Raw genomic sequence first — 67,839 nt, 5'->3', positions numbered from 1 at the left:
ATAATTTTCTTTTTATAATCATTAAAAATTTGTACAAATTCTCATTTTAGAACTCAAGAGAAGATTATTTAAGTTTTGACTTTGTTGGCAAAGAAAAAAGGTCAATAATAGTAATTAATTATTAATTGGAACCAAATGCTAAAAATAAATAACACATTAATTAATTTACTGTGTCTTCTGCTAAATAACAACTAAGGGAGAAAATAAGATTCTAAATAAATCAAAGAAAGTGCAATTATAGCACCGGAAGGCATAAAAGTAAACAATAAAAAATTGATCTTATAAACAAAATATAAGGGCTTATGGCTAGTTCTTCATTGAAATAGAGGGTGTATTGGACCACGTCACTGAAAACAAAATATTAACATTCTAACCAAAAAATTGGCAAAATTTTTTATAATTTTATTAGATTCTTCTTAATATGTATTTTTGTATTCCTAGCGTGATCATCCAATCAAAACTGGCATTACCTTTTCATAATAGTAATATAAATTTTTGCCCCTCGACATATAATTTTCTGGGTCCGCCACTGAGTATAACTGTGACACATGTATATATATAATACTGATACTGTAAATGTAACATGTCTATCATTATCTAAAATAATAGTTGTATCCATCATAGCAATATCAAATAAGCAATCTGGTATATATTATGCTCACTACTGAACTATATATATATATATATATATATATATATATATATATATATATATATATATTTCAAGGCTGTAGCATCTAACTTCTTCTATTCTCAAAAGAATATTATTATATAATAAAACATGACCGATAAATAAATAAAACAGGTAAGCAGTACATGAATTCATAATTAATTCCTACATACTGATTTCATGACACGAGCTGATGAGCTGCTCGCTAAAGTGAACCATGCATCAGCGAAGAAAGCTCAAGAAGGATCGAGCAATCAACAAGGGATGCTCTACAGAGTATCGCTCGATGGCGCGAGGAATGCCAGAGCATTCCTTTAAGGCTACTGCTCGCTGGATCGAGAAGTTCAGCAAGCGACATCAGATTGCAGAATTCCAGTTTTGCAATATATCATGTCAAGTCTCCCAATGGCCCAACCTTTACTGGTCTGGTATTCGACTCTACCCAAAAGATTATACTTATACGTACCATGTCTAAAGCAATAAAAGTAAACATGCAATGCAAGCATTACCAATTATATATTAACTCACTTAGAATGCATACACATGCAAGGCTTCAAATCAGCTTGGGTCGATGGGTTGTTGATAGCAGACGAAAGTGATCAAGAAGAAGAGACAAATCTTAAAGAAAGGGTTTTTCAATTGGTGAAGATACAATACTACTTTCTCACATGCGAGCAGGGTGCTCTGGACGAAATGCTGAAAATCTCCAACTCTCCCACGATGGTTTCCAGTATTGGCAGAGAGTTATAATCTTGGGAAAGAAATCCTATAAAACCAAAAGCATTTTAGTTGGTTGAAACCTCTGCCTGCAACCATGAGATTTCATCACTCGAATTTAAGTTAAAGGGTGTGATTTCCCTCACTCATACTAGTACAACCTTAAATAGGATTTTAATATTTTCCGTAACATCACTTAAAGCTACTCAAATGTTAGAACAATTTGTGTGTATTGGATTAGGATTTTAAAAGATTTTTTTTGAGATAATTTTTTTTATAGATTTTAAAACACTATTTAAAATTGGATGGACTTTAAAGACTTTTTTAAAAGACTTTTTTTACAATTAAGATTTCATAAGATTGAATTTTAATAGAATTTATAAGATTTGAAAGGACAATATGAATTTATAAAATTTTAAAAAATCATATGAATTTTTAACAAACATTCAAAATTACAAGAGATAATAAAAAATAACAAAAAATGCAATGAAATTAATAAAAAAAGTAAAACTTAATATAATTTTCTCAATCAATAAAACATAATATAATTTTTAACAAACACTTAAAATTACTAAGCAACAACTCTTCACATATCTAAAGTTATACTAGTCCCCCACGCATTGGCATTTTCTCATTCATGAGGGTTTGACCAATGGGTTAAAAATTATCTTCTTCATTTGATATCAAAGCTATGCATATATGATTATAAGACCCAATTTTTGTAATTATTAAAATAATTTTAAATTTGCATATAGAACCTAAAGTTCATGATAAAATTTCATTTGGAATTTTTTGCAATTGATCTTGAAAAACTTGGAGGTTTTTGTCCTACGTGATGAGATTTTTCTAACCATATATCATATGCATATTTTCATTGAGCATTCTAAGAAAATTTTGAATTTGAATTTTTGGGTTTTATTACATGAAAGTTTAGGAAATTTCTCAAAAAAATTTCAATCGTTACATTGAAACCTTAAATTGCTTTGCCACTTTTGAAAAACAAATTTTTACTTATCTATTAACACAAAAATCGTTTGAAATCGTTTCCTATAGTGAAGAAATTTCGTTCATGAATGTATTGTTACGAACTATAGGATTCATATTTTGAAAGTTTCATCTTTCTTTAAATTAATATTGTTTCATTGATATAAAACGAAAATTAGTTTGAGGGTTTCAGTTCCCCTATTATTTCCCCACTGTTTTATGTTATTTTTAATACAAAAATCGCACATTGTTGTGCCAAGAAAAACCGAGACTCATAGCTTGAAAAATTATATTTTAAACTTCCAAAATTTCTAAAAAATGGCTCAAAAAATATACTGTTTTTGAGATAGAATATATTAAAATCTCATTGGTTTGTTATTTTTGGATTGTTTTGTGATGACTCAAAAATATGCTATTTTTTGACTTTTGACGAAGTTCCCATGGTGGAACCCGATTTTGAGTGTGTTAGTCTGCCAAAGGAAGAAGAAAACACTGCAATATAGAAATCTCAAGAAATCCTAGGGGTTAGGATGATATTGTGAGAGAGGCATCCTATTTATATTTCTTACTAAAAAGTTTCACGAAATTCATATCAATAAAAAATTCATTAAAATCGTTAGATTTTTGAATACCACAAGATTATTTTTCCATTGTTTAAAATCTTAATTGAATACCAACAGATTTGGACGGACTCTGAAATAATCTTTTACAATTCTAATCGAATACCACATTACTTGTATTCAATCCATTAAAATCCTAATTGAATACCAATGGATTTTTTTGTCAAAAAATAATCCATTAAAATACTTTGAAATCTCAATCTAATACACCCTCCTAAGATTTTTTATCTCCAAAAGTATTTTAAAATTCTAATCCAATACACCCCCTTAATAGTGTATCACTTAACTCCTTATGGTTTCAAACTTATCATTCATACCCACTGTGCTTAAATAAATTTATCATTTAACCCATTGTAATTCCAAACATTCACTTACACTCATCGTGATAACAAAAATATATCACTTAGACCCTGATTGTCTTATAAATGTAAAATTTTAATTTTTCTAACTTTTATTTTATATAATTATGATATTATCAAATACACTTTTAATAAAATTAATTATTTATGATTAAATTTAAAAAATATTAAATTTATTTATTTGAATTCATTTAATTTTTTTAGTTATTTAAAAATATATACTTAAAATTAAATATATTATTCAAGATAATTAAAGACATATTTGTTAAATAAATTATTTATTTTAATTTTTAAAAAAATATTATAAAAATATCAAATAAAATAAAATAAATAATATTTGACTTAAATTTATTTTTGCAATAAAAATATAAGACCATAAAATTTAAATGTGTATCATCTAATGAACTTAAGTGATACATTTTAATATCCACAAGTATACGTGATACTTTCAAACCACAAGAGTCAAGGGGTTAAATGATACATTTTTGTAATCACAACGGATCTAAGTGAAAAATTTGAAAGCACAAAGGGACAAGTGATAAATCATGTAACCACCTAGGCTGAAAAAGAAGTTATCCCTAGTTTTTAAGAAAATGTAAAAATATCTCATTAACTATTATTTCTCCCTTGTTATATTTTTAACTTTCAAATAAAGAAAAAGTAATACTTTACATTTTTCTTTTCTTCCTTTTCCTCTCCCTTGAATCCCCTTCTTTCCCTCCAGTTCCCCTTCAAACTCCTAAATACACCCAAGTATCTTAACTCCCAGGGCAACTAAGGACTCATCCAAACAGAAAAATTGAAAGGAATTAATTTCCTGACGCCAATAGAATTAATCAAACCTAGTTAATTTCTTGTAAGCCGCGTCACCTGTGTAGGGAAATATGTAATATGGTCCAGGATCACTGAATCTTTTGGTGTTCCTTCTCATATCATTAATTTTTCTTTTCTTTTTTATTCCTGTTATTTTCTCTCTTTTTCAATTTTACCCTCCTATTTACACTAAGGCACCACCTAAAAAATGATGGTCCCGGCTCACAATAAATAATCTCCGTGTATAGATATAGAATAAGACATTTGTTAACATATAAAGAATAAAAATAATATTTATTATTTTTATTATTAGTTATTTAAAAAATAAATATTGTTTAAAGGGAATTATTTTTCTTATGTGGTATGAGAGAAGTTCTCTCATGTTAAGAGACAAATAAAGCGGGCCCCACCAATTTTTAGAGAGAAAAAAGGCACATTTTTCGAAGTGAGAGTCACGTGAGAGATCAATCTTATACAACATAAGAATATGATTTCCCTTGTTTAAATGCATAAAATGTTATATATATATATATATATATGGAAAAAAATATTTCTGCAACCACTTTAGATAAGTTTATCTACAGCTACCCATTTATAATTATGTTCTCCCTGGAGAACATAGTTATAACATTAAAGTTTCTTTTTTCTCTCTCTCCACGTCAGCAGACAGGTTCTGAAAAGTAAATAAGGAGAGAAAAAAAAAAGCAATTTTTAACGTTATAACTATGTCCTCTCGGGAGAACATAGATATAAAGGGTATATATATGAGGTAGGATCATTTGACACCAGTGTCAAATTTAAAGTTTGACACCTCATCTGAGAGCCATTAGATCAAAAAATATCAATGGTGTCACAGGCTTACAAATCAGAGTCGTTGATATTTTTTTATCTAACAGCTCTCAGATGAGGTGTCAAACTTTAAATTTGACAATGGTGTCAAAGGATCCTACCTATATATATATATATATATATATATATATATATATATATATATATATAGACACACACATGATATATGGTGATCAATTGCTTCTGAAATCAACAATGTAGTGCCTAATCTGTAAGAGTTAATTTGACGCTGAATGTAATAAATAATAAACTGTCAGCATATGCGCAGCCTTTGATTAATACTAGCCATTTTCTATATCCTAACAAAGAATATTGCTCCCACTGAAAATTCTGGGTAATTTGTCAAGACAAACAGTGAATTCTGAAAGTCATTGAGGGGGCGTTTGTTACTGATTTTTTTTTTCGTTCCCCATTGGTCAGACAAATAATGAACTCATGTTTGGTAAAGCAAAAAAGAAAAAAATCCAGACTACAAATGTTTTCCAGACAACCATATCATGTGCAATTTTTTGTACAGTGTGCATAAGTGAAATTCCATAAATTGGATGGATCATTTTGTTGCCCAGGGAAGTAGAAATTGGAGAGTGAATTTATTGACAAAATTAACATTCATGAAAACAATGTGTCAACCAAACAGATTGGTACAAGTTTAAAGTGGGGTTATTTTCGTAAAATAATCTCACATTCTCACTAATATTTCACAACCAATCAAACACACACTGAGTAAAATTAATCATAAATTCCCGAGAAAATTTTAGTATACCAAACATCTTTTACTAACATTCCAGACCAAATATATTTCACACTTTATTCCAGTAATAATTATTTTCCGAATTTAAAAAAAATTCTCCTCTACCAAATGTCCCCTAATAGATACACATTAACATTCGTGGTCTTCGTCTTTCTTTATTATTTTCTAGGAATTGATACTGGATTTATCTCGAAGGATTAAAGCAATTGCGCATGCCCAATAAAGCAAGTACGTAGAATTTGTTACGGGGCATGTGGTCCGAGAGAAAATAAAAATTTATCTAAAAATTACATTACTAAAAATATGGTGGAAAAAAAGATTTTTTTTGAGAATGTTACTAAAAAATTATTTCGTAGACCAAAATATTATCTGAAATATTAACTAAGTTTACTGGATGTATGTTTGATTAATTAAAATATTACTGGAAATACGAAATGAATTTACAAAAATAACCTCATGATAATATCTGATTTTTGAAAAAAAAAACAAAACTCCCTGCCAAAATAACAACAGTAACAAATAGAAACAATAAATCAGTTTAGCTCAGTCTCTACATATACACATAACAAATATTAATACTCATATATATAACTTTATTAATATATATATATATATATATATATAGTTATATACACACTTCATTGAATAATCACACAGTCGCAAAATAAAAAAGATAGAATAGAGAAACAGTTTATTCTGATTTACCTAATATGAGTTATATCTATTAATATTTTATTATATTCTCTTCATCACACTCGATACCAAATACTTTGTTTTTGAAGGGAGTATAAATAAACTTAAAAATCTTATATAACAATAATACCAAATCCCGACAATCTGACTGACAAAAATCATCATCTTAATACGGAAATTTTTTAATATACTTCAAGATCACCGTGATTTTTTCACTAAAAAATTAATATCTGGATTAACTTTTTTTTTCTCTTTTCTCTCTCCTCAACCTTTTCTCTCTTTTTTCATGTCCCAACCATTTTTTTTTTTCTCCCAAACCCGAGTAACTTCGCTCCTTAATAAGAAGTATGAAAGATGCCACCTAGCTAGAGTCCTACCTACTAGACATTAATGTTTATTTCTTGTTCGATCGGTTGAGTAACTTTCTGATGTGAATATTTGACTTTTATTTTGCTTATTGACTCGTGGGTAACACGGCTAGCACAATTATTACAAAATAATGCAATATTCCATGGACGTAGTCCCCCGACTTTTATTTGTATCGCATCAATTAAGGAGATTGTTGGGAGAAGTTTTAATTACATATTTCATGATAGTTAATTTTCGCTGAGTATTACTTGAAAGGGATAAATTATTTTATCTATCTTTTTTCATGCTTATATTGCTCATTGTTTTTCAACACTATTAGATCAGTATTTTAACTACTCTTTATTATTTTTCTCTTTTCTTGAAATTTTGATCTAACGATGTTGGAAAATAACAAACAAAATAGATAAAATAATTTATCCTTATTTCGAGTAGTAAACTACACTTTTGGGAGTCACCAGAATAAATTGAAACAAACATGATCATAACATTTAGTAAGATAAATATAATCATAAAGACCCAAATCTTTTGGCACAGTTGGTCCGGAGGCTGTGTTTCCTTAACCAGTGGTCTCGAGTTTGAATCCTGGATATGGAAAAAAAGAATTGAGTAGAGTCGCTCCCGCAAGGTTCCTACGGTGCTCGGTTTGGGATTAGTCTCATCCATAAAAGGGGTGAGGATATCCTTCAGTTACTGAAAAAAAATAAAAACATAAAAAACAGACTATTGTAAAATTGCAATTTTTATTTTATTTTTTCTGGTAATCGTAAAATTACATTTTTTTTATATCAATAGAAAAAGTATATATACGAAAGATTTGTTTAGATTAAATTATTTTTGAGAGCCCTATACACGACCAATTTTAACCAACCTCGTGTCCATGATTCTTAAGATTTTTTTTCCAACGCAAAAGTGCTTTTAACACACTTTTCAAGCTACTTTTATTTGAATATTTATTTCCCATTTAGGCGGTGACATATTTTAAATGGATAGACCATAAATAGAAATCTGCCATCCGAAAGCAACAATTTAATGATACATGCATGGGTCATGTTGCAAAACTAATTCACAAATTACTTTTGATATAATTTTTATATTCTATTTTTAATATTAAAATAATAAAATATTTAATTAACATACACTTTTTATATTTATTTTTATAATAAAAAATTTAAAAATGATTAAAAATACTGATACGCAAATAACAAAGTTCTTGCAAAAGTTAAGGAATAATTGCAGGTTGCAGAACGTGCCAAAAGCTAGCAGCTTTCAATTTCTCCCTTCCTTAGTTCTTGTATTGTCAAAATTAAAATCCACCGTTTTTTTCCCTCCTGGTGTTCTGTTTTCCACTGCGTGTTATGATGTCCCGTATAGTTGGCAATATTTTGTGTGTTTATTTACTTATTTTTGGTAGGTATTCCCTATGTTCCGCCGACACTAACACGGGACATAAGACACGACACGACGATACGATACGTCGACACATTAATTCTAAAAATTATCCTATCTTACATGTTGGGACACGTTTTGATATTAAATAATATTTTTAATTTATATAATATAATTTATATTTAAGGACTTTGCATTTCTCATTTAACATGAGGTTAGAAAAATTCTTACACATATATAATTCAAATGGGTCCCACCATAAACAAAAAATAAAAAATGAAAAAAATATTGCACGCAAAACAATCTCTCACTAACATGAGAAAACAATTCTTCTATTAAAGGAGAAAGTGTTTTTCCTATATTTAATACATATAACAGTCCATAATAAGTTATGTAATCAATCAAATATTTAAATTTCATAACATAAATATAAACAAAAATAATTTTTGATACCTTATTAATTTTTCATGTCAATTTTCATAACATAAAAAAATTAATTTATAATTTTTTTTTATGTTTAGCTAATAAAATAAAATTAAGACCTAAAAAATCATATGGTATGCGTGTCGGAACGTTAATCGTGTATCTGAAAAAAATTAACTGTGTATCACAAAAATATGTCGAAACAGAGCAAATATTTAGAGGTCCAGGCCCAATGCACCCTTTGTGAGAGAGGAGAGAGGAGAGAGGAGAGAGGGGAAGAAGGGGGAGAGAGAGAGGGACCAGGGAAATAATTTCAGTCGAAACATATCGAATAGTTGACTGCGTGTCCCAAGATATCTACCGTATGTCAAAATTGTGTATTGGAGCTATCGGTGCATTTTTAAAAAAAGGAAATATTACTCTCATTTCACATGAGACATCTTATCTCATTTTCTCTCACTTCGATTTCCACACCCCACCTTTTTCTTTTTTCTTACAATGATGGGACCCACCTATTTTCTCTCTATAACATAAGATAATTATCTTATGTAAAAGAAGATTAATAAAACCCATTAAGAAAATGTGTGTGTCCGTACTTCGCTGGGTTTTCCTATGCCTGTTAACAGGAAAGTTCGAACTGGATCTGACACATATCAATATCATCCCTTATTCCAAAGGCCATTCTGTAGCTTCTTTGTTTGGTTTTCTTTATCTTTTTGTATAATAAGGATTTGTTCTCTCTCTTTTTTTCTTTTTTTTTTGGTGAAGGGCAATTTGTTCTCTTTTTAACTTCATAGCTTTATGAATCATGACCATTGATCAAGTGTATTAGCTATGTGGAACTGACTTAAATTCGTATATTTTTTTGAGTGAAAGAAATTTTTATATTGTATTATTAAATTTGTATCACGTTAGTTAGGTAGCTTCTCACTGTTTAATTATATTTTTAATATTATAGGCAATGAATTGCACATTTAATGGTATAAAATAAAAACAAAAATCCATAAATTCAAGGGCCAAATAAGAGGGTTGTATTTCCAGCTCACAATCCAAATAACAACAGCATTAGTGTGATTGATTTTCAACATAATTAATCCTTCGTAAATACTTCCTTTACTTTAAAATACTAGTTATTTAATACATAAAAAGAAAAATTTAAAAATATTTTGTCTTCTTATTTTTTCTTTAAAAAAAAGATTTTTTTTGTCAAAACAACTAACATAAAAAAAAAAAGGAGTACGAATCAAATAATCCACAATGAAAGCTTTGCGAAATATAAAGCTATAAGTTGAACACAGTAAGTGTGCAAACTCATTGACTTGTATAAATGTTTAAGTCCTCCTGCGATAAAAGTTCCGTTTAGTCAGATTTGTTGGCAACTTATTTATTCTATGAAGCACAGATACATAGAATCGGTGAGTCCGTGAATGCAAACATTTTAAAAATTCTTATATGTCATTATCATCACAGGGAGATCGAGACTGGTCGGTGTTGCATCACGTGATCATCGATAGTTTGGTACACATAATTAACAAACTAAAAAAAGAGTGTAAATATCAATCGATGATAGTTCAGTTGGCGTGAATTAAGCAGTCGAGACGAGAGCATGTATTCTACCTTTTCGAGTATTGTCTTTGGCAGCGGTTTAAAGCTTTAATCTCGGAATCCGCCTCGAATCGAATTAGTCGTGAAGCGATGAACTAATTGAAATATATCGAAATACAAAAAATAAAAATAAAAAAAGGAGTGTCCATGGCCAATTGACCGTTGGTCACGGCGAGAATTAGCTCCATTTTTATTTGTTTAGATGGTTGGTCTTCATGGATTTGTTCAAAATGTCTAAAACATGTCTTCTAAGTCAAGTGCAAGACCGAGACTGATGTAGACCACCCATATCCATTTTATTGGAATTGAAAATAAACTCCGCTTAATTGATCTCAAAATTTAACTTAAGAACAGGAAAATACTGAAGTTATTATAAAAAAATTTTGTACATACACTTAATTAATGTGGGCTCAAGAAGGCGATTACTTAAGTTATTAGAAGGGTACTTTGTCTGTATTAAACATTTGCTGGTGGTCCAATGTTTAGATTCAGACAAGCTAGGATACTAAATTATAATTAAAAATAGTTTAGGTGTAACTCAATTTCAAAAGCCAATTTAAAAGAAAGAATTTGCTCTAAGTCATCGTAAGAAATATTGTGCCCATATACCCAGCCAAGATATCAAACATATTGGAGGCGATACGGATAAAAGGGTGTCTGTTAATCAATTGTGTTAATGGAACATGATTTCACTACAAGGAATGTGGCATATATAATGGAAATAAAATTATAAGTAAAGGACAATAAGGTATATTGTTAGAGATATATAAAACTATAAATATAGTTTCATCTAATAATTTAAGCTTTTGAATTGGATTGATTCTTTATATAGTATCATAACTTTAATGTCACAAGTTCGATCTCACTGTCACTCATTTAATTAATAATTAATTAAATTTTGTGAAGTTTCTTAACACAAGTAGACTGGACCTGATGTTTTTAGATTGAATTGATTTTTTATATGGTATTAGAGCTTTAATATTACGGATTTGATCCTCACTGTCCCATTTAATTAATAATTAATTAAGTCTTGTGAGGTTTTTTAGTAACAAGTAGGCTGGGCCTGATGCATCATCAGGCCTTCAAGTCCAATGGACTCTTGTGTGAAGGAGCGTGTTAGAAATGTTTGATGTATCATCAACCCTTCAAGTCCAATGGACTCTCGTGTGAGGGAGCATGTTAGAAATACGTAAAACCATTAATATAATCTTACTCAACAACTTAAACTTTTGAATTGAATTAATTCTTTACATACATAATTTCGAAAAACTAGAACCGTATTGTATGTACCTGACATTTTTCCTTGTAGCGTGTCTTATAACAGCATTTTGAAACAGGTGAAAGTCTGGTAAGAAAAGTAGCTTGGCCAAACTCCCTTGGGCAATCGGTATGCATGTATACAGTCGTACACTAAGATTTGGCTTGTAAGACGTGTACCTTGCATGTTTTTTACTTCTTTCACACATTTCATGGACTAGTCCTTGAACTCCGTTTATGCTATTGACTTTTAGGGGTAATATCCCCTTGATCATAAAGTTAACATTATAGCATATTTCAGCAATTTGATGCGCTTTACCTTTGACCGTAAGGAAATCAAGGCAACAATAATAGCCAATCCCCAACAATATAAAACACCACCACCTGCACAGTTCAAACTTCAAACCAAAAAATCTACAAACAAATAAATTGAAAATGCTATGAAAATGGATGTTGAGAGGTAGAGTCTATAGAGTGGGTGGAGACACTCGTCGGATATTGTACAAAGATAACCTATACATTCTAGTTGGTGTTGAGATATATAGTCTCATATTGATTGTGTGGGCAACTAATATGGCCTTTATAAGGCCTTGGACACTCTCACCCTTTGAGCTAGCTTTTGGGGTGGTGACTTCAAGGTTCTTAACATGGTATCAGAGCCTCACCGTCCCCCACTTTAAAGTGGAATTAAAAATAAAAAACACAAAAAGATAAACCAAAAATTGGACCTGTGCAATTTCACGCTTCTAGCCCAAAGAGCTCTTGCGTAAGGGGGTGTGTTGAGATATATAGTCCCATATTGATTGTGTGGGCAACTAATATGGCCTTTATAAAGCCTTGGGCACTCCCACCCTTTGAGCTAGCTTTTGGGGTGGTGACCTCAAGGTTCTTAATAGTTGGTGGTAGCATCATAACAAATGCTCCCATGCATCCGGCAGCTGCTAAGCTCCTCCACTACAACAGACCAGACAGTCTGCAATAACAGATGCAGAAGCACTTAACATTGCAAATTACCCCACCTCAGAATCCAGGTACTTTGTTTTACTAGATGCAACATTAAAAGCATTAAGCAGCACAAGGTGATCAGTAAAATCATTGAAATATCGAGGTTGTCCAAATGAATAATATTATTTCAGTACAACATAATTAAGAAAATTATCATGGCAACACCGGCTTTAGCAAAGTGCTCCAGTAGCAAACATTGAAAGGAATTTTCCTTGATCCAAAAAACAAAAAAATCTCGATGCTTCCCAGTCAGTCATCATCAGAATAATTAAACTTTATTGAGTGGGATTGTAAATCAATCTGTCCACCTCGATAGGTCCCACGTTTCTTCTTGGTCTTCTCATGACGAAAATCCCTGTATGAGAGAGAGAGAGAGATTCAATGTCACCAAAAAAAAAAAAAGGCAGTGATAAATGGAGTAAATACCTTTTTTGGTCTTCAGCAAATTTCATGACGCCCGTTTTAGTCCCTAGCAAATAAAAAGGCCCATCGTGGTCCCTAAGAAATTTAAAATGGACCCATTTTAGTCCTTTTAGGGACTAATATGGCTCTGTTTTGAATTTGTGAGGGACTACGATTTCAACTAAATGGGTCCATTTTGAATTTCTTAGGGACCACAATGAGCCTTTTTATTTGTCAGGGACTAAAGCGGACATCGTGAAATTTGCTGAGGACCAAAAAGGGTATTTACTCTAAAAGGTGTATATCAAATAAATTGTGCGCATTACCATGATTGAGCATATTTTAAACAATTATACAGAGTGAGGCATAAAAAGAGTTTAAAAAATGAATGAAAGCTCCAACTATACATAACGCATAACATGAAAATTTAAGAAAAGTTAAACTAACTCCAATTCACCATTAAACAACAGATTTACCATTGCAAGATTCACCAGACAAAACATAAAAATAAAAAAATTAATGCAACCAACTGCATGACTAATTTATAGCCTGTTCATAAAAACACTAATCTTGCAATGCTAAATTCACCAAACAAAAAATTACAGAAGCACAAAACACAAAGTTCATACAAGTGCAAATATTGGAAAGTAAAATTACGTCCACTACCCATATGAAATAACAGACCTTCCTCTAACTTGGCTAAGAATTTCTTCTGCTTTTGCACCATAACCACTCTCAGCACCATCCTGCATACAGATACAGCAATACATATTTGTTAAAGAATGCAACATGGACACATAACACCACTAAATGCATGGAAATACAATCAATTTATCACACCTTTGCCCAATAAGAGTTATCTAGAAGCTTCTCATGAGCAAATTCGTCCACTTTTACTCGCTGGAATGCCTTCACTGATTTTTGCTGCAATCACAGACAAGAATTTCACCATAAATCTTAGCTTCAGTAGTAAAATTGAAATCTTAAATTCATATGACTACAAATCCAAAATTATTGAAGAAATAACCTAATCATAGACAAAGAATGAGAGAAGACAGATAAAAATAAGCAGTACAAACAGCCCAAAAAGAAGAACAGACAGATGTAGATATGGGAGAAGGAAAGAACTATGAAATCAAGACAAACATATAGGAAATTATGAGAGTCAACTATTTCATTTCAAGGGACACCAGCAAACACCATAACCTGGAACATTACCTAAGTTTTAGACTCTACTCAAGTATTCATAGCATTGGTTGATGCTCTAATTCACTATAAAGAACATACTTTCCTTGAAAGCAATGTTAGAGGCTAACTCAACTCAAACCAATCACATTGGCCGAGACGAGTGGGCAAAAAATAAAAAAGTTTGATTCTATCTAAAATAGAAGAAACAAGCATGAAAGATTAAGTGCCTGTTTAGGAAGTCTTATTTTTAGCTTCTCTTCACCTTAGAAGAAGAAGCTTAGCCAAACACGCTCTTACAAAAACTCTTATTATAAAAAGAGCATTTTGTTATAATGAATAAAAAAAGCAAAAGCTAGAAGCTCCCAAGAGGAGCTTCTTTAAGTAACATAATAGCTTTTTAGAGTTCTCATATTTATTTTTCAATTTCACTCTTACTCTAAATTTGTATTAACTAATTTTACTCTTTATCCTAATAATCAATCATAATAACAAATTATTTCATCTTCCCTCTTTCAAAACCATTAGAACAACGTTATATAATAACTAAACAGCTTTGAGCTTTATTTTTTAAACTCTTTTTAACTTTAGCTTAAAAAAAAAAGATGTGCCAAATAGGCTCTACGTGATCTGATTTCAGAGCGCTTTATCTATTAACCAAGAACACGTTCAAAGAAAAACTATTTGTTAAGGCACACCTCAACTGATCCCTTTTGTTGTTTCTTCTGAGACCTCTGCACAGAATATTTCTCTCCAGCATTCTCAAGGTCCCCATTTGTTTTCACATTAGTTTTCTCGTTAGATGCCTTCTGTAACTGGTCACCACCAACTTGACTACATACTGCAATATTTTCTTTATTAGAATTCAAATCACTTCCCAGGTTTGCATTTGTTTTTCCAGACTGCTCTCCTCCCTTAGATTCATTCAAATTTTCTGTTTTTCTGCGTTTGGGTTCCTCATCTACCTTTGTGTCTGAAACCTGCTTACCATTTTCTTCAGGAATTGATCTTTTTCTTTTCTTAGAATCTTTCTTCTCCTCGTATGTCACTTCTTTGTTTGAAGATTTGAGATTCTCTTTTTTAGAATCAGTTTCTTTGGGATCTCCACTCTGCTCTGTAGTGTCCCCTAGACTACTTGCCTTGTCTTTCTTTTTCTTTTTCTTGGATCTCTTCTCTGTCTCAACACCATTAATAACTTTGGCATCTATAGATCCACCATCCTTTACATTATTTTCTGTAACCATAGTTGGTGACTCCAACTGGTTATCTTCCACATTATTAGCGAGAGATTCAGAAACTAACTTGCTTTTCTTTTTCTTCTTTTCCTTGGATTTACCCTCTTTGTTTTCAGAGTGCACACCTGCAACTAGCAGGTAGTAGAAAAGACAATCAACATCAACATCAACTACACCTTTATACCAAATTAATACAATCAACATCAACTACACTTTTATACCAAATTAATTGAGGTCGGTGGTAGATGAACCCAAATAAAAGATACGAAAAGGTTGAAAAAAGATAAAAAATAAAAATAAATAAATAAAATAGTAATAATATATATATATATATATTTAAATATAAAAGTAGGGAAAAAGAAGAAGAGGGGGAAATAAAGAGGAAAAGGACTAAAAAGGGATTATCTGGAACATAGGAATAACAACGGGTCTAACCCTCCACCATGCTTATAAAGACAATATAAGCATGGTGGAGTATGCTTATAAAAAGGTAGTAGAAAAGACAATATAAAGAGTTAATGGCCACGGCTCAGGAAGTAATAGAATGAGATATGCAAGCAGGTTGAGTAACCATGATACAAGACAAAGAGAAGTTTTCAAGGATTTTAAAGCATACCCTGCTCCTTTTGACCATTGATATTTGACTTAGCATCCTTGCCACTGAAAAGAGATGAAAAACAAGAAGGAAAAGCTTAAGTAACAAATAAACAAGAATGACACTTAAAGATCCATAACATCACTCATGTACAGAGAGTAACTGGTGCAGCAGAAAATAGAGAAATGGCATTGCCTCTTTCAATTATTGGTTCGGCCTTTCTAACTAGTAATTACTGTTGTTGAGACATGGATCCCGGGCAACATCTGACAAGGGCTAGTTAAACAATGTCTTTTCACATTAGAAATTAGGAACAGTTTTGCAAGGTATGTTGTGAGGGTTTTTACAAGAATGATGACAAAAACGAGGAAGTGTGCAGTTTATAGGATTCAGCAGTGTATTTGAATGGAGCAGAATGCCAGCACCTTCAGGAAAATCTCTTTACCCCGACACAAGGGATATGATTAGTTTTATGGTTTCTCTCTGGTGCTTTAGACATAGTTGTTTTCAGGGGGTTTCATTCTGATAAGTAATCAGCACAGATATTGTACAGAGTTTTCATTGGCAGTTTAGCTCTATGTTTTCTTTTACTTTTTCTGTTTTGGAGGATATTTGACCTCACCACAGTTATACTTTTTCTCTTAATTTATTCATTAAAAAAGGCAATATTCCAGAAGATAATCCCATTAAAATCAATAGAAAAATCACTGCTCACTACTTCCCCAAAAGACTTTTTAAGAATGTTGCAAGCCACACTTAAAATTTGCTTCATAAGAGTGCCTATTATAAGAGAATATCAAAATGGCATCTCCTTTTTTTTATTTATATTTCTGGTCCAAGAAAAACAATTATCATAATCAAATTATTTCTCCATAATCTTGACAGCTTGGAGCAAATAGCTACTTAACAACACAAGGCTAATGTTTGTAGTCTTACCATATTTCTAAATACTTGAGGCACATCTCTTCAAGATCAACAGAGGAACCCTCCAAACCATCTTTCTGCATCACAAGCAGGAGCAACAATGTAAAACAACAGAAGGAAAAGCCAGTCTCATCTGTTACTCAACAACAGTGTGAAGGAAAACATAAATATGGGGCAATGAGGAATTCTAGCCTACACGTCACAGCATAGCATACAGCGCTCCTTTCGCTATGTATGTACATAATTTCTAAACGCAATGTCGTTGTCCAAGCAAGAAGCTTTCTTTCTCAATTTGGTTCAAAAATTTGAAACAAAGGATTTGACAAGACACGACAACAACCTTAATACATAATTTCACAAACTGCAGAAGAAGAAAAAATTTGAGAGCTGAAAAAACAGTGAAAAACTATTCCCTAATGCTGCATTATTATTGTGCAATAACCTATATATAACTTAAAGTTGTGAACATAATCAAGTTTCAAGTGAGCTATGCCCAAATTAAACGCATGACTATGAAGTAGTAGCCAACCTCAATTTGCGCTTCAGAACGGAATTTTTTTAGGGTCTTGGAGAACCCACTGCGTTCCAAGTAATGAGCAATGGATTGGTGAAGAAGAAGCATCTGTTCACGTTTCAAGTTACGGGTTCCATTGTCAGCGTTGTGCTTCATGGCTTGGTTGTTTAACAAAACTTGGCGAGGGGTGAAAGCGAAGAGGGTAAAGTTTGCTTTGTTACTCGGTAGAGTTGCAGGCATGCGAAAGAGATTCTTCAACACAGTTCTTTGCCGCAACCTAAGTAATCAATCCACTGCAAATTGCTTCAGAACTAGTAAGGAGTAAGGGTTCATTTAGGGTTTCATCTATAAACGGGCCTAAAAACCCATATAACATTTTAACAGAGGCCACACAAAAAAAAAAAAAAAAAAAATTGTACAATCACTTTGTATATGTATCGACGTAATCTTAGTTAAAAAGTGTTCAATATGCATCTATTTGAGTTTAACTTGTCAATTAAATCATAATTATCATTCAGCTACAACATAATTTACTTTAAATGATTTTTTTTATACTGACATTAATTATTTCTTCAAAACGAATAGTGTTGGATATTTTCATAAATTTTAACTTTTTGAAACGGTCATAGTACTAATTCTGAATCAGGGATTTGAATTTGAACATAAGCATTATATTACTGAAGAAAATTCTCCACGTAAAACTTACATTGAATATTTATTTTTTTGCCTAATGAGGATTGTTTCGATTAACGTGATAAAAGAAAGGAAAGAGTGTTTGTTATTTTAAATGACATAAAGTTATATCATTTTAAGAGAGAGATAGACATAAAATAAATTTTTTTATTTAAATTTTAAATTAAAAAAACCACCCACTTTTTCTCTCTCATAATTTTCACTTTTTGTGTCTTTTCTCTCTCCTAAAATGACATAACTTATGTCATTTAAAATAACAAACACAAAACCCTACAAGAAAAGTTAGGAGTTTGTGCATACTGCAAACAATATAGAAAAAATAATGAAAAAAGTGTTTATCATTTTAAACGATATAAAGTTATGTCATATCAAAAGTGTTTAAATTAAAAAAAATCACTCACTTTCTCTCCCATGATTTTCATTCTTTGTGTCTATTTCTCTCTTAAAATGACATAATTTATGTCATTTAAAATAACAAACACCAAAACCCAAAAACAATGGTCAAAATGCTATAAAATTATGATTTTGAACAGTGGAAAATATAGGATAAGAAATACAATTTGCAGTCCGTGCTCTATTTAATTAATTTTAAAAAATTACCATATACGTAATATGTGATTTGTATTAACTAGCGGCGGAAAATTAAATTTAGCACATTAAATTGTAAAAAAAAAAAAAATAAATAATTACAAGTGAAGACAAAAAAATGTCGAATACTACCAAACAGGATGCCATTGGCATACTCGGAATGGCAGTAGAGAGGTTGAAGTAAAAAATGTCGAAAACGTAACTGACCAAACTAATACAATTTAAAAACAAATATCAAAATAACATATTTGATATGCAAACCCCCCAAAATAACACGTGTCGAAATTGCAACATATACGTTTGGCTTTATTAACTTACATGGAAATAAATAATGACGTGTTGAAATTTTATTTAATGTTCGTATATATATTTTTTAAATTGACAATGATAAAAATATATTTTTGAGAAATTATTAAGTTAAGAGAATAGTTCCGTTATTCTAGTTTTACTTTAAATTTTTTTTACCGTATTATTTCATGTTTGAAAATGATATGATAACAATAAAAGTGATAAAAAGTTTATACATTAAGAGATCGAACCACGTGAGAAAGAATTTAGATTTTTTTTTTTTTTTGGTGAATAAGAATTTATATTTTGATTACTGCATAAGAATGTTTTGATGTAAATTGACAAACAATAAAAATAAAATGGTGTATAGTATAAGTAGTTGAATTATAATATATATTTATAATATTATTAACTTTTTGATAATTAATATATAAATGTAAATATTGTGGTTATAAAAATTTGATAAAATATATTATACAATTTGTATTGTGTATTATTTCGTTTGTAATGAAATTTAAAAATTAAAGACAAAGAAATTATTATTTTTTCTATTTATATTGAGTTTTAAGTTTATAAAGTTACTTTAGATAATTTTATCTAATGTTACTAAAATACACACATAAAAATTTGTGGGGTCCATGTAGACCCATGTGAAAAGAGGATAGAGAAAAATAAAATATGATCCTCACACATTTTTATGTATATATTTTGATAAATTGACAAAATTATTTAAAGTAACTTTAGAAATTTTAAACTCTAAACAAAATATTATAACTTAATTTAGTAAATAATAAAAAATTAAAACTTTATACCGTTTCTTAAACTACATAAAGCAATGTGAATATACTTTACCAAAAAAAATGCAATGTGAATATTACAATTTTAATATCCGTCCCTCGTGAACAGAAACTGAATTAAAGCAAGTACGGGTGACATTTCAGTGTATGCTGCTCGGTCCAGTATAAACTGGTTGAGGAAAACAAAATTGAGGAAAACAATCCCGAGAAACATTACTAACCAAAATAAGAATCTTTAACTGAAACTTTTGGCTTTATTTAAAGAGGCGGTTTATATTTACCATGGTTTTAGATTTATTACTCTTATTATCGCTGGATCAATTTAAAATCAACGATAATTATTGTTTTCTCTTTTTCAACTATTAATTTTAAATTGATTCAATAATAACAATGAGGTGATAAGAGTGGTAAACTTAAAATAAAGGTAATGACGGGATAATATATAAACCCATAAGGTTTGGAATCCAGAAAGGGCCCAAAAAAGTGCAATGATCCCATTACGCAAAATACACACACTAAGCATTGCGCAGATTATCAAGATAAGTCACCTTGTATAACTTAAAGACTAAGGAAAGTCCTAGAAACAAGTTGAGTTCCACCACACTCAAAGACCAACACATGGAAGACAACCCAAGCTTGCCACCACTCTAAGAAGATAGGCTATTATATAGTCTTGTTTACCAAGGAAATAGCCACAAAGACACCAACTGAAACAGAAAGGCAGCAGCCCACAACAACCAATAAGAAGGTATGCCGCCTACAAAAGGCGACACAAAGCTTGCTACAAATATGAAGTTTACAAACTCAGGTATGATCATCTGATTCCAATTTACTATAATATAAACCTGACATTGATACTGACATGAACGTCGAAGTGTCTTTGCAGGTACCTCACCTAGTCTTTTCCATTGTGCCAGAATCATTCAACGGCTCTTAAACATACAAAAATCATCTCAAGCCCATTATTACGACCCTTTGCCCAAAGTCTCCAACCTTCAACCGTGTATGATTTGGCTCATCCCATCGTGGATTGGTGTGATCAGGTAAGTATAACATTTCCCTTATTTCAATGCCCAAAATTTTGTTTGTAAAAAATAATGGGGAAGGATATTGTAACAACCAACTAGTGTTACTACCAATCAATTTCACCGTTAGATCGATTATGTCGATCCAACGGTTATATTTATTTTCATCTTAGTATGATTATGATTCACCGTATTTAATATTTTATATTTATTTTCACCTTTGTATGGTTATGATTTTCCATATTTAATGTTAATGGTTATGATTTCCCATATTTAATGTTAAATATGAGAAATCATAACCATACAAAGATGAAAATAAATGTAATCGTTGGATCAACATAATCGGTCTAACGGTGAAATTGATTGGTAGTAACACTAATTGGTTGTTACAATATACTATCCCAAAAATAATAACTAATTTTTTTAAGGGATAGGATATTGTAACAATCAATTAGTGTTACTACCAATGTTACTACCAATCAATTTTACCATTAGACCGATTATGTTGATCTAATAGTTATATTTATTTCCATATTTGTATGGTTATTAATTTCTCATATTTAATGTGAGCGCATTAAATATGGGAAATCATAACTATACAAAGGTGAAAATAAATATAAACTATACAAAGATGGAAATAAATATAACCGTTGGATCAACATAATCGATCTAACGGTGAAATTAATTGGTAGTAATATTGGTAGTAATACTAAATGGTTGTTATAATATCCTTTCCTTTTTTTTAATAATAAATATGAAAATAGTTTATTAATCAATTATTAAAAAGATTAAAATATATAGATTTATACATAAAAATATGAAAATAATTTATAGAATCACTTCAACCCAAAACCTTAAGGTGTTGGGGTGAAGTGATTCTTAACATGGTAGGTTTTGAGTTGCAATAGTTCTTTACATGGTGTCAAAGCTTTACTAACCACGAGGTCACGAGTTCAATCCTCATTGCCTCCCACTTTCTAGTGGAATTAAATAAATACAAGGTGGACCACTATTAGAAAAGTCCATTTTTTTTACGAAATTTAGGTCGGCGATTTTTTTTTCGTAAAAAAATTTCAACAGAATTTATTTTTCTTAAATTTTTTTGACAGAATTTAGTTCCGTCGAAAATTGTTGAAATGTTTTTCGAAGAAAAATTAATGAATTTCCATTGAAAATTGATGTAAAAGTTTTCGACGAAAAAGAAATGCCGTCGAAAATTTTCAACGAAAAATCAATGAAATTTCGTCGAAAATTGTAGAAATGGTTTTCGACAGAAAACGGTTTCTGTCGAGAGTTTTGACGGAAAACAGATTCTGTCCAATCTTTTGACGAAAAATCAATGAATTTTGTCAAAAATTGATGTAAAGATTTCCGAGAAAAAAAAATTGGTCCAAAATTGTTGTAATGACTTTCAACGAAAAACAGATTCCATCAAAACTTTAAACGGAAAATCAATGAATTTCTGTCGAAAACTAATATAAAGATTTTCGACGGAAAATAAATTCCGTCAAAAAAATTTAGAATTTTTTTTTAAATTCCTCTCCAAAATTAATACTAATTTTTTGTACAACACCTGATAAAAATATATAGTCAAAGTAAACAATATATCAAAATCAAATCTCCTTAATCAATGCACAAAAGTCCATATCATATATTAGGCTAAGTACTAAAGAAGGCTTATACAATTAGCAAGAAATGTACAATAAATACATATTGTAACCTTAAAAATTAACAAATAACAATTAACATATCAATACACAATGCAAAACTGACTTCATAATTCAACGAAACAATTTATTCTCCATCTTTTTTGAACTTCATATCAATACATAATCCTTCTATTCCAACACATATAAAATTCAACTTCACCAAGTACTCAAACCTAAGAGTGATAAGTTTTGTATACTTAGATAGCCTCGTCTTCATACATATAGATAATGATTTTAAGTGGGTAAACTTGAAATATTCCTCCCTGGTCAAGGTTCTCCTTGACTTGAACCCTCATTGGCCTTTTCCTCCGTCTATGACCATCTTCTTCGTTAGGAGCATCATCTTCATAACCCAGTATCAGTAGACAAACCACCTATTGTAATATAAAATAGTGCATATTACTACTCCAATGAAACATCGAATGCCCACAACCACTACAACTTATTGAATATTTTATATTAGAATGATCCAAACACTATAGATTATTATATAAAAAAATTACATGGGATAAGTTTAACCTTAAGGTGTGGGTTAAAGTGGTTCTTAACATGGTAGGTTTTAGGTTGAAATAGTTCTTAATATGGTATCAGAGTTTCACTAACCACAAGGTAATGAGTTCGATTCTCACCCCCTATTTCTAGCAGAATTAAATAAATACAAGGGAAACCAAATTTTGGGCCTATGTAATATCCACGCTTCGAGCCCAAAGAGCTCTTGCATGAGGAGCTATGTTAGAGAATAATATAAACCACTAAAAAGACCATCACCCAGTAGCTTAAGCTTTTGAGTTGAATTGGTTCTTTACAATACTACAATGATGCTTGTAGGTTTTGGACGGTAAGAAATTAGGAATTACCATTAAAGAATGAATAATCAACTCTCGTCCAAATTGAGGTGGTAAAACGGGCCAACCCTCCCCGACCCGCCTTCAACCCGCCAAAAGCGGGGCGGGGCAGGTTGACCTGCCGTTTGATTATGGGTTGGAAACATCAACCCACCCCGTTTTGAGGTGGGTTGGCGGGTCAACCCGCCTAAAAAATAAAAAATAATTAAAAATTAATAATAAATTATATTTTATTAATTTTATAATATTTCTTATTTTTATTTTACATTTTCCTTAATTTTTTTCAATCTCAAGCCTAAATATACGCTAATATTCAGTCAAATATTTTTTTAAAACTTAATTTTGTCTCTATATATGGATAATCTTTGTCATAAGTAAAGTTTTTTTCTTTATTTTTCTAGAGGAGTACTAAAATAAATAAAAATATATATATCACAAAAGCTTAGTGACAAATAAAATACTACCTAATAGTAAAAAAAAAAAAAAATTAACCCGCGGGCCAACCTGACCCGAACCGCCACCAACCCATTTTAACCCACTACTAAATGGGGCGGGTTGAAGTGGGTTGATGGGTTGAAAAGTGTAACCCAGCCTGCCTCATTTTGGCGGGTTGGCGGGTTGACCCGACAGGTTCAACCCATATTGCCACCTTTACGTCCAACAACTCCATCGTATTGAATCCCAGATTCAATGGCTATTAGAGATTTATTATTATACTTTGATCGAGATATTTCAATTGGTTCATCGTTTTACGACTAGTCTGATTCGATTTGGGTCTCGAGATTAAGACTTTAAATCCCTTCCAAAGACGGTACTGACGAAGACCGAACACATGCTCTTATCTCTACCTACTCAGTTCCCTTACGCCAACTCCAACCGAACTACCATCATTTGATAAATCTATTATTATTACTTTGATTATCATTCCTAAATCACAAGTACTTATTATCATTCTAATTTATTAATTTGGCCACGACTTACATTAATAGAGTTACCGTTAAAGGGGACAAGAACAATGATGTTTAAGCAGAATTAAAATATTGATATATCATTGAACAAACCACACACTCTAAAATAATTGGTTATGGATTTTTGTGTTTTATCTATTTATGTATATATTATATTAAATTTATTTTATTATTTTTATCAGGAATCAAAATTTTTGTGACTTTGTCTCTATTGAAAGTATATGTTGATAACTCATTTCACGGAGCAATTATTTTGCGACAAATTAATTCAATATAGGAGCTCTTGCTTCTTGCACTTTAATTGTAATGTCAACAACTTGTATTATTTTTTTAAGTTTTAATATATTATCCTTTAATTATTTTAAAATACAAGTATTTTTATGAATGAAACTTAAAATAAGAAAAAAAGACTTTTATGAATTAATTGCAAAATAAATATTAAATGTGGCTTAGTATTTTTTTTTTTTTTTTGCTTCAAAAAGTGCGAACCTCACAAAATGTTGTGTGTGTAGGAAATTTCTTCGTGTCATGTGACATGATAGATGCAAACCCCATATATATATATGGGTTTTATAATTCTCATGTTGAAGGAGAATTGAAATCTCATGTTATAGAGATAAAAAGCATGTGAGACCCATGTGTTAGAAAAAATTATATGTAGAACCCATGTCAGCACGGAAATCGAATGGTGTGTAGGAAAATTGTAATTCTCATGTTAAATGAGAATTATAAAAACCTATATATATATATATATATATGAGAAAGTGTTTGTTATTTTAAAAACATAAAGTTATGTCATATTAACAGAGAGAGAGACACAAAATAATATTTTTTATTTAAAATTTAAATTAAAAAAAATACCGACTTTCTCCCCCATGATTTTCATTCCTTGTGTCTAGGGGCGAAACTGGGTCGAGCCGGCTGACAGGGGCCTACGACTCAGCCTACGTCAGGCCGGACCTGACTTAGTATATTTCGTAAAATAGGTCGGGCTTGGGCTTTGAAAAAACTTGTTTAATAAAAAGGCCGCAGACCCACTTTCACAAGGCCTGGCCCATAAGCCTACAGGCTGACATATATTGTACTATTTATTTTAAATAAAATAAAATAGAATAAGTATGCCTTGAAGAAAAAATAAAAGATATAAATTCAATCAATTGCAATTATTTATAACTCAATTATGTTCGATTATATTTTAATAGAAATCTGACTTTATTTCTTATGTAGGGTGAGCCAACATCTCAACATGTTAGATTGTGTATATGAATATATTTAAATATTTTTTGGAGAGGTTATACTTACTATAAGCATCATGATGTGTTTGTTGGATTCATGTAGTTATTTTAATTTATATAGTATGAATTTGTTTGTTAGAACTGATGAAATATATGTTATTTAGTTTGAACATTTTGCTTTTGAAGACTTAAATGCAGATTGTATGAGTTTTGTTGTGATTCATAATTCTGTTTGGACGTTGAAATTATGATTTTTAGTTTAGCAACAGAATTGAGTATTTTGTAAAGTTTGATTCATGGTTCTACTTTGAAACTAAAAATTAATAGGCTAACGGGCTAGGCCAGACCATTTGTTTTTTTATAAATGGGTCAAGTCAGACTAACAGTTAGACTCATATTAGACTTGGGTCATGCCAAATTAAAATTTTTTGGCATAGGCTTGAGCTTTTCGGGGCAAAGCGTGGCCCAGCCCAGCCCACTTTCACCCCTACTTGTGTCTATCTCTCTCCTAAAATGACATAACTTATATCATTTAAAATGATAAACATCAAACCCATATATATATATATACATATATAGGGAAAAAGACTTCTCATGTTGCATGAGAAGTCTCCTCTCCTACCACTCTCACTTCGATGTCTGTGCCAATCACTTTTCTATTTTTTATTTTTAAGGTGAGCCCCACCCCTTTCTCTCTGTATAGGAAAACTTGAATTTCTCATGCAACATGAGAAATTGCAAGTATATATATATATATATATATATATATATATATATATATATATATATATATATATATATATAGGGTTCTTTTGACTCCAGAGTAAGACTTTTAAGTCTTACTCCAAATCTCAGCCGTTGATGGACGGAAATCAACGGTTGTCATTAATAGTATAATTAATAATTAATTAATTAATATAACTTCCTAAATTATAACCATTGGATGAACGGAAATCAACGGTTAGGATGGAGAGTAAGACTTATAAGTCTTACTCTTGAGTCAAATGATCTCTCTCCTATATATATATATATATATTATTAAGCCTGTTTTATTATTTATTTAATTATTTAAGAATCATAGTTCCGAAACCCTATATGTTATCCAAAAGGCTGTATTAAGAATCAAAAGGGACAACAGTATTGAATCTGTAATGTACGCTTATGCCAGTAGTCATAACTCATAAGGGTATGTATATCAAAAACGGAAAAACAAAAACGACAGAGAAAAAAATAAAATGGGACAAAGTAAGGGAGGGAAAATTGAAAAAAGAAAAAAGAAAAGAAAAGAAAGGAAGAACAGGAATTCAGCTTTAATAAAAGGAACAAAGGCTCTAATGCACTATGTATGGTTGTTAAGCCATCAACACTTTAGATTCAGATTAAGTCTCTCCGGATCTGCTGTCCTACAGTTATAAGCTGAACTATAATTCAGCTTCAGACAAAACGGCAAAGCAGAAAAGCAAACAAAAAGAGAATTATAAGCAAAAAAAGAAAAGTAAAGAAAAAGAAAAAGAAAAAGAAAATACTCCATCATTAATCTAAATATCTAATACTCATAGTGCCCGTTGACAAACTATGCAAGTATTTGGGGGTAATCACATTAGGGGTACACTCAAACCTTACCAACAATGGTAATATATTAAAGCTTTACCGACCATGGTAGTTTTCAGAATCTTCTCTAAAGAGATCTCTTACTCAAATTTCTCTCTAAAGAATACTCTCATAATCGACTATAAAAAAAAGCATATTATAAATGGTTTTTTTTGGCTTATATAGGTGAGAGGAAACCCAACATCTTTTTGTAGAGTTTTAATTAATTATGAGGTGGTTGAGCATTTATTGAGGTGGTTGAGACATTAGCCATGCATCCGTGCATGCTTGGTACAAAAAATTAAAAAAAGTGCATGCTTAGACTTCAAGCATAAGAGCCTCTTTGATCCTCTATTTTGTAAGATAGAAGTTACTTATAAGCTAAAGTTAAAATAAAAAAACTTAAAAAAACTAAAAGCTGTTTGGTAATCACATAAAAATTTTAGCTTAGAAGTTACCTAAAAACACATATTTCAAGAAAATTATCTCTCACTTTATCTTTATAAATCTTTATTTTTAAAAAAAATACACAATTCAAGAAAAGCAGATAAGAGCTTAAAAAAAAGCTCCTCCTAAGAGCTTTTAGTTTTTAACTTTTTTCTTCATTATAAAAAAAGAAATTTTTATTATAAGAACTTTCTCAAAACCTGTTTGGCCTAGCTTATGCTTATAAGTAGCTTCTAGCTTAAAAAATAAAGAATCCAAACAGCCACTGAATGAGGTACACACCAAAAAAAAGAAAAAAGCTCGATGTATTTATCTCATTTAATTAGATTGGTCACAAACTTTTAGTTATAAATGTTGCAATTTTTTAGAAAGGGGTGGGGGTTTAGAATTATGGGGCCGGAGCCCATAAATAAATACCACAAAATTTTCAAACAACAACAAGAAAGATAAAACAATATAATTAATCAATATTGTCTAGAAATATTTTAATTGATTACAAAATAAAAAAAGTAATCGATGTTTCTTCTTTTAAAAAAATAATAATAAACCAGAGAATCGAAAGCATGATGTTCCAACAAGGGAAAGCAAAAAACCAATAATGCATAGAGGTTCCCATCATAAATCTTTATATAACAGATGGTACCTTCTCTTTTGATCCTTGTCATCTTCGAAGAGTATAAAATTTGAAAACCCAAAAAAGGAAACACAAGTTTTTGCCATAATCTGCAAGGATAAGATCGAAGTATTTTCATTTGCGTCATCAAGTATCGCATACGTTAGAAAGAAACTCGATACTTTTTTAGAGTACACGAAAATCAAACCTTTTTTTCTTTTTCTTTTTTCGTTTTTTGACTGGAGAGAACTCAAACTCTTTTAGTGCAGTTTCAAATGTCTTACAAAATAATTTTTAAAACATAGAGAAAGGAGACTTATGTTTAAGTTTTTTTTTTTACTCTTACGAACTAAAAGTGAAAGAAAGAACATAATAAGAAATGATAAAAGATTTTTCCCGTCAATGTATTTTTGTAATTATAATATATTGCATGAGTTATATTAATTTTTATCATTATAATTTTTTAATCTTATAATCCAAAACAACATAATTTTGAGCTCATTGAAAATAACTTTATTTTTGGTGACTGAAAAAATACTTTTTCTAAAAAAAAATTAGAGTTTGTTTTTCTTATGTATTAAGAGAAAACAAACATTTCTTATAAATATTATAAAAAGACGTGTCCTCTTTTTTTTATTTTTTTTAAATAGGTGGGCTCCAGTTTATGTAATTAGAAATTTTCTATAACATCAGATTTTTTTTTTCCAAAAAATAAAATAAAAAATACGGAACATTATTCTTTAACCATTGAATACTTCAATAGCCATCGACTTATACTTAATTAGTCATAATTTTTCTTTAAAAAAGAAAAAGAAAATTGTGTTCTACAATATTTCAGGTTTGGTCCACGGAGACTTTCGTACGCAGAATGTATCCCACTTGCCAGAATGCATTGACTTTGAAGTGCGAATAAGGATTTGATCCTGATTTATTTTAGTCTTCACAATTAAAGTAAGTTTCAAAATAAGGATGTTATGGGCTTATAGTTATATATATATATATATATATATATATATATATATATATATATGAATCAATTAATATAAAAAAATAAATAAACAAAACGACGTAGTGTTTGGATGACTGGAGATAAACTTATCTCAAGTTGTTGGAGAATTTTTTTTCATATATATATATATATATATATATATTATTCGCGCATAAACTATGCATGTTAGGAATTTAAAATCGTAAACGCAGACGGAACATAATAATTTTAATCATTTATACAAAATATTTAGGCGAATTAACCTACGATATATTTTCTGGACTTTTATTTGTGTTTCACTATCTCTGATCCTTTTCGCCGTATCGTCTCGGCGTATTCAATTGTAGTAAAGTGTTGTCTAAACACAGTGTAAGATAAACAGCCCCAAGAAAATTATGTTGGGGAAATTTACCCTTGCGAATCAAATAAGTTAAATTAGACCAACTATATTAAGTGAGTTAGTTGATAGTATATTTTAACCCAAAATCTTATTAAGATGTTGGGTTCATCCTCTTAGTTATATGAATTTCACTTAATTCATTATCAACCAAGTGAGGTTTCATACTTGAAAATTCTAATATAGACGTTGCATCTCACCCTAAAATTTTAAGACATGAAATTTATATGTACTTCCTTCTATATTTCTTCAACTCAATTCAATAAATTATGAAACCAACCAGGACATCATCAAGAAAAATATTTCTGAATATGCTATGGGATCATTTTCCATGACTGTCACATTTTATTCCATGACATCTGAACCTAAACGGAAAAACAATGGGCAAAGCTAAACCAAAATATAAAGTGTGTTGTTTCTATAACCGTAAATAGTAGCCACAAGGCCCCGAGTAGTATCTTACAACAGCCAAACCAATTCCTGTGTAGTTGCTTTACCAAAGATGACAGATGCCAAACATAACGCCTAATCATCAAAGCTATACATGTCAAAGAAACTTATTTTTCTTAAAATCTTAGGAGTTTATCATCGCAGTACAATTGTTATGAATGTCCTTTTATTTCTTACTTAGAGAATTAGATCGAGGACCGACCAAAGATTGCGAATTTTTCAATTTTCTTTGTACGATGGTGGCGATGGCAACGGAACATGCTGATTTGGAATGCATAACGCAGAGGCATGCATGCCAAATAAGGTAAAGTGATGACTAGTCAGCTGTCACCGGCCTGAGTACAGTTGATGCATGTGTTAGACACCTGTTTGGTTCAGTTTCTGAGAGCCTTTTCATAAACGCACTCTGAAACGCACTCGCTTCAATCATACAGCAACCCACCCGTGAACAACCCAAACATAAACAAAAGTCCAAACCCCGAGCCATTACAAGTTTTGCCCCTGAATAGCATTATTATGGAGAAAATATTTTGAGTAATACGGATGTATGAGACATTTTATACATTTTTTTTTATCAAATATGAAAAAAGTAATATATTTATATTACCTCCATTTTTTATGGCTATTTTTTTTTTTTCAAATCACATTTTGCCAAGAAATATCTACTCTTGTTACACCGGAAATGGTCTCCATTATGGAGTGTGATTTTTTGTTGATATGGGTTATGGAGTCACCATTATTCAAATCAGATTTTGAAGCCTAGAATATTAGCATCAATCAAGAAGAAACTTCATACTCATTCTACTTTCATAAAGCATTAAAATATTCCATAGAGATATATGTAATGTACCCAAAAAAAAAAAAAAAGGTAACGTTATAAAAAACAAGAATATTGATTACATAGAGTTGAAGAGAAGACAAAGATGATTATATGGCAAACAACCCGTTCCCGTTCCCATCTGTCTTTTTTATATGTGATCCTCCACCTCCTCCTTCCTATTTGGGTGGTAATTTTCGACACGATCCGCTGACACGACATAAATCTAACTTGAAAAATGTATGTTCGGGTCGATTCGTTTTTAAATTTGTGTTGTGGTTAGATTGACAAAAATTGACTCAAAAAAAATTGTATCATGTCGTGTGTTAACCTGCAAATTCGAAATTGGGCCATTTTAATTTTCGTACAAGTAATTCGTATCGTGTCATAAATAGATTATTCGTATATTTTCGTGTCATGTTGACCCGCATAATAAGTAACATAATTTGAGATTTGACAAATTATTCATATTGTATCATGTCAATCTGCATAATAAGCGATATATTATGAGTTTATGAGTTATTCGTATTGTATCGTGTCAATCCGTAAAATAATCGTATCGTGTTTGTATCGAAGATTATAACCCAATTTCAAATTGATATTGTTTTCGAATTTAATGGATTCATATCGTGTTAAATTCGTATCGAAATGTATTGACCTCAATCCCCACCACCACTTCGTCTAAATAATATTCATTATGTATGGTTATTTGTACTGTTCGTATATAGCCTTACGTGCTTTTATAAGAGTAGTATAGTATATGGGAAAACATTATCTACTGTTGTAGAAAAAGAAATTTTCATTCCTACTTATAAATCGAAATTTGTGCCATTTTTTTTGGTTTGCTTTTTTTGAAATTTATGTGTCTGCAGGAAAATAAGTTATCATCGAAAACAAACGCCCATAGTATATAACCTTATTAAATTTCCTTGGTTGTGGTCCCTGCAAATCTGCAATCAGACCAGAATAATTTAATGCAAACACTAGTTTTATTAGTTTAACGTGGGGACACTACAAGGGTGCTTGTAGGTTTTGGACGGTAAGAAATTGGGAACTACCATTAAAGATTGAATATTCAAGTACCGTCCAACAACTCCGTCAGATTGAATCCCAGATTCAATGGCTATCAGATTTATTATTATTACTTTGATTATCATTCCTAAATCCTAAGTACTTATTAAATTTCTACTCATTCTAATTTATTAATTTGGCCACGACTTACTTACATGGATAGAGTTACCGTTAAAGGGGACAAGCACAATAATGTTTAAGCAGAATAAAATTACTGATATATCATTGAACAAACCACACACTCTAAAATAATTGGTTATGACTTTTTGTGTTTGATCTATTTATCTATATATTATACGAAATTTTTATTTTTATTTTTATCAGGCAACAAAAGTTTTGTGACTTTATCTCTGTTGACTGTATATTTATGTTGATAACTCATTTCATGGAGCAATTATTTTTTGACAAATTAATTCTATATTAGGACTGAGGAGCTCTTGTTTCTTGCACTTTAATTGTAATGTCAACAACTTGTATTATTTTTTTAAAGTTTTAATATATTATCCTTTAATTATTTTAAAATACAAGTATTTTTATGAATGAAACTTAAAATAAGAAAAACTGATTTTTATAAATTAATTGCAAAGTAAATATTAAATGTGACTCATATATATATATATATATATATATATATATATATATATATATATATAATTAAGACTATTTTATTATGGGTTTTATATTTCTCATTCAACATGAGAATTGAATTCTCATGTTGTAGAGACAAAAAGCATGTGGGACTCATGTGTAAGAAAAAATTATGTGTAGAACCCACGTTGGTACGGAAATTGAAGGGTGTGTAAGAAAATTCAAATTCTCATGTTAAATGAGAATTATAAAACCATTTTATTATTTATTAATTATTTAAGAATCATAGTTCCGAACCCCTATCTGTTCTCCAAAAGGCTGTATTAAGAATCAAAAGGGACAATTAGGATTGAATCTGTAATGTACGATTATGCCAGTAGTCAGTAGTCATAAGGATATGTATATCAAAAACAGGAAAACAAAAACGACAGAGAAAAAAATAAAACGGGAACAAAGTAAGGGAGGGGAAAATGAAAAAAAGAAAGAAAGAAAGGAAGAACAGGGAGGCACTAATGCACTATGGTTGTTAAGCCATCAACACTTTAGATTCAGTTGAAGTCTCTCCGGATTTGCTGTCCTACAGTTTCGGTTATAAGCTGAACTATAATTCAGCTTTAGACAAAACGGCAAAGCAGAAAAGCAAAGAAGAAGAGAATTATAAGCAAAAAAAAGAAAAGAAAAGAAAAAGAAAAAAAATACTCCATCATTAATCTAATAGATATGCATGTATAGGTCAAGTGATATCCAAAGTTGGGGGAAAGATAAAAAAACTTAAAAAGATTGAAGCTTTAGCTTCAAACTGGCGCAACAAATAAGGAAAAGAGAAAGAAAGAAAAAAAAATTCCAGTGCCTTTCATCTCCAATTAAATCATTGACCTATTATGACAAAGCATCTCAATTACCATACAAATCTCTTATCAAATATTATATTATATATATAAAAAAAGAGAAAAATGAAATTAAGACCACTTTGATTTTCATTTACATATGAAGGTCTTGTTTTCATCTAATTAAATACTTCACCCAATTAAGGAACCCAACAAGGGAAGAAGAGCACACATGTATATAGAGAGGAAGAGATGGAGATGAAGAGGGAAATTCCCATGTGTCTAGGGATACAATTCTAAACGCCTAGCACAGAGAGTACAAAAGTACTTCCTCTTGATGTTGAAGCACATAGGCAAGAAGCAAAGCCTTGATTGGATCTCAACATCCATGAATTCAACTTTCCCTCCACAGTAAGGGCACGAACCAGGGGCTTGTTGCCTCCCCAATTCCTTCTTTTCCTCGTCATACACGTACACGAACCACATTTTTCTCCTGCAACAACTTGCTCTCTTTCCCCCCTTCGTTTTGACGATGGCTAAGTTGGACACTACCCAAGTTATGCACCGCTTGCTTGTGGGGCAGTTCAGATGGAAGGGTCTCTATCTCAATCGTGTATAGGTGAGGGCAAGCACACGCGACTATATATGTCATATTTATATACACACATCCTGTGGTTGTTGCATTCTTGGTTGAATAATGGTAAATGAAAAAATTGAAATTCCCCTTCCATATTATTTTTATTTTTTTAAGTGTTATTTTTATCTAATTTTACATTTCATCAACAAAAGTGTTTTTTTTTTTTACTACCAAGTCCAGCACGTTCACACATAGGGTGTATATATAATCAATGTAATAGTGATAAATGAGACAAATATATGAAGCTAAACTCAAAGTAGAGTCACAAGAATTATTCGGTTTGGATAATTTGTACGAGGTAATGAGTTCAAATTTCAATGCCTCCATTATATGTGAGAGAACAAGCCTTAACCATTTTGCCACTATGGATCACATTAGGTGTGAGACAAGAACACCTCACACACACTCACATGGTGTATAAAGTGTGCTGTGCAAGGGAGTGTGAGATTCTCCACGACGAAAGTCTACAATTCTCACTTTAAAAATGCAGCAGTGCAACACCTTATATAGATTACCGTGGCCGTCCTAATGAATTGAGTCTATGTGACCCATCTAAAACAAATACCAATGTGTCATTTTAAGGACAGTGACATTTTTATTATTATTGAATGATTTCTTGATAATTATTTATGCTTTTGACTCAATTATGTACATTAATTTGTTGTATATGTATATGTACTTTAGAAAAAAAGAAATTCTTATAATTGCTTTTGGTGATTAGAAATTGTCTTTAAAAAAATTATATGAATGTTTTGTAGTGGTTTTAATTTTTCGTGCTTTTTGGTGTCATAATAAACCCGTTTGGATTAAGTTTCAAATGAACAAATGATAAATCCAAAGTTTATCATATTTTTAAGGACTAAAATCACTCTTGTATCTAGTCAAAAGCATAAAAATTTAGAGTAATTTAGCTAAAAAGCATAGAGTTTGAATCATTGACTTATGAGAATAATTTTTTCTTGTTTTATAGGACAATTGAGTTGAATTGGAGCATTGATGTAATGGTTAAGCTTGAAGGACTTGAAGCGATAAATGAAGAGCAATCATTTAGTGAAAATCTCCCAAAAGTTATCTTTCGGCCAATTTTTTTATATCCAAAATGATGGATTTAGATTTTTTTTTCTACATAGAATTTGTAGATCTCTCTTTTATCTTTCAAACGAGACCAATATTATATAAATTGGACGAATATAGATCAAGTTATGGCCAAAATACAAAACCATGTTTTTTTTGTCAAAATAGAGCGTTTTAGCGCGCTCCAGCTCGTTTAACGCCCAATTAAGGCCCGTTACGTGGTTTTCACCTAAAACAATAATTCATATACCTATTTAAGCTATTGATCACGAGTCTTTGATAGAACTTGACACCAGAAGCGTAGTTTTCATCGGAGAAGTAAGTCTTTCATGCTTTTGAGCCGGAGACGGGTTAAAGTCGGAATTACGCTAAAAATCTTGAAGATTCATCGCGCCATCACATCAATGGAGTTTGGAAAAGCTTTCTTTTTTATTGTGTTCTTGATTCCACCATGTTAGGCTAGATTTTCTTTATATTTAGGGCTAGATGGAACGTAATTGGATCTTTATGTTTTTGAATTAATCTTTAATGTAATTTTCTCTTTTTATATTGAACGAATGTGTCTTTGATTAATGACTTCTATGAATTGTTCTTGTAGATTGAATTATGATTCATATATGACAATAGGGATTTTGATATATGAATTTGGTTTGACTCATTCATTATTAATTTGTATGACTCTAAGAATAGACATGTGAATTATGCCATTTTTATGATTCTTGGTATTAATGCTTAAATCCTTTAAAGAGACACAAAGGAATTAGAATTTTCTTAAGGGAGTAAAGAGTTAGAATGCCAAGGAATTGAGTTTTAACTAATTTAGGAGAATTAATAGGAAAAATAAAATGGGCGATTAATTAAGGTTTTAATTCAGTACATAAAGGGAAGATTGGGGAAAATCGAAACTCTAACTACGTTTCTTGATTGTCAAGTAACTTGAATTTTAATTCTTGCTTGTTACTTTTAGTTTAATTTTCAATTCTGAATTTAATCTTATTCAATTATCTTAATCGGTTGTTCAACTTAAGCGTAAATAGCGAATTAGTGCTTCAAATTCTAATCCTCGTGGGAATAATCTCGTACTTAGTACACTGTATTACTTTTACGACCGGTGCACTTGCCGAAATCGCAACAACAAACTTTTTAGCATTTTGGTTATTCATCTATAGTGTCTACTTGATACATGTTTATATTAAGAATAGCCACAAAAGATTATTCAATATCTAAAATCATCCGCGCAAGAGTAACAAAATCTTCCTTAAAGAAAAATAGAACATGCCACTTTGTTGTTTCTCTGTTTTGATTCCAAAGATTCGCGAGTAACATGACAACATTCGATGAATAAAATCTCAATGATATTTGACAACTCCAAGAATATTGTCCCCGATGTTGTATGTGTAGTAAAATCAACACTAATTTCTCTTTCCAGGACTTATTGAGAATGGTTTACCACAAGCAAAAATAAATGTTTCAATAATAACTATGCAAGAACTAAGCACAAAGCAACATAAAGCAATTGATTAACATGGAAAATCTCCTTAGTGAGAGGAGTAAAATCCATGGGACCGATTTTGAAGCCCAACAAACAATAAAGTTGTACCAAAAAACAATTATAGTCAACAAGAGCCCAACAAACAACTCAACAACAAGTTGTACCAAAAAATCAAACATACAAACAAACACAATCTCAGACTGGGCAGTCTGACATGTTGACTGGGTACGTAAAAGTGCTGGATTGTCTAGTGAGTCCAGTGGGTCTCAAACTGGCTTCCATGTGTTCAGACCTAACTCGCTAGGTGTTGTAGCGAGTTAGGTGACATGGTATTCTGGAAAATATTTTTTGCAACGTGGCAGTCCGAATTTTTTGCCAATAACGTGGCAAAAATGCCGTTGTCCCAGCATGTGACGTTGTCATGTGCGCGTTACCTCACCTTTGATTCTGAAATTTTGTTATTATACGAGAAACTGCCCTTTGACCATAATGTTTTGTTCCTTCCATGCTTCTCACGTGTATACAATAAATGAAAGGTTTTATACTTACGATGTAAAGGGAAAAAATTTTACACACCCTTTGATTTTTGTGCTGACATGAGTCTCAAACATGACTTTTTTTAACATATGGGTCACACATGATTTTTTCTAACATATTGGATCCCACATACTTTTTATCTATATTGCATAAAAAAAATCATCTCATTTAGCATTAGAAGTATAAAGCCCATAAATGAAATAAAAGAACAATAATTATTCCTACTTTTCCTTAATTTATTATGCTACCACGAAAACTTAAATCTTCAACTAGCTAGATAGTTTGGAATCGAGCGTTACAACTTTTGGCCATTCTAGAAACAGAAATTGGTTTGGTTTATTATTGGGTAAAAATGGGGAAAAGTACAACAGAAAATGACATGCGTGCAGGGATATTTATTTACATCCCACGTCTGTCCTAATTACAAGAAATCAATTTGAAAGAATTTCAAAATTCCAAGTTGAAAAATATCCATCATAGCCGCGTTAATGCATGAATTCAAATGAATGAAAAGTACCAATGAATTGTACAGAAAATTAATAAGAGGAAAAAACAAAACCAATTAAATAAGGCAAAAGGAAAAAGTTTGCATCTTGATCATGCCATATGCGTCCATATATCAATATCGGTCTATAATGTACATCATCGATCATGACGCTAACCTTTTTCAGAAAATAAAATAAAATAAACGAAATTATCGATTGGCAATTGTTGAAATAAAGAAAAAACAACAAAAAGTATATGCTAAGGAACACTTAAAAATAAAGAAAAAATTGTCCGCATGCCAATTATTAAAGAATAGAAAAGCACTGTTATTTACTTGGAGAGTTGGAGCTATGTAGGGGAGGTGAAATGAGAAGAGGTACATCTTCGATTATTAATTATTTGAGAACACCTCTTTTTAGTGAATTCGTTGGATTGTGAGATTATATTTTTAAGCAGACAATAATATCGTATTTGGAAGTGTCGAGATATGTTACGGGAGACTTGAAATTCTTTGGGATTGATCATGTTGCTTAATTAATATTACTTGATTAATATCTTAATTATTTTTATAAATAGTTCATTTCGGAAATCTTTAACTTTTAATTGGTAAATACTTTTTACCCATACACTTGTATATGAAATCAGTACAAACGAAAATTTAATTCCACGTCTTTGTAATCGACCATGCATAAAAAAACATTATTAATTGAGTCAACTTACAGTTTTAATCAATTAATGTCTTAATATATGGTCACAAAATTTAATGTATGTACCAATGTAAGAGTTAGTATGTTTTTATGAACTAACATATTGAATACTATGTATAACGTGACTAATAAGGATAACTATTAATTTTAAATTAACTTTATTTTTTATTTTTTTGAATCAATTAACTTTATTTTAATATACTAGTAAAAAGAGAATAATTCAAAGGTGTAATTAAGATAATAGTTGTTATTGAAAATTGAAACAAATAAATATAGTTACAAAAATTCAGTCAGTTTTAAATTGGTTTACTATTTTGATTTGCTTCCAGACTTTGCTCAATTTAAATGCATAATTATAGTTAATTACGAGACGTGTGATTCAGTTTTTACAAAAGTCTTACTTGGGGATATAGGCTATAGCAATGTTCTATGACATCATAAAATATCCAATAAAATATATGGCATCTCATTCCATTCTACCGTATTCCATTCATTTTCATTTCATCCCTCATTATATATCTAAGCAAATCTTAATTTTTTATTTTTTTGATAACAAGCAAAGCTTAATTTAACTAACATCATACTTTACTATTATGCTTAAAAAAAATTCAGAGGTTTATGTCCGCACTTGCAGGACAAAGGCAACCAAGCAGGTCCGCCACTGAAGATAATTATTATCTCCTACAAACTCATTTATGCAGGTGGAGTTCACTTTTATGGGGAGAGAAAAAAAAAAGTAAAGTGAGATTCATATTGAATATATACAGAAAATAAATTCTTTCTTATGTAATAAATCCTTGATTTAAATCCACTAAATCATTTAATACAAACTCGCATGCAGGGATATCTCAAACAAAGGAACCCAAAGTGAGACCCATATTGAATATATACAGGAAATAAATTCTTTCTTATGTAACATAAGAATAATAAATTCTTAATTTAAATCCACTAAATCATTTAATACAAACTCGCAGGATATCCCAAACAAAGGAACCCTCCTTAGTCCTTCCTTCTCCTTCAAGAAAAGGACATTTAAATCATGAGCAATCTCAACAACTGAAAAATGTACAAGTGTGTGTAACACTTCTGTATCGTAACCTAGTAAGGACATTTGTACAAAACTTAATACGGGCACATAAAGCCTAACTGTAAACAGAAACATTAATAATAGTTTCAAATCAGAATATTAGCCCATTTTTACATTCTTAGCCCAAAAAATCAGGCAATGGGACTCACATATCATAAAGTGTAGACCCAAATTGACTAGGGAAACTAGGCCGAATGCGTCCAGGATGGTGGATCCATCACATCACAGGGATCTGATTTCTAAAAAACAGCAATAAAATTTCAGAAGCTTCAAAGCAAAAACAACTATATGAAATGAAAATTGGGAAAAATGTTTATCTTTTTAAATGACACAATTTATATTTTTTTACTTTCATAAAGAAGTGGGACCCACATCTTTATTTTTTTTGTCAACTCTATCTCCTCCTTTATCTATCTCTTTATCTCTCTTAAAATGACACCACTTTACATCCTTTAAAGTGACACATACTTTACCCATAATATATACTTACAATAAGGCCAAGAACTACAATCACATAACCGCTCAAACAATGTTTCAATTAACATGGCCTTAACTTTGTTATAATGAAATTCACATTACATATCTAAATAGAGAACCATAAAATTTTGTAAGGATACGAAATTAAAAGATTATTTTTTATAAGTTAAAATTATTTATAATATAAAAAAATATTCATAACTAAAAGCTTGTATGAATTTAAAGGGACGAATTGTTCACCCTAATTCCTTACCGCTCCGCCATTATTCGCAGCTTAAGGTTTGGGATAATTACTTTTTTTTCTTTTTCTTCGTAGTCTCTAATCCAAACAAACTCTTAAATGTTTGAAAATAATTTAGGAGACTTGAAAATAAATATTTTTATAAAAGATTTGTAGACTCTTTGCATTTGATGTTGCTTGATTATATTAATTGATTAATGTTTTTTTCCTATAAATAATTGATTTAGGAAATTATTTAAATTTTAAATGATAAATGCCTTTTACTCATGCATATGTCGCAGACTGGGTACAAGCCGGAATAGATTTCAGGTTCTTGTAATTAGGGTGTGCATGACAATTTTTTTGAATTTTTTTTTTATTTCTGTTTCCGGAAACATAAATAGATAGAAAACTCGTTTGGTAAAATTGATTTATTTTTTTTTCCCCGGGATGAACAAGTTTAATTTTTGTACTAGAGAGCAGAAAAAAGAATCAATTTTTTTTTGCTTTTTTGTTCTCGGGCACAAAATGAGAAACACTCGTTTCTCTCAATCACTCTCCACCTCTACCATCATTACCACCACCACAATCATATCGACACGACCGCCGCCATTGTCGTACCACTAGTGACGTCGTCACCACCTCCCACCACCACGATGTCACCGCCACCATCACCACCACCTCCACCATCACTGCCACCATGTCACCGTCACCGTCACCACCACCACAACTACCACCGCCGCCACCACCACCACTATCACCATCACCGTCACCACCACTACCGCCATCAACCTCCACCACCATTATCGCAACCACCGTCACCACCACCGTCACCAACCACCACCACCATCGTCACAACCACTACCGTCACCATCATTGCCGCCGCCACCAACCACCACCACCCTCGCCACTACCATCACCACGCCATCGCCACCACTACCACCACTGTCGCCTACCACTACCACTACAATCGCCACCACTACCATGATGGCATCACAACCACCATCACCATGCAACCGCTACCATTGTCGCCGCGACCAACGCCACCATGATGGCATCACAACCACCATCACCATGCAACCGCTACCATTGTCGCCGCGACCAACGCCACCATGATGGCATCACAACCACCATCACCATGCCACCGCTACCATTGTCACCTTCACCGTCACCAACCACAACCGCTATCATCATTGTCGCAGTCACTGTCGTCACCTCTACCACCACAATCTTTACCACTACCGCCACCGCCGTCACTATTACCACCACCATCGCCGCAGCCACTGCCGTCACCACCACCATAACCACACCATATGGAAAAGAAAGTGATGATCTGAAATTTTTTTATATTTAATAGTAATTATTTTTATTATATTATTTGTTGTGTTATCAAACATAATTCTCATTCTTGAAACAAAAATAGAATATGTTATCAAACGCATTTTTTTTTTTTTCAGAAACTTTTCCAAGGCACATAAATAGAAAAGAATTGCTTTTTTTTAGAAATAGTGTTAGGAAATAAAATGGTTATGATACACACCCTATTATTAAGGACTTTTCAAGTAAGTTAGTTGACAACTTCAATCGATTAATATCCTAATTATCGAATAAATAATTTTTTTTGTAATAAAGTACAAGCACCCACGTGTATGAATGTTTAATTCTAAAATTACTTTATTTAATCTATTTGTTTTAAAAAAAAATCAAAGCTATCATAATTATTATTGATGAAATGAGTAAAAATATAGTTGAAAATTTTGGTCAGTTTTAAATTGTTTTTATAAATTTGATTGGATGTGCAACCTATGCTCGCTTTAAATGCATAATTATAATTAATTATGAGATGTCACTCAATTAACAACATAATTTTTATATGTGCGAATTTATTTATCTTAGAGGATACCATATTCATCGTCTCTTTATTCTTATAATATTTTATAATCATTTTTATAATTATTATATAAAATATTGTTAATTTTCTTATCTCTAATTTGATTTTGATATAGCGATAATAAAATAATTATAAAAACAGGTTATAAATAAAAAAGATGATAAGTATAACTTGTATATACGTATAATTTCTTTGTCCTTATCACTATACTAAAATCAAATTGATGATAATAAAATTGTATCCAGTCTGAGAAATTAATTTAATTTTGATCTAACGATAATAAAATAATTACGAGAAATTATAAATATAACCTCATTCTAATGAAGGAGGTTATAACATTTTTATCCATGCAATTATTTTTCTTATGATTAGATCAAAACAAAATAATGATAACAAAATAACGAGTTTTTGATTTGATTTTAATTTTGATTTAACAATAACCAAATAATTATAAGAGATTGTATAATAAAAAAAGATGTAAGTATATAGGTGTTGAAAATTTAAAATCAATGGTTGAAAAAGAGAAAAAAATTAATCGTTGGAATTATTATTATAGACTAATCACTCTTACTACCTGTTTAGTTATTATTGAAATCAATGGTTGAAAAAGAAAAAAATTAGTCGTTATTGATTACAAATTAATCTAATAATAACCAAACGAATAATAAAAGTAATAAGCTTAAAAAGGTGATAAATAAATTATCCCATACTCTTATGATTAGGGGTGTAAATGGGCTGGGCTGGGCTGGGCTTTGGCCATCCTGGCCCAAGCCTACGTCAAAAAAAATTCAGCCTATCTGGCCTACTGGCCTATTAAAGGCTTTATTTGTAGGCCAAGCTCGGCCCATTTTCAAAAATAAGAAAGCCCGACATGGCCTACAGGCCTTGTAGGCCTCCCACTATATATACTAAGCAAAAAAAATAATTGTTGATATCAAAAAAAAAATAATAATAATAATTGTATAGAGCAAAGAAAGCTCCATTCATGCATGCACTAATACTTCTCATAAGAAAAAAATGACAAACAAGAAAGAGTCAACATACTACCTCAGCTCTAGAATGTATATCATAGAGGAATAGAGTCAAAGAAATGGGAAAAATATGAAAAATACAATTACTGGATGCTGAAATAAAGTCTACAAGAGAATGTCATTCATTTAAAAATCTTTAAATCACCATCAAGATAAGGGAAATAAGAGTATTATTGAAAGATTTTCATCAGCAACATCATAATCCAGCAAGGTACCCATTGCTCTATGGTATTAAGCTGCAACAACATGTAAAATTTGGAGACATTAGACAAGTTTTCCTTTCATAGAATAAAATAGCACAAAAAGTAAGAGATATTAGTATTTGGTACTTTGTGTCTTTGCCACATAAAATAAATATTATTTTATTATTTTATTTTAATAAATTAAATAGGCCAGCCTACAAGGCTGTAGGCCGGGCTTGACAAAATTGGCCTATGGCCTATTTATTAAAAAATCTTTTTTATAAGCCTAAGCCTACTCTATTTTTCTGAAAGGCCGGGCCTGGGCTGGGCTCAATGTAGGCCGGGCCGTAGGCTGGGCTGGGCCAGCCTGGCCCATTTACACCCCTACTTATGATGCTAAAGACTTAGTCAACTGATATGACTTAATTATTAGTCACAAGTTCAAGTCTTGGATATCCAATTATATTAAAAATTGGCAGCAAAAACTTTGTCACCTGTATAATTTTGCCTCACTTGTCTAACAATTGAGGTGATAAAAAATTAGTGGAGTATTCCACAAAAAAAATAAAAAATTTAGTGGAGAATCACGTGCTAAAGTTAGAAAAAATAATTCATTTAACTATAATTAATCTTGCCATTCCTTTATTTTATGATTAATATCACTGGATTATATTATACTTTTTCTTTTACTCTCGTGAATGAGGAAGGTTGATAAATGGAAATAAAAAAAATGTATGTTTATATAGTAAGAGACTAAATAACTGAGGAAAAATAAATAGAAACTTGTATCCGTGGTCCAAAATCCAAATTGTCCAATGTCTCACCTGGATCCACCTTACCCAGCTTTTCATTCTGACAAATTCCCTGTACGAGAAATTGCATTAAATACACTTGAATCCCATCTTTTAAATCTATCTTTTTCATTATTATTATTTGTACTTATTTCTAGGGGTGTTAACAGGTCGAGTAGTGGTGAGCTTTGATCGTAAAAGGTTAAGTTTGTGTTTAAATGTCTGACCAAACCTGTTACCTGTTATAAATATAATTATCGGCCCGTGGTCTTACTTATTTTCAAAAAATAAAAGTTTGGTTTAGCCTGTTTAAAAAAAATAAGACAACAAAAATTTATCCAAACAGAATATATAATCAACAACACTAGTAATTTCGTAAATATTCATAAATTCAATGTATATCAAAACAGTATAATATAGAACAAAATTATTCAAAAAATATGTTTAACTAATAAAATAAGATGAAATAGATTGAGGAGAAAGAGAAAGTTATTACAAGTAGTATAAAAAAAATAAAAAAAAGATAATATACTAAGCCAGCGTGAGAGGCTCTAAATACCGAGTTTTTAAAGTGGAACCTAAATAACAACTAATGTTAGACATGTAAGCTCGTGCCTTTAACGGACAGAGCAAAAAACTCCTTGAGAGGCCCTACTCCGTTCAGCACCCCTACTTACTTCTAAAAATCCAAAAACCAAGGGTCTGCTTGATAACTGTTTTGTAAAACAGTTATTTGTTTTTAAAAACAAAAAAATAAAAAAACTTGTTTGACAACACTGTTTTCACGCTTCTTGTTTTTAAAATCGTTTCTGTTTTGTTGTTTTAGAAACAGAAAAAGTAAAACAGCTCCAGGGTGTTTTCGCTTCGTTGTTTTCTGCTTTCTTATTTTGTGCGGTGGCTTTTTTGTAATTAAGGAGATTCATTAATGGTATTTTGGTAATTAAATTGATTTTTATTTTATTTTAAATTATTTTGCAGTGACAATTTTGTAAACATGAGGATTTATTAATGACATTTTTGTAAATAATTACAACTTCTTTATAACTTTAAAACTAACCATATTCAAACAAGTTTTATTATTTTTTTACTCTCAAAATCAGTTTTCAAATTTCATTCTCAAAACGGTTTTTAAAAACAAAAAAACAAAAACACATTCAAACACACCCCAAGTGTTTTTTCCTCAACTCACGATCTTTCGAGAACCCTATTTTCCACTGTTGTCAAACCCGGCCCGACCCGGCCGGGTTGACCCGGAACCCGGTGAACCAGTCATCAGACCGGTTCGGGTTAAGCATTGGACCGCTCATGCATCGACCCGGTCAAAACCCGGACAAACCCGGCCAAACCCGGTGACCCGATCGGGTCATGCATTTAAAAAAAAAAAACCAAAATTGTTTCATCTTATAAAAAAATGTAAAACTCATTTTAACAACTTTTTATAATTTTATTTGCAAGTATACTCTTCTACAATGACCTCTTAGTTTCCAATACTAAAGCAATTTGTGGAATAATAAATTAGAGAATGTGACATATGTCATTTTAATGTAGTTGAATTTGAAAAATATGAGTTCAATGTCATTAAGAGGTATGTTTATAGAGATTCTGAGTTGCCATTTAAATTGACATAATAATAGCATGCACTTTTATTTATTTATACTTCATTTTTTTAACTTATTTAGTGAACCTTGTTTAATTTATTTTAGATATGAAAGATATAATTGAATTTATATGTTCATATTTTTATATTTTTATATATCTATATATATATATATCCGGCACAACCGTTCCGACCATTATCCTATTACCCCCACCGGGTTTAACAACACTGCTATTTTCTCTCTGATCACACAAAATCACATTCACTTTCTTCCTCCGAAGCTGCTCGGAAGGATCGAGCATTTTCAATTTCGGTGAATGAATTCAATTAAGCTCAATTTCGAGGTCTGATTCTACGACCATGTGGTATTCCTTCTGGAGATCCAGAGATCGTTTCTCCTTGGATCAACTCAGGTCACTCAACCTTTCCTCCACGCTTCATTTCATTCAAATTCGCTAAAATTATCAATTGCGCATTCTGAATTTCGAAAAATATTGGGTAACTAATACAGCAAGCCGTTTATTGTAGATATCTTCTAGAACCTTAGTTCACTCCTAGTTGAAAGAAACTCGTTTAATAAATAATTGATTATTGTCCCGCTGCGTTGTTGTTTGCAGGTACTTAACTGATCAATTGACAAAAGTTCATATTGTTAATGAGGTTAATAAGGTAATATGATTACCCCATTTTAGCTTAAAACTTTCTTTGATTTGTTTGTTCTTCACGGTTTTCCCAATTTTCTCAATTGTGTTGTGTGTGGAAGGATTTTGTTATTGAGGCACTGAGATCAATTGCGGAGCTGATAACATATGGTGACCAACATGACCCAAGCTTTTTTGAGTGAGATTCCTTAGTGCTTATGTTCCTTAGTATAATTTTTTGTCGTGCTGGAAGTTTATTGTATCCTGTCCTGGCTTGTGGCAGATTCTTCATGGAAAAGCAAGTCATGGGCGAATTTATGCGTATTCTAGAACTTAGCAGGACTGTAAACGTTCCACTTCAGTTGTTGCAAACTCTGAGCATCATGGTCCAGAACTTAAAAAGTGAACATGCTATATGTAGGTTGATTATCAAATGCTGTTCCCTGTTCAGCAGTTTCTTACTTTCTTTAGTTTCTTAATGAGATATAATAATGTTGATGGGTTAATAATCTTCTTTAATGAAATTTTGACAGACTATATGTTTGGTAATGAACATATGAACTACCTGATAACGTATTCATTTGACTTTCAAAATGAAGAGCTGTTGTCTTACTACATATCCTTTTTAAGGTTCGTTTTAATCTTTAAGTTATTTTGATTATTGAACTGGCAAATGGCGGTTGATGATTACACTGCATAGAATCTCTTTTCAGGGGCCAGTATATTTTGTTGACTTCCCCTTTTCTTTGTATAATATTGCTAATCAGTTCCCTGGCTATATGTCTTTTGGTTTTTGAAGAGCAATAAGTGGAAAATTGAACAAGAATACAATTTCTCTGCTTGTGAAGATTCACGATGTAAGTTTAATGCCCTCATAGTCTTCTTCTTGTTCTGATGATTTGAATTATAGCTCTTAAGGCAGACTTGTGAGGAAGCTTTCATAACTTTTGGCTAGTGGTTATCTTGTTCATGGCATTGGAATTGTAAAGGAGACCAAGATTTAGTGGGGTATTTATAGCTATATGCCCTAGACTTTATAGGGTGGATAAATGATACTGGTTTTTGTACTTTGAGCAGACTTTTATTGAGATTTTATGGTTAATAAAAGGATAAGAAAGGAAGGGGGAGAAAATGAAAGGTAGAAATACAATAAAAACTTGTTTTAGATTTTTCCAAGTGGATGACTTTGACACAGAAGCCTGTTGGAACATTTTTAGTCTGTTTCAATCAAACCTTGTGCGATTCTTATCATATTCATAATTAATCTTTTGTTTCTATCAATTCTTTTTAGTTGATTTTTCATCTTTTGGCTGGGGAGGAGATAATTTGCCTTTGTTTTTGAGATGTCCAAATGTCTTTACTGTATCTTTCTATGCATTTAGGTTGAAGTGGTTTCGTTTCCATTGTATGTTGAGGCCATACGCTTTGCTTTTCATGAGGAGAACATGGTTCGCACTGCTGTACGAGCTATCACCCTTAATGTTTATCATGGTGAGAGTCGTGAGACATTATACTGGCCCTTTCCCGTAGTTTTATTTCCTCCATCGTTTTTCCTTCTTGAACTGAATTTTATGATGAAATTTTTTTGTAATTTTCTAACACATTTGCTGTACAATTTTCAGTTGGAGATGACTCTGTTAATAGATATATAACCAGCGCACCTCACAAAGATTACTTCTCAAACCTGGTTTCATTTTTTAGGAAGCAGAGCGTGGATTTAAATAGACTGGTCTCTAATACACTAATGTAAGCAACTTCTTTTCTCTTTCATAAATTAGCTTAACATTCCCTTTGTCCTGAAAGAGCAATTATGGCTACTGAATACTGAGACAGAAATCCGGGCCCAGATTCAACCTCTACAATTATTGGTGCTGTAGATGAAATTGAGAACAACCTGTACTACTTTAGTGATGTTGTCTCTGCTGGAATTCCTGATGTTGGGAGGCTAATAGCAGATAGCATTCTGATGGTTTTGATATTTCCATTACTTCTTCCTTCCCTGCGGATAGTGATTGATAATGTATGAAACTTCTTTATGGCCTTGTCAGTTTCACTTTGATCCACTGTTGTCTTTATTCAAGGATCTTTGAAAAAATTTCTTAGACAGATTTTGATTCTTATTATGCAACTTGTTCTTATTAATGTTTGGTAGCACATTAATCCAGGACATGCAAAGTGGTGTTGTCACTTCTCTCTACTTACTTTGTTGCATCTTGAGGATAGTCAAAATCAAAGATTTGGCAAATACCATAGCTGCTGCTTTTTTTTATCCCTCAGAGGCCTTTACAAAGAGTTCTGTGGGTAAATTCAATGTCCATATACCTGATCATGGTTTCACATCTGAGTGCCAAGTGTCAGATAATGATAATCTTACCAAGTGTGATACAAGACACTCAATGTTCAATGTTCCATACGCTTCTAGTTCTTTAGGTTTTCATCCAGAAGGTGTTCTCACGCAAAATGATTGTAGCAGTTCAAATTTGTCTATAAGGTAAAAGTCACTTTTTAGCTACAAATTTTAAATTATATTTTTTGTTACATCTTTTAAGTTAGATTTGGAACAGTTCTCTTTTTGTATTTTTGCTTGTCCCTGGAATGGAAACATTAACGAATGTATCATGTCAGCTCAAATCATACTGGCTATACTCAGTTATTCAAGTGAAAATGTGTAATATTGTGTTCTATCAAAGAAAATAAAAATTCCAATTCTTGGCTTCTTGTGTACATCTTTCTGATGATGTTTTAGAATTGAAACATGTTTTAATAAAATAATATTTCTTGGTAACTTTGTTTGTATAGGTTCTAAATCTACTTTTTTGATGTCTTATAATGATGCAGTTGTTCTACTTTAACTTGTCAATTTGAACGTTTTTAATAAGATGTGTTTATGAATTTTTCAGATAACTTCTATGATTTATGCAGGGAGGTTTTGCTTGCATATTTAACAAAAGGAGATGATGCCCAAGTTTTGGGTTCTTGGAGTGTGCTTGCAACTCTGTTGCAAACTAAAGGTTGTATCACTCAATTTTTGTTTGCTTTACCATTGCATCTTTTCCTGTTTACTTACTATATCTACTTCTGTAGAACTTGATGAATCAATGCTAGATGGGCTTGGAATTCTTCCACAACGTCAACAACAAAAGAAACTCTTATTGGTATGCCATATTCTTCCGTTTTGACCTTTTTCATTATGAGAGCATTTTACAGTTGACTTTTGCACACCTTCCTTTGCCTATATGGTAAATTGTTTTGGGGTGGGTTTTGTTAAGAGAGAGAAAAGAGAAGCATATGTTGAAGCCCATGTGCCTCAACTCTTTTTATATTTACATGATACAATGAACTTAGACATAAGAGTACAGGTTTGTAACACTCCCCCTCAAGCTAGAAAATATAAATCATATGCACTATCTATGTTGCAAAGATAACGTATCCAAGGACCTTTTGGAGGTTTGGTGAAAACATCCGCTAGTTGATCATTTGAATTTAACAAGACTTGTGGTGATATCTATAGATTGGATCTATTCTCTGATAAAGGGACAATCTACCTCAATGTTTGGTCCTCTCTTGGAAAATAGGATTGGAGGCATAGTTATCAATCTTGGATAGTGGTTTGTAGTGGCTGACTCCAAAACCGTTATAGCAGGATTGTGGATAGCAGGATGGTCTCTATATTGAAGACTATAGACACAAGTTGAACAAGCTATACTACACCTATATGAATGCTCAAAGCACAAGAAGAGGCTGAGGCTGAGGTGCTCTATGGAGTTGTTTTTTGTGGATGATGCCATGACATTATCAAGGTCTGAATCGGAAGACTCAAAAAAAAAAAAAAAAAAAACACCTTAACAGGCTTCCAACAACATCCAGCCAGCCACCAAACGGAACCATTGCTGTGAAGAGAGAAGGGCTTGGCTGGAAAACGCTGTGAATTGCCATAACAATATCGGTGAGCAGTGGGTATGCGGTGAAAGTTGAAACTCAGGACAGATGAGAGAGAAAGAGCAGTGGCCAATGGCTGAGTCTCAAAAGGTTTTGAACAGAAGGTCTAGGTGATATTCCACACAAACATGGTGGGACTAGGCAGAGATGAGGGGCAAAGAGGGTTCTTTTTCCAATTCTTCACAGGAGCAGTCATGGCAGCCACTATTCCCTGCAATGTAGATTGCAATTGCGGTCACGACAGAGGCTACTCTAAAATGCTACGCAACGGCAGCTAGGTAGCAGCTGGACTTGCAATGATACGCTGCGATAGAGGTGATATGCATGTAACTTGGTTATTGCAAACAAGTATCATGATCTTCCGGATCTAAAGCTTCTTACGAAGTTGCTTTATTCAAATGATGCAAGTGGTGGATGCCATCAGCATTTAAAGATCATACAATTTGAGTATGCCTTTTATCTTAATAAATGAGACTTTTTCTTGAAACTCCTTTAATATATTTTAGGATATGGGTCACAACATTCCAATGACCCTCACATGGGGAATTTAAAAAGTGACTAACTACACAAACTAAAGTACCTGGTTATCAAGGACTTGGGAGATCATGTGGTTAATCAAGTAGCAGTCAGTAGTCACTAAGGGCCCCAGAATCGGAAAGGAACACTACTATGAACAAAGTAGGAGTTTGCAAGTTGTTTCAACAAAGTGAATGCTTTTTTGTTTTGCAACCCCCTATGTTTTTTTATTTTATTTTATTTTAATTTTTTTGTTTTATTTCCCCATTTTTTATGGATGCTGAAAAAAAAAAAGATTACCTGAACCGATCCAAACGAAATTGATTGGGTTGGTTCGGTTCAGGCTGAGCACTGAAAAATCACCTAACCGAAGCAAACCCATCTTGTTCTAATATGCTCGCTGTAGAAATTATTTTCCCCAAAACCCAACCCAATTACATCCCTAATGCAAGCTAAGGGATGAAATTACAATCACCTTGTAGAAAAGTAAGGTGATGAGATAAAATAATGAATGGCTTAGGCTGCCTTGAGTTGCTTGAGAGCTGACTTTCGAGTGAGCTGACATAAGGCTGATTGGATGGTGTAAGCTCACGTGAGTTGTATTCAATATGCCACTTTTTATGATGTTGGTGCAACAGTGTATTGGTGAATGTCAAAGGATAATGTCTCTGAAGGGCACAAAATCCATCGACTTGGCACTTCTTTTCACTTTTAATGAATTTGGTCTATTCTTGATATGTCCTTTGATTGGCTGATTGGCTGATTGGCATGCATATTTGTGAAGCAAGCTTTAGTTGGCGAGGATTCAGGTGAAGAGCAACTATTTTCTTCCAAAAATAGCTTGGCAAGGGATGGCATTAGTAGTGATCTTGATGTCTATCATGAAAAGATAAAGGTTTGCAGTTCCTTCTGCTCTTCAGCAATCATTTCTTTATTTTAATTTTACTGCCAATATTTAGATTTTAGAAGCTCCTTTGCTTGATGGTTGGCTTTCTTCCATTTACCATGTTTCACAGGAGCAGTATGGAGTATCTTTTCAGCCTTCTGATGGGAGAATAAGCCCTCGCGTACATAGATTTCAGGTAATTATTTCTATCTAGTGGAGTCTTGATGAAATACTGCTTTTTTGTGTGTAATAGTTTCTCTATGCCATAGCCACTGATAATTGGTAGGTTCATCTTTTCATCCAAGGTCAACTAGAATACTCAATGATTGTGTATCATGAACCAATTATTCTGAAGCTTAAGCTGTTTGGTGAAGATGCATGAATAATTTTATATTAAACTTCGAACACGCCCTCTCACGCAAGAGTCTTTCGGGTTTGAAGCGTGGACAATGCACAGGTCCACTTACTTTATGCTTAAATCCAACCTTTTATTAGAAGAATGAGGATGATAATGATCGAACTCTAGACCACTTGGTATATGTTATAAACCAACTGGCCTAAAAGTTTGAATGAGGATGATAATGATCGAACTCTAGACCACTTGGTATATGTTATAAACCAACTGGCCTAAAAGTTTAAATTTAAGTGAAGACACATGAATGATTTTATATTATAAGTCTAAAGTTGTGCTTTATGGTTAGTGGATATAGGAGTTCCATGTATAGTTATCAATTCGCTCAATCCCATTTGAACTGTGTTCTGGGATGTACGTTCCAGTTTGCGGTGCGTTTCGGTTCCAATTTGCTGTGGAACCCATACTGGAATGCAACAACTGACGTTCCAGCAATGAAAAGTGAAATATTACTGGCATCATCTCCCTTTTCTTTTTTTAGTATTTAAAGTCCACGCTTTGAAGCTTCTTATACTGTTCGAAATTACTATACTTTAGTACCCTTTTTTTCTGATGAATGGTTTTTCTTTTTTCCATTTTTTCTTAAATTTTGAAAATCACCGTAATTGTAGTTTGTTATGATTTGTGTTTAGTAATTATATATGGTGTGTTTTTCAGGTGATTGATGCATTAGTGATCCTATTTTGTCGCTCTAATATATCTGCAGAGACACTATGGGACGGTGGTTGGCTTTTGCGCCAGTTGATTCCTTACAGTGACTCAGAATTCAACAGCCATCACCTTGAATTACTGAAAGTAAGAACATATTATGAGGCTTTTCTAGCAATATCCACAATAAATTGATGAATTTCTTATGATTGCATAATTTTTACAAATGTATCAAAGTTCACGTATTTGCTTTGTTTAAAGCAACATTTGTGCTTGCTATTGTGGAGATCAAATAATTACTTTATACTTTCCGGGAATATCAGTTCAGTAGACATTTTAAGGAAGCTGAGTAATATGAGAGTTGATACCAATACAAAAATACATAAAAATCTAAAATCCTTTGCAGGTGTTGCCATGGAATCAAAATTTTATTAATACTTTGTTATGCAAATATGCCAATAATTTAATTGATTAATGATCAACTAATACATAAAATATATGGGTATAGAATAGATATGAATTACCATTACCATTTGAGTGACTCCCATTTAATGTGCCTAGAGAATTTCTAAATTCAAAGAAAAGACAGTTATGTTTAGGTCAAAATAATGGAATGGAGAGCTGATACTGAAGAAAATACAAATTGAAACGCACAAAATAGGAAAATAGGAAAAAATCCCTTACCTCCTGGTCTTATTGTCTTTGTAGAAATAATAAATGGGTGGTTTAAAAGATTGTACTTTTTGGTAAAATATGCCTTGTTCAGTCCTCTTCTCTGTTCTACAATAAATTAGTCACATTTGCAACCATGATTGCAGAAATTCATGAATAAGATATGAGAATAGGAAAGAGATGATTTAAATAAAAAAAATGGAAATGCCTCACAGCCCTACTAGTATCATCTGTACTATTTAAATCTCCTAATGCAATTATATCAATTTTCTTCTCTAATACAGGTTTCTTACAAGAATTGTGCTTCTGCTCTTGAAGAGGAAGTTAGAGGTATCTGGCCTGACTTTCTTATCTCTGTTCTCTGTGATGAGTGGAGAAAGTGCAAAAGAGGTGATTTTATATCATATATTGTTCTGCTTGATTGTTGTTGTGTTTGAGAGATTTACTTTTGTGCTTGAACTAGAACATTTTCTACCTGTAGCAATGGAGTCGTCATCTGCTCGAAAAGAGCCAAATTGCATGCTTTTGCCACCACAAAAGCTCTCTTCAGAAGGTAAGCTTGTTCCTGTTTTAACATCCATTTTTCCTTTGGCTGATTGCTGTTATGGACTATGGAGGGAAGAGTAAGGGCCTGTTTAGTGTGACGTATAAGACCTGATAATATAAGTTTATACTATACGTTATGACATTTTCAGTTGTTTGGTGTGACCATCGTATAGTATAAGCTTATACAGCAAAATCCCTTAATACATCAAAACGATGTATAACTTAATCCGGCCTAAGGGTGAGGGATTAGGCCTGATAAGGGATTAATGTATTAACATTGTTGACTAGTGCAATTCTTAAAAATAAATATATTATTTTAATATTAATATATTAAAATAAAAATTAATTTTTCAACATATTAAATTTTAAAAAATTGAATATTTTTATTTTTATAAAAATTAATTTATTTTTTAGACACACTGATCAATAGATTTTTATAAAAATTAATATCATATGATATTTTTTGAAGAATTATACAAATTCTTTATTAAAAGATATTTTTATTAAAAATATTTATTTTTATCCTATATAGTATTTTACAGTGTAAATACTTGATGATATACCTTATACAATATATTGTTTTATACAATACCATGTCAAACGCTGGATAGTATTAAAATTCAATCAGGTCTTATACAATCAAGCCTTATACTATCAGGTCTTATACTATCAGGCCTTATTCTATACTATGCACCAAACATGCCCTAAGAAGGCCTTTAAATGATCTCTCTGTTGTTCCTACAGATGATATTCCAAAAGGATCATCTTTTGCTGCTGGAGAAAGAATGCATGAGTTGGTGAAGGTCTGTGCTTATTCTTTATCCTCCCCCTACCCTGCTTCTTCTTCTTCTTTTTTTGAAGTGCAGTATGGCGTAAAAATGTGAATAATGTGGATTCTCAATTCTGGTTCTTCATGGATTGTGTACCTTTAGATGGTGAAGAGCTTTTCGTTGTCTTTTTCCCCATTTAGGTATTTGTACTGCTGCACCAACTTCAAATATTCACCCTTGGTAGAACTTTATCTGAGCAACCTCCAATTTACCCTCCCGGTGATCTCCCTGCAAATTGTCGTGCCCAGACTTCTGGGCTTGATGTGTCAGGCCCAAAGCCAGGAACTGAAGTCCGCCTTGGTTAGTCATCTGAACTGCAGTTTCTTGTATTCTGTCTGCTGGTTTTAGTGTTTTACTCAAGTTGAGGTTTTTGCTTTGGTGTAGGACAGATAGAAGAGTAAAAAGAAGGAAGAAGAGAATCAGTAGAGGGAAGGAGGGAGGGGTAGAAGGAAAGAGTGGGAGGATAGAAACATCTAGATAGTAATCTCAATTGGACATAGTCTCAGAACCCAACACCGCCATACTTAAGTAGTGAAAACTTGGCAAAATGGGCCAACCCGCCCCGCCCTGCCTTTAACCCGCTAAAATCAGGTGGGGCAGGTTGACCCACATAAAAAATAAAATATTAAAAAAAATATGGCGAAATCTTTTCTTATGTTGTAGGCAATTTTTTCTCTCATGTCTTAGAAACATTGTTATGGTGGATCTCATCATTTTCTTGAAAACAAAAAGAAAAACTTAAAGAAAAAAAAAATCATTGTGAGATAACAGGAGATGACTTCTCCCCAACTACAGGAGAAAATCATCTCCCAAAAAATATATATATATATTCAATACTAATCTTTTATTTCTAATCTCTAAATCCAAATATTCCTCAAGTTTGAAACAAGCGTCAAGCAATAAGCCAATGACAAAAGGATGATTTAAGCCAATAATTTTATTTAACATAGCCACACAAGCTACGATTGAAAATTAATTAATAATTCTAGTGTTATTATATAACAAAAGAATGACATCAAACATGTGAATACATGCAAATAAACACATCATTGCATCGTGTAACTAGGATTTTATATGCATCTAGTTGGATTTGTATAAATACCAACATTAAAATCTAAAAACAGGCTCAAGCTTCTTTTTTTTTGTGTTAATATTTTTTTTTGCTAAAGCAAAAGCGAATAAAAAATAACCTTTTCAATGAAACATGTTAGAGAATAATATAAATTATTAAAAAGGCCCTAACCCAACACCTTAAGATTTTGGGATGAAGTAGTTCTTTAGATGGTATCAGAGCTTCAGTGACTATAAGGTCAAGAGTTCGATCCTCACCGCCCCCAATTGTGGAATTAAATAAGCATAAGGTAAAACAAAAAAAAATAAAAATGGACCTATGCAATATTCACGTTTCAAGCCCAAAGGGCTCTTGCGTGAGGTGGTGTGTTAGAGAATAATATAAATCATTAAAAAGGCTCTAACCCAACACCTTAAGGTTTTTTGATGAAGTGAGTCTTTACAAAACAATAGCATTATGGCCCTAAAAGAATTTTTTTTGTCTTACATAATAGCCATTGACACAAACCAAGCCATCATCTAACATTTAACATTTTGAAACAAATTAAAAATAAAAATGATAACCCGTGGGTTGATATGCTCCTAACCCGCTATATGTGGGGCGGGTTGTGTTGGGTTGGCGGGTTGAAATATACAACCTAACCAGCTCTGTATTGATGGGTTGACCCATTATGTTCAACCCGCTTTGCCAAGTCTTTAATAGTCAAACCCAACCAATGGTAATAAATACCCAACTTTATATCAAAGTGACAAACTAATGATTGACAACAAAGAAATCTGGTTAAGACATTGTCATGAGTTGCCTGTTTTGAAGTTTCTACAACGGCCATTGGTCACACATGAAAGGATTTTTCTCTCATCTATGCTTGCAAAGCTCGAGCGCAAGCCTTAGAGCAATGATAAGGTTGCTTCTTGTGACCGAAAGGTTACGGGTTCGAGTCTAAGAAACAACCTCTTTCTAACAATTTAAGGGTCAGATTTCGTACAATCGATCCTCACCCCTACCCTTGCAAGTTGGGTAGCCTTGTGTGTGTCAGGGTTTGCCTTATACTTGCAAAGCTTGGGTCAATCTATAGTGAATGCAGGAACTGATTATGTTTTTGTTTAGTGCAAGACCAATGAGCTTTGGGAGATTAAGAATAATTTAAAATGTGATGTGTCATGATCACAGATTAATAGGTTTACATGAATTGCATATATTAATTTCTGACAATAATTCTATAAGCCTGACAGCAGGCATCAAATGAACTAATTCTCCTATTTGAAATGTCGGAGTCTTCTAAATAATAATTTATTATGTGGTTCTTTTTTATTGTATATGTATACAGTGGTTTTCATCTGCTAGGTTCTATGTTATATTTAATTTCTTTCTGGCCAATAGAGGAAGCCTGCATGTTTCTTAAGTCAGCAATTTGCAGTTGTTAGACCCATTATTTCCTATTTTTGAGGGGGTCTTTTTTAGTCATTTTTTCTTTCTTATTTATTTTTCCTTAATCTTTTCTTGTTTATTATTTGGGTTCATCAACTGCCGATCCCAATTAATTTGGGATAAAGGTAATATTGATGTTGGATGTTCTCTTATTTTGCCTTTTGTAGGTAATGCTGTGCCTTGTAGAATTGCTTTCGAGAGAGGAAAAGAATGTCATTTTTGCTTTCTAGCAATCTCTTTAGGAATATGTGGGTGGCTTGTTCTTGCAGAAGAATTGCCACTGAAGAAGTCCTACGGAGTCGTTCGGATTGCTGCACCTTTGCCTGGGTGCAATGTATGTATAGATGTCCTCTATCTTTTCATCTTAATCTTGAGTCGAGTCATTTGGTAAGCTGACAATTATGGTTTAAAATCATTTGGAAAAAGTACAAAAGAAAAAAATATTTCTCGGAAAATTTGTTTTCAGCTTAGGAATGAATAACCCTCATTTGGTTGATGAGTAACTTATTATTGACTTGATTACCTACTTGGATGGCTGTTGTTCTAAACTGGAAATATTTTGCCAACAATTCTTTTATATGATTTTCTCGATTAATATTTTATAATTTTCTCAAAAGTGATTTGTTGGTTAAGATACAGAACCAAACAATGTAATGTATTTTGAAAAGTTGTGTTATAATTATTTTAACTCTGATTATTCAGTATATAATAATCTTACGATCAATATATGTCCCCATTTTTTAGCCCAAGATTGATGATAAAAATTCAACATGGCTACACTTGCGGATCCGGTCATCCTCTTTACCCTTTTTGGATGCTGCCAAAGTCAATGACTATGGGAAACTGAACACAAAAACTTTGGTAGATGGAAGATGGACATTGGCGTTCAGGGATGAGGAGTCTTGCAAGTCTGCTTTATTCATGATTGTTGAAGAGATCAATTTTCTGAGTGATGAGGTTCATAGAAGACTAAAACCTTTGCTCAACCTTGAAACTGCAATAGATTTATCAAGCTCGTCTGTATATGCTGCAGGGGATTCATCTTCGTATAGAACACCTCCCAATTCATTTTAAGTTATTTGGCATGGTTTACCATATTAGGTTGGAGAATATTTTTAGTGGTCCAAGACCACCAAGTTGAATGATCCCTTTTCCAAATGTGGAAATTTTTTAGGGATATAGATGGAAAGATAAATGAAAAAAATGAGTAGAGTGGAATTTTTTTTTCCACATTTGGAAGAGGGACCACCCAACTTTGTATATGCTCCCAAAATATTAAGTCTCAGATACCATTTTGTAAATGCTCCCAAAATACATACCAGATTTTAGATTACCAGTTGTGGTTAGTGTCATTTTATTTTTTATTTTTTTTGTATATATTAGCTTTTCGTTGACCATATCTGTAAGTTTACCCGTTGCTATCATTTTTTAGCAGCTCTAACCGTTGCGCCGTATCAGTTTTTCCTATTACATTGTTAGTTCTGCACAAACGTAAATCTGAGGGAACCTCCTAAAGAAAGCTTTGCCTCCTTTTTCGTTCCTTTCCTTTTTCTTTTTTGTAACTAAGGTTTTTATTTTGTATAAGTGTGTAGTTAATTAGTGATGCTTATTATATGGACTAAGGAAAGCGTTTTCTTTCTTTTCCCATTGTCCTCAGCCGTTGTCTTATCTTGGGCACTGTGTTAATACTGATTAACTGAATCTCTTGTTGCAGTTATTCCCTTATTTTGATAATGTCTTCGTCGCCATTTGTATTTTGCCTTAAAAGAGGATAACTTCTAATGTTGAGAATCAATTCTATCGTCAGTACTAAGGATTTTGAAACATGCCATGTGCAACAACTTCAAGAATAGGTTGTCTTCAAACGTCAATGTAACATTAAATAGTGTTCATGTTTTGCACGTCATAAAAGCAACTTCACCAAAGAGTCAAACCTTTTTTTTGTTACCATTGTTCATGTTACGAGTCAGTCAGCTTGTATTAATTGCCATTGTTCTCGTACTGAATCTTGCTCACGATATTGATGGTCAACAACTCCTAAATAATTTTTTAAGATCACTGTTCTCTCCGGTATATATGAAAGCGTGCCTCAGATTCATCTATTCTGCCGCCTAATGCCTATTGTCTCCTGTATACCACTGCACCATACCCTTCTTTTTAAAATGTGACTGGAGAGATTTCAATCAACGCCATTACTAGGTAGAAGAAATGGGGTTAAACTGGATTCACTAAATTTTGATTGAACCCACGTAAATTCTTTAGGTGTGCGTGTGACTCCTAATTTGCACACAACTTAGTTACATAAACGTTATTCAACTGTTAAGATCATAAACACCTTTAATTTCATAAAACAATTTCATTAATCTTTAATCAAGTCTTGATTGACAGTTGACACCACCTCAAATTTCGAGCTAAAAATTGGACGAAAATTAGAATACAATTGCTTTTACTTTTTTTTGTTTTTTTTAGTGAGAATTGTTATTGGGCCCATACATTCGAACCCTCTCATCAATCCACTCTCTCATGTCCCCCAAAACAAGGTTTGCGGACTCATCGGGCTCCCCTTGAATCAAAGAATGGTACATCCCATCATAAAGCTTCAAGGTCTTGTCCTCACTGGAAGCCTTCTCATACAAGAGCTTGGAGGAAGAGGGGCACGTGACCCCATCAGCAGTTCCGTGTGCAGTGAGAAACGGCGTCGTTACCTTGGAGAAATTATCCTGTACATACTGTGTAACCCTGAGGAGCTCACGCATGGTCCCCACCCTAGGTGGGCCCGTGTATCTCCTGGGATTAGAGGCTATGATCTTCAACTTCTCGGGATCCCTGATGGCTTTACCCACCATCTTGTTGTCCGGCATAGCTGCCCACGTGTCAGCCAAACCGAACAGCAGACCGTACATGAACAAATGTACCTTGCTGGGCTTCATGTCCTCGGGTATCACGAAAAGCGGTGCCGAGAATATCAGGCCCGTCCACGTGTCCGGCTCTGATTTGAAGTACATGAGCAAGGTGACGAGTCCCCCCATGGACTCGCCGAAGAGGAACGCCGGCAGGTTCTTGTAAGGGTCGCTGCGCCGAACGTGGAGGAAGAAGGAGAGTGAAGTGGAGGCAATCTTGTCCATGTCGCCGAGGTAGCAGCGGAGGCCGTCAGAACGGCCGTGGCCGAGGATGTCGGCGGCGAAGACGGCGTAGCCCCAGGTGGCGAAGTTGATACAGATCTTCTGGAAGAGCCAACCGGTGTCGGAGCCGTAGCCGTGGGTCATGAAGACGGTGGCTTTGGGTTGGAGGTTCAGTGGAAGGAAGCTCTGGGTGAAGATCTTGCCGTTGGGAGTGTCGAAGTATGATTTGGTGTTGCTCACCCCTTGGGAGGTGTAGTACTCCTCTTCGGGCATGTTGCCCCAAAAATTAAGGGGAACCTCCGATTCCGTTGCCATTGGGGGGGGTGTGTGTGAATTGTGATGGGATAAGGTGTAAATAAATAAAGATATCGAAAAAGGGGAAACTTTAAGGAGTAGGTAAGGTAAGGTTGGTGGGTGGGGACCATGTAGTAGTGGGTGAACCAACCCACCACTATGGAGATTGTTATGATTGATATGAGATGGATAATGATAATGAAAGGTGCATGATGGTTGGTGGGTTGGGCTTATGACTTGATCTGTTAAAAATAGCCCATCCAAGATTTGGCCCTTTAGGTGAGTCCGTCCAGTCAACAAAAATAGGTCCATCCCATCAATCTTTTTTATTTTTTATATTGTCATATTATTGACTAAATTACTGAGTTTCTCATAATTATGTCTCATCTCATGTAGACTTTGTTACACGCCGTGGTCCATTATTTATGAGTACGGGCCATACTCGAACTCAATTATAATGTCAGGATATTTATGATCATTTACCTATCATACAGTAATTAACTTTGCATAATCTAAACAGCGGGATACTCAGCTGCCTTTTTTTCTAAAGCAATTTAGAATTTGACGATCACATCTTAATCTAATGCAGAAAATCAAAACCATGATGGTGTTCTAAGATGGTGAAAAAGGATGCACTTCCGCCGTTCAATCATACAACCCTTAAGGTCAAAGTAATGATATAGAGTTTTGAAGAAATAGATTGGAACCAGAAAGCGTAAATATATTTTTGTCTTGTAGTGGAAAGAGACAGATTTCTTTATTATTTTATCATTTTGATTTCCCTTTGGTTGGATGCATAACTGCATGTATATTTGTGCATAGTTGAAGCTGAAGAAACATAATAATTATATCAAGTTTCTATACACTGTGATTTTCAACTATAGAGAATTCTCGGCATTAATTTTTTTTACGGAAAATAATATAATAAAATATAATAGAAAAAAAAATGTAGACTGCTAGATGGAAACTGCACCCCTTGGGTACCAATGACTCGACTTACCTTTGATTAAACGAGTATGATGAACTAATCTCTCTCTCTCTCTCTCTCTCTCTCTCTCTCTCTCTCTCTCTCTATATATATATATATATATATATATATATATATATATACGAGTTCACACGTAAATCAACTCATGATCATGCCAAGAAAGATAATACCATCTCAAGAAAAGTGTATAAGATCTTATGCTATAGCTATATTACTAATATTTTAGATATTATAGTATGAAATATATTTGGGTTTATTGTATGACCCACACCCATTTATAGTGGAGTTATGTTTATCTTATTTTATATAAGATAAACAATTTTTCTACGTACACAAAAAAGAATTGGGTCCCATCACTTTTTTTTTTCTCTTCTCTTATTTATGGGTCCCACTTATACTTTTATTTCTACAACATAACATAAGATAATTTTTTTTACAATATAAGAAAAATATATGCCTTTATAGTGAGAGCGGGTTCAACCGAATCAAAAGTGCATTTCCTCCTTGGCATATTCTATATATATCTTACTTAAAGAATGCGAATATTCACTCATGATTATTCATAAAGCATGAGATTGAACAATAATGCAATTAAATCTCAAATCATTTATCATCTTATCTATTTATGTATATCACACTAACATATAAAAAGTAGAGTGAAGGTATTCTAACTACCAAATTTTTTTACTACTAGCTTACTACTCATCACGTTACTATTGGATCAAAGAGAGAATGTTAAAAAGTTTTTGAGGAGAGAGATAATGTTAATCTAATGGTAATTAAATAGGTAATAAGTTGGTAGTAGAAAATTTTGATAGTGAGAATATCCCTCCTCTAAAAAGTATTAAAAGCATCATAATTGAATCATCAAAGTAACATCTTCCAAAAACTCAAAGAAATAAATAGATCAAATCACAAATTGATAGATAAGTTACTTTCTTAATCTTAGGAAAAAGAAAATTAATCAATCATAAAAATAGCAATTCAACAATCTTAAAAAAAAAACAAAAGATTAAACGAATTAAAAAATATGAAAAGATAGACCTAGCTAGATTAGATTAAGTCCAATAATGATCCTTCCTGACTTTACCCTTGAATTCTTGTCATAATTTTCGTCCTTGCTTTATCCATATGCTTCATCTATCATCTATAGAGGTTTTCTTTTTCTTTGTGGTCTTCTCTTCTTATTTATAACTTAAGTTTAGCTGTCACATTTCTTGACTTATTTAGTCTGTTAATTAGTCCTTTCAAACATTTAATTTGTTAATTTTCTGATAAGGATTAGGTTTGCTTAAATTTTTTTCATGAAGTTAAAGATATTATTGACAAGACTTTAAGTTTTAACAAAATCTTTATTATTGTTTTTTTTTTCATAAAAATATTTATGCAGTTAATGCAGATAAGTTATCTGCATTTACTTCTAAAACGACGTCGTTTTAGGATTGAAAGATTAGAAAATTATAATTATAAAGACTATAATAACCCTGAAATAAATTAAAATTATAAAAACACCATGATTTTCGCCTCAAAACGACGTCGCATTAGGCTTACTGCAGAAAAAATGAATCCTTTTTTTTATATAACTATTTTCAGTATTCATTCAAATCTTTTAGAATATACTTAAAAATTTAAATCAAACATTAAAAGAATACAAAAGAATTTATTCAAAAACTAAATAAAAATCAAAGTAGCAAGCAGTGAGAAATGACTGACATAATAAGGAAATCAAGCACATGCTATTACGAAAACTAGCAGTTACACAAGCTATTCCATTCTACATCTTGTGGACAAATTTACAAGAAACCCTCCTTACCCAAAATTTGCTCACTCTATGAAGTACTGTACTTGGATACTCTTGGGCAAGGATGAAGTCATGAACCCACTATCCAATTTTCTATCTCCTTTACCTTTACCACCCCAACAAAGGTTAAAACGTATACCCTCCTTCCCTCCAAAGTTAACTGTCTCTAAGCTGCTTTGAAAAATGTCTCTAAGCCATTTCTCAAACAAGCTGTTAGTAAAAGAACTACACCCAATACCCACATCCTCAATCACCCTCTCATCTACACTAAAATTCATCACATGTTGCATGCCACAAACCTCCTCAAAGGACCCTTTGATCTTGGATAAAAAAAGCTCTTCCATTTCCTTGTTCCTAGCTGGACTTGTATTAAACTCAAACTGGTTCTCAATTGAGTCAAGAAATCCATTTGGGTTCAAAGGATCAGCTATAGTTTCTCGAGTTAAATCACTTGAAATGGGACTACTTTCCCCTGCTTTGTCCTCTTCATCAGCTTTTATGTTCAGATCAAGGGTGTTGAAGCTTGATTGTCTTGAAAAGTGTTTTTTTCTGTTCCTTTCCTTAGAATTCTCTTCAATTCTGGGGCTCTTGATATTGGAAAACAAATCAAGTTCAGCTCTGCGCTTGTGGCCAAAACAAGGTGTCTCTATGTTAGTCTTGGTTTCACTGATCTGCAACAATAACTTCATAACCGAGTCCTGATTCTGTTCTTCCATGCTTGTGGAGCCACCATTTGTCAATATGAATATTAATTGGCCTGATTTGTCCTTTGTGGTTCTTAAATTTCCAAACTTTCCTGTTTCAAATCCATCTGAGAGGAATTTCTTGAATTGGGCATCAGCAAAGTCAACATTTTCTATCAAGATCACAAGCTGTTGATGGGTTCTCAATGCTCCAGCAAGCATTTCTGAAAATGGGGCTATTGAAGTCTCTTTCTTTAGCATGTCCAAGTGAAGAAGCATATCAGCTGAGCCAAAAACTGATTCTGCAACAGCAAGTGACAACCTTCTTTTTCCAATGGAGTCATTGCCTTTGATAAATAACCAAGTGATGTTACTTTGCTTTGCTGATTTGGAATCAACCAAGGCCTCTGCTATTGAAGGAACAATCTCAGATTGCCATGGCACATTCTCCTGCAATAGTTTACAAATATGAGCTCGTTGCAGTGTTCTATCAGTTATATTTTCCCCCATTTCACCTGAACCACCATTTCCAAGAGCAAGAGTAATCTTTACTTCTTTACCTTCCACGCTCTCAAGAGAATCCAAGATTGGCTCTGTTGCTTGCTTTTTATCGCTGAAATTGAACTCAATGGTGCATGATTGTTGACGCCTGAATCGAGGTATTAGATTGGAGCTATAAGTTGGTTTAGCAGCATCGTTGGCAAAGTATATAGAACTTGATAAATTATAGGGGTACATCTTTTCATTCGAACTGTAATTGTTGTTCCTGCTACTGTGGTTCTGAGGCTGTTTGCTTTGGTGGAGACAGTGACATAGTCTATTCCATTTTCTTTTCAGCTGTGTTAATTCATCCTGAAAACGTTGAATTATTCATAAGCCATTACTACTTTTCAAATCTCAACTAATAGGAACTAGCACATGCACATACAGAAGAAAAATAATTTAAGCTATTGCACAATCATCAGGTGTTGGATTATAAGCAGATAAAACAGAAAAATTAACTTGACTTTTCAGCTTAACAATTTGCTACCTTTTTATGGGCTTCGGTGCTATGAGACTGAAGCCAGAAAGGCAAGATTTTCTTCTCTCCTGGTCTAAGAAATTGAGCTTCTTTTTCGTAATTGGAGGCACATTCTTCACAGCAATTGAGCTTTTCCTGCTGATCCTTGTTACTAAAGGGCTTTGTTTCCAACATATGAGATGGGTTCTGGGAGATGGTCATCTTTGAATCAAGGACACTGCAAATTGTGTGCAGAAACTCCACACAATTAACATCCAAATTGAACAAATAGGCACTGATGAGTTTTGAATATGCACTACTATCTGAAGCTGCTTTTCTGTTCAATTCCTATCACTTAAGATCACAGCAGGTCTTAATTTTTTTCAAGGGAATCGCAATAAGGCATGTTTGCAAAGGTATATAACTCTGACTTCTTTATTTTTCTTTTGGTAAAGTTTAGTTTCTGTTTCTCCAATCCAATATCATGTGAATGCATAACGTGTAAGAGGTTATATACTGACAAACTAAAGTGAAGCAGTGAAGCAGAAAGGTTCTGCTTCATGTCTGCCTTACCAACTAACCATGCTTTTGACAATAGGTTCTGGCATAGCCCAGTGACCGTACGTCCTCCTCAACAAAATGCAAGACAAATTAAGCTTTCAAACCATCATGGCTGGATAACTTTTATGTGCTTATGTTTTCTTTTCTTTCCTTTCTTCTTTTACTTTTTTTATTTATTTATTTTGGATTACATTTTTTTGTCATTATGCAGAACTTTTTGTACTAAATCAAACAAATTAAGCAAGAAAATTTTTAGTCTTTAGTTGATGTTTCTGGCATCAAATCAAATCAATTATTAAGCAAAAGATTACCTGGAAGCATGGAGACTCAAACCAAGTCCACCTGATGGAACAGAAACAGCCTGAAGAGCCAATTGCGTCTCTAGAGAGGGTTGCCTCATTTGACACCTCATATATGTTTGATAACTAGCAGTGGCCATCAGCCACACCTTAGCATTTGAGGTTCCACAGTCACAGAATAACTTTCCAATTTCTGAAACTATATGATCAACTGGGTTATACCCAGAAAATTCTCCATCAGAGGACCCTTCCTCTTTTTCACTGAAATATGCCTCCACTGTCCATTTCAGGTCTCCAATATAAAAAATGCCACCCCCTCCTCCTGATGCAACAGAATCCACCCTCCTTTTCAGCTCCAAGAGTTTCATTTCAACTTCATTTCTTTTCATATACCTCAAAGAAACTGATGTAAATTGAAATTTGATAAAATGGGTTGACTTCAAATCATCAGGTACCTCTGATCTTTCTAACCTTCCCATTAGCTCTCCCACAAGGCTTTCAGTTAATGACACCGAGTCACCAACTATCACAATGTTCTTTTTCTTCTTCCTCAAGAGGATATCCAGAACAAGCTTGATATCATCCTTATTAGAAGAAGCAACAGCAGTGATGGGATACACTGGGGCTTTCTTTGGTGGTGAAAAGAAAACTGAGTTGAACTCAGAAGTGTAAGCAGCTAAGAAATGGTTCTGGCTGAAATTACTAGGGTTGATGGTTTCCCTATGGCTCTCACAAGTAGAAGGTGAACAAGGAGAAGAAAACACACCACCAGAACTGTTGTAACACTGAAAAACAGAAGAGGCTGAAGAGTCCTCTATATTGTTCTTAACAGCAGTGCTAGAGAACCCAGCCTCTCTCATAACCCTGCTAACACTAGGGTCATCTAGAATGGATACAATGAGCTGTTCAAGCTCAACCTTGATGGTGAGAAGTGGTTGTTGTTGCTGTTGTTCTATGCATCCCCTTCTCTGATGTGCCTGTGCTCTTTTCAATGCAGCAATCAAAGCATTGGAAAGAGAAGGTTGAGTGTGGATCAAAGCACCCGGTGTTGTTGGGAGCCTATTGAGAGCCACATTGAAACACAGCTCAAGAGCTCTGCATTGAAGAGGATGTGAAGTTTGTTGGTGAGGCTGAGATTTAAGACAAGCCCTTCTGAAGGAACTGGCTCTTAAGCTGAGCAACGTGGTGGCCACATGCAGAGGAGTGACCTGTGCATGGCCCCTCCTACGAGCAAAGCCCAGAGAGTGCTTCAACACTGAAGCAGCCTCTGCTGTGAGGGTCTGCTGCAATGCACAAGCTCCTGGGCGCATAACTTGAACAAAACCAGCCCCCCCACACCACCCCCCCTTTGTGACTGAACCTTTTCTTCAGAACCACACTATACTTCTTCCTTTTCTTATCCTTCTTTCTCTCCAAACACCACCCCCTCCCTCTCTCTTTCTAAGCTTAGATGACTTTGGAAGCTGGTTTTATTCCTCTCTTTCAATAAGAGGAACCTGGAACTAACTGAAAAGGTTTCAAGGATGGGAGCGCAAGAGAGAGAGAGAGAGAGAGAGAAAGCTTAGAGCAAGTAGTTAGGCTTTAGAAATACCAGAACTATGCCTCACTACCTTCTTTATACTTCTTGTCACTTGTCATTTTTTTTTTTTTCATTTTCCTTTATTTCTCTTTTGGTTTTAGTTTAAAGAGGCAGCTTTTCTTAGCTTTTTTTGTTACTACTTTACTGCCTTCCCTCTCTCTCTCTCTCTCTCTCTCTCTCTCTCTCTCTCTCTCTCTCTCTCTCTCTCTCTCTCTCTCTCTCTCTCCAGTTTACAGTTATTGCTCTAAGACATTTCTATATAAATGTGTGTTCCTGTAACTAGGTGTTTTCTGGTTTCTGATACGTGACATTTAATGTATTAATAAGAAACCAGTTTTTTTTATTGTTGTTTTACTCTCCTTAATATAATAGCATAATTTGAGCTGCCTCATGCACTGTATATAAACAATAATATAATATT

General features: G+C 32.6%; 5 protein-coding genes across 7 annotated transcripts; 1 reads left to right on the top strand and 4 right to left on the bottom strand.

The window, feature by feature from the left end:
- Window positions 1–12,583: 12,583 nt before the first annotated feature.
- On the bottom strand, window positions 12,584–17,657 carry LOC133305476 (uncharacterized). Of its 3 annotated transcripts, XM_061505711.1 has the most exons (8): window positions 17,372–17,657; window positions 16,855–16,919; window positions 15,940–15,983; window positions 14,976–15,448; window positions 14,787–14,849; window positions 13,744–13,827; window positions 13,588–13,649; window positions 12,584–12,856 (listed from the first exon to the last, which is right to left on the bottom strand). In XM_061505711.1, exons 1-8 carry the CDS (start codon window positions 17,594–17,596, stop codon window positions 12,751–12,753), a joined length of 1,122 nt encoding a protein of 373 aa, XP_061361695.1. In that variant the 5' UTR covers window positions 17,597–17,657; the 3' UTR covers window positions 12,584–12,750. The 3 variants fall into 3 exon arrangements, with proteins under 3 accessions (XP_061361695.1, XP_061361693.1, XP_061361694.1); XM_061505709.1 differs by having other exon boundaries at window positions 14,787–15,454; XM_061505710.1 differs by having other exon boundaries at window positions 14,787–15,448.
- Window positions 17,658–33,574: 15,917 nt separating this feature from the next.
- On the bottom strand, window positions 33,575–33,782 carry LOC133305303 (uncharacterized). Its single transcript, XM_061505472.1, has one exon. The coding sequence runs from the start codon at window positions 33,776–33,778 to the stop codon at window positions 33,575–33,577; it is 204 nt and encodes a 67-aa protein (XP_061361456.1). The 5' UTR covers window positions 33,779–33,782.
- An 11,940-nt stretch (window positions 33,783–45,722) lies between these two features.
- On the top strand, window positions 45,723–58,572 carry LOC133305382 (protein TRANSPARENT TESTA 9). The gene is made up of 21 exons (XM_061505592.1): window positions 45,723–45,914; window positions 46,119–46,170; window positions 46,265–46,341; window positions 46,426–46,559; window positions 46,676–46,772; window positions 46,942–47,003; window positions 47,532–47,633; window positions 47,765–47,888; window positions 47,976–48,162; window positions 48,308–48,633; window positions 49,065–49,153; window positions 49,227–49,297; window positions 51,382–51,492; window positions 51,614–51,679; window positions 52,553–52,733; window positions 53,498–53,605; window positions 53,697–53,768; window positions 54,506–54,564; window positions 54,732–54,891; window positions 57,259–57,425; window positions 57,836–58,572. Exons 1-21 carry the CDS (start codon window positions 45,862–45,864, stop codon window positions 58,163–58,165), a joined length of 2,628 nt encoding a protein of 875 aa, XP_061361576.1. The 5' UTR covers window positions 45,723–45,861; the 3' UTR covers window positions 58,166–58,572.
- Window positions 58,573–59,458: 886 nt separating this feature from the next.
- Window positions 59,459–60,546, bottom strand: LOC133305480 (caffeoylshikimate esterase). The gene has a single exon (XM_061505716.1). The coding sequence runs from the start codon at window positions 60,526–60,528 to the stop codon at window positions 59,557–59,559; it is 972 nt and encodes a 323-aa protein (XP_061361700.1). The 5' UTR covers window positions 60,529–60,546; the 3' UTR covers window positions 59,459–59,556.
- A 2,773-nt stretch (window positions 60,547–63,319) lies between these two features.
- LOC133305549 (protein SMAX1-LIKE 4-like) lies at window positions 63,320–67,149 on the bottom strand. The gene is made up of 4 exons (XM_061505803.1): window positions 66,460–67,149; window positions 65,852–65,901; window positions 65,010–65,217; window positions 63,320–64,831 (listed from the first exon to the last, which is right to left on the bottom strand). The coding sequence occupies exons 1-4, from the start codon at window positions 67,147–67,149 to the stop codon at window positions 63,320–63,322; spliced, it is 2,460 nt and encodes an 819-aa protein (XP_061361787.1).
- Window positions 67,150–67,839: the final 690 nt, after the last annotated feature.

Source organism: Gastrolobium bilobum, unplaced genomic scaffold (assembly GCF_033153095.1).
Source record: "Gastrolobium bilobum isolate Gb01-03AN ecotype WA unplaced genomic scaffold, APGP_CSIRO_Gbil_v1 utg1221, whole genome shotgun sequence".
Taxonomy (NCBI): Eukaryota; Viridiplantae; Streptophyta; class Magnoliopsida; order Fabales; family Fabaceae; genus Gastrolobium; species Gastrolobium bilobum.
This window is presented reverse-complemented; position numbering and strand designations above follow the sequence as displayed.

What these genes read in the sequence shown, in the direction of transcription:
- LOC133305476 (XM_061505709.1), bottom strand. Translation starts at nt 17,596, where the DNA reads ATGCCTGCAACTCTACCGAGTAACAAAGCAAACTTTACCCTCTTCGCT. An exon ending in CAATGGTCAAAAGGAGCAGG is followed by an intron (nt 15,455 to 15,939) that starts GTATGCTTTAAA and finishes ACTACCTGCTAG; the next exon opens with TTGCAGGTGTGCACTCTGAA. An exon ending in AACAAAAGGGATCAGTTGAG is followed by an intron (nt 13,828 to 14,786) that starts GTGTGCCTTAAC and finishes CTGTGATTGCAG; the next exon opens with CAAAAATCAGTGAAGGCATT.
- LOC133305303 (XM_061505472.1), bottom strand. Translation starts at nt 33,778, where the DNA reads ATGTGGTTCGTGTACGTGTATGACGAGGAAAAGAAGGAATTGGGGAGG.
- LOC133305382 (XM_061505592.1), top strand. Translation starts at nt 45,862, where the DNA reads ATGTGGTATTCCTTCTGGAGATCCAGAGATCGTTTCTCCTTGGATCAA. An exon ending in CATGACCCAAGCTTTTTTGA is followed by an intron (nt 46,342 to 46,425) that starts GTGAGATTCCTT and finishes GGCTTGTGGCAG; the next exon opens with ATTCTTCATGGAAAAGCAAG. An exon ending in TCTAGCAATATCCACAATAA is followed by an intron (nt 52,734 to 53,497) that starts ATTGATGAATTT and finishes CTTCTCTAATAC; the next exon opens with AGGTTTCTTACAAGAATTGT.
- LOC133305480 (XM_061505716.1), bottom strand. Translation starts at nt 60,528, where the DNA reads ATGGCAACGGAATCGGAGGTTCCCCTTAATTTTTGGGGCAACATGCCC.
- LOC133305549 (XM_061505803.1), bottom strand. Translation starts at nt 67,149, where the DNA reads ATGCGCCCAGGAGCTTGTGCATTGCAGCAGACCCTCACAGCAGAGGCT. An exon ending in CACCACCAAAGAAAGCCCCA is followed by an intron (nt 65,902 to 66,459) that starts GTGTATCCCATC and finishes TTGGCTCTTCAG; the next exon opens with GCTGTTTCTGTTCCATCAGG. An exon ending in TTGAGTCTCCATGCTTCCAG is followed by an intron (nt 65,218 to 65,851) that starts GTAATCTTTTGC and finishes CACAATTTGCAG; the next exon opens with TGTCCTTGATTCAAAGATGA.